General features: G+C 36.6%; 2 protein-coding genes across 2 annotated transcripts; one reads left to right on the top strand and one right to left on the bottom strand.

The window, feature by feature from the left end:
• Positions 1-27,963: 27,963 nt before the first annotated feature.
• Glipr1 (GLI pathogenesis related 1) lies at positions 27,964-45,069 on the top strand. Its single transcript, XM_005330433.5, has 6 exons — positions 27,964-28,427; positions 29,174-29,416; positions 35,704-35,816; positions 40,681-40,766; positions 43,930-43,956; positions 44,060-45,069. Exons 1-6 carry the CDS (start codon positions 28,254-28,256, stop codon positions 44,212-44,214), a joined length of 798 nt encoding a protein of 265 aa, XP_005330490.2. The 5' UTR covers positions 27,964-28,253; the 3' UTR covers positions 44,215-45,069.
• Positions 40,961-56,204, bottom strand: Krr1 (KRR1 small subunit processome component). Its single transcript, XM_005330434.5, has 10 exons — positions 56,046-56,204; positions 53,185-53,357; positions 51,849-51,983; positions 51,524-51,649; positions 51,359-51,442; positions 50,006-50,062; positions 48,742-48,912; positions 46,960-47,037; positions 46,763-46,856; positions 40,961-45,276 (listed from the first exon to the last, which is right to left on the bottom strand). Exons 1-10 carry the CDS (start codon positions 56,128-56,130, stop codon positions 45,134-45,136), a joined length of 1,146 nt encoding a protein of 381 aa, XP_005330491.1. The 5' UTR covers positions 56,131-56,204; the 3' UTR covers positions 40,961-45,133.
• Between the last annotated feature and the right edge of the window lie 15,885 nt (positions 56,205-72,089).

Raw genomic sequence — 72,089 nt, 5'->3', positions numbered from 1 at the left:
CCTCTAGTTCAATTCCCAACAGAGTTCTCAATTTCCTCTGAATCCTCATGAGCACAGTCCACATTCCTATCATCATTGTGATCTTCTGAGCTTCCACAATAGCATCCATTAAACTCTACCTACAACACTTCAAGGCTTTTCCAGCCTGAATTTTTAAACTTTTCTAAATTCCTCTTGAAAACCATTTCCAAAAGCTTCTGAACCACATGATCAGGTTAGTCTCAACAGCCCCAACCAGCACCAATTTCTGCTTTTATTAGCTTTTCATTGCTGTGACCAACATACCTAAAAAGAATAACTTAAAGGAAGAAAAGTTTATTTGGGGCTCACAGTTTTAGAAGTCTCTAAATCAGACTTCTAAAATTGTTTACAGATAAACAACATCATTGCTCTGGGCCCAAACTGAGGCAGCATGTCATGAGGAAGGGCCCAGTGGAAGAAAAACTGCTCAACTCATGGAAGGGTACAGAACTGGGGGATAGGGAATGGAGAACAGGGAAGATGCACTTTTCCAGGTCATACTACCATGAACCCACCTCCTTCAGCCATGCCCCACTTGCCCACTGTTGCCACCCAGTCCATTTGAACTAGAATAGACTGATTAGCTTATAGCTTTTGCAATCTAATAAGTTTCACATTTCTGCATTAATATAAAAGCCTTTGAAAGACTCCTCATCTAAATTATAACATGCACTAACCTATAAAAATACATCATCCCCACTCACATATCTCCATCCATATGCCATTGTTTTAGACCCTCTTAATTCTGATCTTCCAATCCTTTTATTTATAAATCTCTGATGTCTTTTCTGACATGGCAGGCTGTCTTTTCTGATATGGCAAACATTTATAAAGAAAGGTACAGATGGGAAAAAGGTTAGTGGTGACAGAATCAGGCAACTACATTTTATCCCTGAATAGTAGAGAACATGAGAATGTGTTTTTAGCATTCTTATTCCATATGTCTGCATCTTCTTTAGGAAGAAGGATCTAGAAGACTCCAGCAATGATTCAACGGTAGCATGGTTTATTGCTGTGGACTAGGATAAGAGGCTGTCCTATATGGAGAATAATGAATGAGCATTGTGAATTTAATCAGTTCCAAAGGGTATATCTGCAATTTAGAAATAAAAGTGGGAATTGTAGGTTATATAATCAATATTTTGATTTCCTCCCCAACTAAGAACTCAAGGGAAAAAAGTTTGCTGACAAAATAGCCAGGCATAAATGCAAGAAACTTGACATGGTTTGGAAGTTATCAAAGAACTGAAATGTATAACAAGGTCCTATACACCATGGAAAGAATCTGAAAGCATTTTGCTTTATTACTACATTTTCAGCCTAGGCAAATGACCTGGCTTTTGCAGAGGATCTCTAATCCTATATGATAACTATGATCTTGTCAAAACAAAATGTAATGTTCATTGATCTAGGAAACATAAGAAAAGATCAAAAAGAAACTGATCAAAGACATAATTAAGAAAGAGCAGAGAAATGAGAGCCTATGAAGAGTTTCTGTTTTTGTATCTTGACCAAGGGTGGGAGGATGCAGTGTCGTGAGCTAAACTTGGAAAATCTAAACCTGAACATTTTTAGTCAATCGACCTACAGAACTAATCCCTGTGGCTAGCTAGAAATATTGCTAATACTGGGGAAAATGTAATCAAATGTTCATAATTAGGCACTATCTAATAAACTAGGAATCCTAACAGAACCAAAATGCAGAGGAAGGTCCATTCTTTCTCTCCTGGTGCTGGGATACCTTCTTTTCTTGTGCTAGGACATTAGAACTCCAGGTTCCCTAGCTGTTGCACTCCAGAACTTGTACCAGCAGTCCTTCCACTTCTCAGATCTTCAGCCTTGGACTGAAAATTACACCATCAGATCGGCTAGTTCTGAAGCCCTTAGACTTGGGCTTAGCTAGGCTCTCAGCTTTCCCGGCTCTCCAACTTGCAAACTGTTTATCAAGGGACTTCTCAGTATCCATTATCACATGAACTGATTCTCCTAATAAATCCTTTATCTATCCATCAATGTCCTGTTGGTTCTGTCTTTCTGGAGAACTATAACTAGTGGACTCCACCTCTTTTTGGTTTTATCTGTGACTGGCTACTCTTTCCTTAAGCTGAGTGTCTATATTCAGCCTAGTGTTTATACCATGCCATAGGCAGGATAGGCAAGAACCTAGAGCCCATAAATACTTTAAGGACCCATGAAAATGCTTTAATTTATTTTAAAATAAGAAATATGAGTATATAATAATAAACACAATCATGAATTCATCATGGTTTATATTCATTTTTTTAACTTTCAGTTATATAATTTTTAAATATTTTTATAGCAGAAGGAATCTACAAAGGTAAAATGCCTAAGGACCAGCCCTGCTTAGATATGACACATTTGTTCTTGTTTTTTGTCTTTAACTTATTTTTTGCCTTTTGTGCTTTCAAATGAGCAATTTTGTGATTTCACTTTCTCTCTTTTCTTAGCATATAAATTATACATATTCTTACTTTTTTACTGGTTGCCCTAGAGTTTGAAATATACATTTGCCACTAATGCAAGTCCATTTTCAATAATTCTACATTGCTTCATAGGTAAATGATTACCTTATTACAAAATAATCCTAATTTTTGTCTCCCACACCTTCGATCATTATTGTCATTCATTTCACTCACATATAAGCATATGTAATATGTGCACATAAGAAATATATATAAAAGCATACATAACCAAATACATTAATGAGGTGTTGTTTTTGTTTTTTTTCCTTTGTGAAGATCTGAAAAGTATTTTATGGTTTTCTTTTGTTTTGTTTTGTTTTGTTTTGTAGTGGTGGGGATTGAGCCCAGGGCCTCATGCATGCTGGGAAAACACTCCACCCCTGAGCCACATCCACAAAACAGACCTGAGATTTTTACCTATATTATTTTCCTTCTCTCTGAAGAGCTTTAAACATTTTTTGCAAGGCATGTCTATTTTTAACAAATGCTTATTTCTCTAATCAAGACTTTTTCTCCTCCACTTTTGAAAATAAAATTTTACAAGGTACAGAATCTAGGCTAGTGTTTTTCCTCCTGATATTTTATTTTACTCTACTCTCTTCTTGCTTGCATGGTTTCTGAGAAGTCAGATAATATTTGTATCTTTTCTCCTTCATAGAGGAAATGCTTTTTATAAGGGTTTCTTTTAGGATTTGTGTTTTATCTATGATTTTCTTTAGTGTGGAATGATATGCCTAGATCTAGTTACTTTAGTAGTTTTCTGTTTTGTTTTAGTGGAATTTATCCTACTTAGTATTTTGTGAGTTTCCTGTGAGATAGTCAGGGACCACCACAGGGACAGGAACCACCACAGGGACAAAGGGTAGGTACACTCCTGATGTGTTGAATCATGACCTATTACCAATTCAAAGTACCATAAAAGCTGGATTAGCTCAAGCCCCCAATTATAACAGGGGCTTAAAGAAGTTGCCTTTACTAAAAAGCACAGCCTCTTCACTTGAGTCTGCAGATACTCAACTGGGGTAACTAAAAGCAGGATAAAAGCTTGGCATTTCTGCCTTCCTTTCATATATGTTGCCTTTATTACCTTAAACCTTGGGTCAGTTTACTGCTCAGCTCTGTATTTAGGCATGTTAATCATTTAAGGAGTGTTCAGCTAAAATACATAATACTGAGAAACTGATGTGACTCCATTTTTGAGAAACCATCCTCTACCTCAGAGCAAAGCCTGTCCAAGGAAGGAGGCATGACCCTTGTTCTTGGAAAAACCCACAGAGCACTCCTAGGCACATACCACCCTGCCGAATTGTTTGTCTGCAAATAACAGGAGAGATCTGCGGTGCCACGTGTCCCTGATGCAGCTAGGCTAGGTGAGGACCCATAGCAACCCCCTAGCAACCACCAATCAGCATGGGACAGGGAAAATACCTGGGATGCCAGATGACCCCCCAGTAGTTTATGGTGGTTGATAACATGTTGGGAAACCATAGTAGTTTAGCACGACACCCCTCATGGATTAAACCAATCAGTTCAAACAAATTCCCCTCTTGTACTAACCAATCACCCCTACCCAACTTGTTCCCGCCAGTGAATGTGCTAATTAATGTTAAGAGTTGTTGTTTGACTTTCTCATGGTGTGAAATGATTTCTTGTGTGACGTTGTGACACAGAGAGTATCCCCAAAAACCTATAAAATCTCTCTGAACAAAGGACCAGGACTCACTCCCTGGGACCACTGTGTCAGGAACCATTGTGAGTCCAGGCTCAAGCTTGCAATAAAGACTCTTGTGTGATTGCATCAGATTCGGCTCCTGGAGGTCTGTTGGGGTCCCATGAATCTGGCATTACAATACAAGGTTTATTAGCCTTCAATATACCTAACCTAACTCATCCCCCTTAGAGACTGAGGACACTAAATGAGTACAATGAGGTATTTTTCAAGATTTACAGGACATTTCCAGGGACTGCTGCTTTTACAGAGTCCTGCTCCAGAGCCCTGGGAGCCATCCCTGGAAGCCTTCAGTCATTGGCCTTCAGCTTCCAGATACAAGGGAGGCTGCAGGCAGATCATCCCTTGATGAGATTGCTCAGCAGTCACTCTCTAATAGGAACTAAGGTTTCGGCCTAGGCAAAAGCAATCAGCTCCTGGGAACCAGATGACCCCCTTGAGCAATAAGGACTTCTTTATAGCCATCAGGCAAAATAAAAATCAGGAGATAATGATCAAGCAGATCCTAGCCCACCCCAAAAACCTGTTAAAAAGATTTGTCCCCTTTCATGTCCAGGAGCAGTCTGATCTCCTTCTCCCTCAGTGCAGTCTCCCCTCTCCTTAAGGTAGAACTTCCCAATTTAAGGCTTTCCTTTGCTAAATCCTTGACCTAGTCTTCTTCTTTTTCTTCTTCTTTTTTTTTTTTTTTTGGTCACCTGGTCAGAAATCCCCAACTCCTCTATGACTTTGCTCTGTGATGTGATGTCTAACATTAATTTGGAGGAAATTTTCAGTCATTATCATTTCAAATATTTTTTTCTGTTTATCTTTTTCTTCTCCTCCTGGTTTTCTTCCACGTATTTGTAACTTTTGCAGTTATCCTATGGTCCTTGGATAGTCTATTCTGCTCTCTACAGTCTTTGTTTCTCTCAGCTTTGGAGATTTCTGTTGGATATACCCTCAAGGTTACTGATACTTTCTTTCCTCAGTTGTGACCCAGTCTCCTAATAAGTCAAGCCAAGGCATTCTTCATATATGCAACAGTTTTTTTTTTTTCATCTCTAGCTTTTTGTTTTGGCTCCTTTTTATAGATTTCTATCTCTTTGATTCCATTTCTCATCTGTCTTACATGCAGTCTATTCTTTAGTGCTTTTAGCACATTAATCCCTATATCCCTTCCATACCTGGTTCTGATCTTGTTTTGCCTCTTCAAATTGTGTGTGTGTGTGTGTGTGTGTGTGTGTGTGTGTGTAGCGCTTGTGTGTGTTGTTTGTTTACCTATTAGTATGTCTTGCAATTTTTTTTTTCTGATAGCCAGACATAACTTTAAGTACTGAGTAAAAGGAAAGCCTATAAATAGGCCATTAGTAATGGGGTAATAAGGTGACAATGGAAGGGAATTGTTCTGTCATCTGATTAGGTCTCAGTCTTTCAGTCAGTACTGTGAATTTCCCAGGCACCTTTGGGTTCCACTCCCCTCTCACGGGGGAAGGAATGGCTAGAGTGAGCTCAAACTGGGTATTCTCCTTCTCCCAGGTCAGCTGGGATGTGATAAAACGACAGGAGGCGAGGCTTTGGTTAAATAGTCTCTGCTGAGGGCAGACCTTACTAAGAAAACCTGAGTGATCTGGGATATTTTAAAACAGTTGTTTTACTCCGCCCCCTGCCAGAAACATGAGGGGATTTTCCTCTGGTATTTACCTTGAGGACCTGGTAGATCTCCTGGAGGTAAAACTCAGAAACGGGAAGTGCCTCCAGGGACTGGGCTTTCCCTGAAACTTAACTTGGATTTGTTCACAATGAGCCTCCAGCAATTTATCAGTTACAATTCAGGTTTTCCAACCCTGGCATTGGTTCCTGCAGCAGCTTCTCTTCATGATTCTCTGCACAGTGAATTCAGTCCCTTTATTTGCCTGTCTCTTCAACCTAGGGGAGACAGATTACTCTGTGTCCTCTCCTCTTATGTGGATCCAAAAAGAGCTGCTGATTTTTCAGTCTGTTCAGCTTTTTCCTTGTCATTGGAGTGGCGACTTCCACACTCCTTACATGCAGAACCACAAGCCACAAGTTTCCCTGTTAGCATTTTAAATTAGCCCTGTTGTTACAGGTATTGTACTTTCACAAAACTGACACTTCTTAATGCAATTCTCCAATTCAGGAAACTGGCTTTATATTTTTCAATTTATTTATGGACTGTCGCTTTTCTTTCTTTGTGTGTGTGTGTGTGTGTGTGTGTGTGTGTGTGTGTGTCTCAAACCTAGGCACTTGAGCATGCTAGCAAGCAGTCTACTGCTGAGCTACACCCTCAGCTTAATTGCTTTCCTCTGTGGGACCCTATTTTTTCTCTGCCTCTCAGCTTCTTTTCATCCACTGCTTTTCCTTTTCTTCCTGGAGGCCTTCTCCCCCACTTTCCTATTCGTGCCCCTCCTCCCCTTGTCATGACACAGTCCTGTACTCTAACCACGCAGCACATACATATGTATACATTTGATTCCAGCTTAATTTTATTTATATAAAATTATTAGGACTTAAATAATACTTAATGGTATCAACAATAGGTTATTTAATGTTAAAGGGAGTCTTTGCATAAAAGGTATACTATCTGCATCTATTTTAAAACTAAATTTATTGTTTATACTTAAAAACAAAACGATAAAAATCAATTTTCTTAAGCATGTAACATTTATTAAATAATTTTAAAAGTAGTTTATAATTCCAGCTTTAATATGATACAACTTATGATTGCATAACTTAAAAGCAAAAAAAAAATAGTATTTTTATAAATACAATGAAGAAAACACTTAATCTTTTTTAAAACCTCTATGCTTGGGTGTACTATTTCTACTCTGATTCCTTAAGAGTGATAGTAATGTTTATTTTGCTAACTTCCCAGGATGACATCCAAGGAAAAAGAGATTCTGTTCTGTTGCTGTCTTCTAAACTTATAGCACTGAGGAATTAACACCCCAAATACCAGGCTAGATACTGTATTCGATTTCTAGGGTTACTGTAGCAAAGGAACATAAATTGAGTGGCTAAAAACAAGTTCATTCTCTCCCATTTCTGGAGGCTAGAACTTCAATATTAAGATCTTTGCTGAACTATGTTCATTAAGAGGAATGCATCTCAAATCTTCCAACTCCTGGTAGTCCCAGGAATTCCTTGGCCTAAGGAAGCATAACTCCAACCTCTGCCTCCACTCTCCTGCTGAGGACTCCATGCCTTCACACAGCATTCTCTTCTCTGTATCTGGACTCCTCTTTTATAAGGTCACTAGTCAAACTGGGCAAAGTCCATTGTAATGACCATGTGTTCACTTGATTACATCTACACTTGATTACATCTGCAAGGGCCCCATTTCCAAACATTCCGAGTTACAATGGGTTAGGGTAACTAACCTTTTGGAGGAACATAGTTCAATCTATAATGTATCCCTTGGCCACAGATCCCAATATCTCTCTGAAAAACTCTTCCTGAAATGACTCCATCTTTCTACCTACTACACGAAGCAGAAGGTAGCTATCCCCAATGTATCCTCACTCAAATATAAGAAACGTGCCTTCCTTCCTCCTTTATGTCTGAAGTGTGGATGTGAAAACGTAGATGAAACTCCTGTCTTCTGACCTGGAGGTAAAAACCGTGAGTGTGAAGGCCACATTCTAATGATAATGCAGCAAGAATAGTGAGAGAGCTTGAAATACAGATAACATCAGAAATTGTTGCTTCACTGGTCTGGGTTCCTTTGCTATCTTTGAAACTATCTTTAGAATAGCTATTCCTCATTGTGATTAAGTCACTGTAGATAAGTTTTTGTGCAACTAACCTACCTTCTCTCTCTCTCTCTCTCTCTGAAAACAACCTCAAAACTGTGAAACTGAAAATGAAATAGCTTATGGTTCAAGACTCTCTTCCTTGTTTCAAGGGTCTTTCTAGACTTCACTGCTATACAGGCCTATGTCAATCATGTTTATTAGTGATTTAGTATCGGCATATCCTAAAATAGAAATTTTAAATTTTAAAATAGAAACAGCATCCTTTTAAAAAATATAATAAGTAGTATATATTTTAGGTCAATTTTTTCCTGATATTTATATTTTAAATCAAAATGTGACTTGCACACCTCTATATCTGTTAGTAAAGTTATAAGTTATAGTCTCCTTGGTTACAAGTATCAGGAACACTTGTTCACAATGTGTCATTATGTCTTTTGTCTTGGTTGACTTTGATTTTATGTCTCAAATGACCTTGGATGCTGCTGAAAAACCAGCCTCTACCTCAGAGCAAAGCCTGTCCAAGGAAGGGGAATGACCCTTGTCCTTGGAAAGACCCACAGAGCACTTCTAGGCACATACCCACCCTGCTGAGTTATTTATCTACAAATAACAGGAGAGATCTGCTGACTCAGTCAGGCTAGGTAGGGACCCATAGCAACCCTTCTAGCAGCCACCAATCAGACAGGGAAATACCTGGGATGCCAGATGACCCTCCCAGTAGTTTATGGTGGCTGATAACATGTTGGAAAACCATGTAGTTCAGCACATACTCCCCTCATGGCTTAAACCAATCAGTTCAAATGAATCCCCCTCTTTTACTAGCCAATCACCCTTACCCAACTTGTTCCCGCCAGTGAATGTGCTAATCATGTTTTAGAGTTGTTATTTGATTTTCCCGTGGTGTGTGATGATTTGCTAAGAGATGCTATGATGTATGTGAAGTCCCTGCCTTCTCCAAAGAATGTATAAAACTGCTGCAAACCCTGGGCTCAGGGCCTCTCAGAGTCACCAGTTGCTGTGTGTGCACTCAAGGACCGAGCTAGCTCACAATAAACACCTCTTTGCTGCTTACATCGGTCTTGGTCTCTGGTGGTCTTTTTGGGGTCCCAAATTCGAGTATAACACTGCTCATTGGTAAATGTCCTGTTTGTTTTCTGATCTGGCTCTTTCCCTCTTCAGCTTTCTCAAACGGACTAAGAACTAAAGGTTTAAACATTCTTGTAACCAGCAATCCCAAAGAATCCTGACTGAGCCTACCTACACTGGGGTAGTAAAGGTAGTAGTGAAAGGGTAAAGTTTCTAAGCTGGAAAGCTTGAATGTAAAAGATTAGATATTATTAAGTTCCTCTGCTACACCCAGATTCCTGAGATAGTTAAGACAACGCCCTACTGGCCATTTAGCCTAGGGCCCTGTGCAGTTTGTCACAGGGCCCGAACCAATCAGTTTGAATGTGTACCCCGCTTAGGAATGACCAATCACCCCTGCCCGACCTGTTCCTGCCAATGAATGTGCCAATCACGTCTCAGAGTTGTTGTTCAATTTTCCTGCGCCTCATGATGATTTGTTCTGATGTATGCAAAGCCTCCTGCCCTCCCCAAAAAGTGTACTTAAGCTCTGCTTGACCTTTGCTCTGGGCTCCAGGCTGCTCTCCCTTCTTGAGTGAGCACGGGGCCCCAGCGCGTTGGAATGGATCCCCAATAAATCCCCTTTTGCCAATTGCATGGAGCCAGTCTCTTGTGTGGTCTCTTTCTCCGACGCTCCGCCGGACCCTTACAGTGGCTCACTTGTATTAAATTGATCCAAAAAGAGAGGGTGGGAGTGGTGGTGGAAACCAGAACTAATTACTACTAATAAGAGAAAGAGAGAGAGAGAAGAAATAAAAAGTCACCAATATCAGGAATATAATAAGGACCTCACTAGAGGTCTTAGAGAAATTAAAAGAATTAGTGAATGTAATCAATAACTTTTTTTCTGTAGATTCAACAAGGTAGATGAACTAGTCATATACTTGAATCTAAAACCAGCCTGAGAGGAAAGGAAATAAACTTGAAGAGTCTCATTTCAAGAATTCTGAAAGATCTTAGATTTTTATCCTACTTGCAGGCCACAATTTCAAGGGTTCTGAAAGACAAGACAGAACTTTTAGGTCATTGACAAAGAATTTTACTCCGTAAAATTAATTACAGATTCTTAAAACACCTTTTTTAAAATTTTTATTTTTATTCAAGATACACTGTGTAATTTAATATACCAAATAATTCTAAAAGTCCTTTGAGACACAGATTATGATATGCTTAAGATAAAAAATAAACACAAGAAGAAAACAAAACAAAGCAATTAAGAATTACAATGTTAAAAGGAAATAGAAACATTGTCATGGAAACCACAATTTCCTTTGTGAGGAGAAGGTACAGAATGATTTCCTTCTCTAAAAATCAACTAAGCTAAAACTGTGTCAACTCAAATAATGTAAACATTAATTCAATGCTATTAGAGTGTATTGGCCATAATATCTCTTTGACCATTTGTATCTTATATTCTTTCCTGTAATATAAACATTCAGATATTCACAAGTTGAGAAATCTGTCAAGTTTAACTCATGAATTACCAAATCTAGCAACACTACCAATATCCTAGAGGTAGGCCATAAACACAAGAGTTAATCTATTAGTTAATCTTATTCATTTCTGCATATTTATTTACAAAGTATATTTATCTAAGTTGAATTTATAGTGACTTTAAAATTTAGCCATCAAAATTATCTTCAGATAATTAATATCAGAAGCAACCATTTAAAGCAAGTATAGTTTTTAAATAGACACCAGATGTTCAAAATACAAAATGGAAAAAATTATTTGAGTGAATTTTCTTTTGAAATATGAAAATAAACATTTACAAATTGAGTTCATTTTTTCTCATATTTAACAAATACTTTACTGAGGTTTGCAACTATGGACTAATTCTTGGAAACAAAAAGGAATGAAATTATTTCTGCCTGAGGGAGTTGGCATGATTTTTTTAGCAAAATGGCATGGTAACACAGAAACTCCGTATTTAATTTCACATTTGCTATTGAAAGTAAAAAGCTGGTTAAAAATTTATATACCAGAGATCTTTATCACTTTTCTGAAGATCTCTTACAATCCTTTGACATTATTAAAAAATAATGGAGTAATTATTTTGTTTTTCTTCAAGAGAATAACTGGTTTCATTCATGCCAGCTCTTTGTCCATGGCATGTTTTTTATTAACACACATTAATTCTACACAGTAATAGCACACAGTGTGATAATTCCATCCATGCACACAGCCTATAATACTCAAATACAATCATCCTTTTCCCACCATTGCCCCCATCCTCAACCTTTCTTGACCCCTAGTATCATTTATCCTGCATTCATGTTGACTTTTCCTTTAGCTTCCACATAGGCTGTATTTATCATGCCATTTTGCTAAAATATCATGCGTATGACAGATATTCTGTATCTTTCTTTGGCTTATTTTACTAAACATATTTTTCCAGTTTCACCCCTTTTACTGAAAATGACAGGATTTCATTCTTCTTTATGACTGAATAATACTTCATTGTGTATACATACCACATTCTTTATTTATCCATCTGTCTATAAGCAGGTAGACTAATTCCACATTTTAGTTATTGTGAATGGTGCCAGAGTAAGTAGTACAAGCAGGTATTTCTTGAATATGCTGATTTAATTTCCTTTGGAAATGTCCAAACATTGGATAGCTGGATCATATGTTAGGTCTTTTTTTTTTTTTTTTTTTTTTTTTTTTTTTGAGGAGCCTCATAACTGTTTCCCATAGTGGCAGTACTTATTTACATTGTCACCAACAATATATGAATTCCTTTTCCTCCATATCCTCAACATCATTTGTTTTGTTTTTATAATAGCCATTCTAATTGGGGTGTGATGATATCTTATTGCAGTTTTGATTTGCATTTCCTTGATGACTAGTGACATTGAGCATTTTTTCATGTATTTTATAGCCACTGTATTTCTTCTTTCGAGATATGTCTATTCAGTATCACTTGCCCATTACATTCCATTGTAATCAGAAAAGATATAGAATATGATTTCAATTTTTTTGAAATGGCCCAGACTTGTTTTGTGGCCTCATAGTTTATACTAGAGAAGTTTAGGTGTTCTGATGAAAAGAATGTGTACTCTGCAACTTTTAGATGGAATGTTCTATAAATGTTTGTTTAGTTCATTTGGTTTGTAGTGTAGTTTAATTCTGATATTTCTTTGGGTGTGCTGTCTGGATTACCTGTCCATTAAAAGTGAGGTATTAACCAGGAATGGTGGCACATGCCTGTAATCCCAGCAGTTCAGGAGGCTGAGGCAGGAGGATTCCAAATTCAAGGCCAGCCTCAGCAACTTAGCAAGGCTCTAAGCAGCTTAAGGAAATCCTGTCTCAAAATTTAAAAAAAGGGGGGGTATCTCAGTGGTTAAGGGCCTATGGGTTCAATTCCTGGAACAGTAAAGAAAGGAAGAAAGGAAGAAAAAAGGACAGGAAAGAAGGAAGGAAGGAAGGAAGGAAAGAAGGAAGGAAGGAAGGAAGGAAGGAAGGAAGGAAGGAAGGAAGGAAGGAAGGAAGGAAGGATGGATGGAAGGAAGGAAGGAATGCTTTCCTTATTATCCTTCTTTCACTCAAATATAGAATTCCCTTAACGTGTTTTATAAGGCTGGCCTGGTGGTCGTGAACTCCCTCAGATTTGTTTTGTCTTGGAAGAATTTAATTTCTTCTTTGATTCTGAAGGATAGTTTTCCTGGATTAAGCTTTCTTGGATAGTTATTTTGTTGCAGGATTTGGACTAAATCATCCTGCTCCCTTCTAATGTGTGGGTTTCTGAGGGCGATCCACTGTTAGTTGAATGTGACTATCTTATGTGAATACCTTTTGATGTGACTTGCATTTTACTCATGCAAATTTTAGAAATTTTTGTGTAGTACTTTTGACAGTTTGGCTATGGGACACTGTGGTAATGATTTTTTCTAGTAATTTTTATTGGGGCTTCTATATGCCTCTGCACAAAAACGTCCATAGAAGTTTTCTGTCATTAATTCACTAAGTAGGTTTACTAACACCCTTAACTTTTTTCTCCTTACCTTCAAGTATTCTGAAAATGTGAGGATTTGCTCATTTAATGTTTTCCCAAAGATTTTGCATACCCTCTTTAGTCTCTTAGATATTAGTTTTTGTCTGACATGATTATCTTTAAGCACTTGTCTTCAAATTTATATATTCTTTTTCCCACTCATCAAGTTTGTTGAGGTTTCAACTATATATTTTTATTCATTGAACCTCTTTATTTCTAAGATTTCTATTTGATTCATATTCCAAATCTCTCTTTGCTAAATTTTGCATTCCTATCGTGTATTTTCTTCCTTTTTATTTAACTATTTATTTTTATTCTCTTGGAATCTTATTTAACTGTTTTATAGTTACTCTTTTAAATTCTTCATTAGGCATTTCATCTATACTGATTTCTTTGGAATCTATTCCTACAGTCATTTTATTCTTTTGGAGTTGTTATGTTAACCTGTTTTTCCATAATTCCTATGCTTGCATGTTGAGATTTGCACAGGTGATGGATCATTAGAAAGGCTTTGCCACTTTCACAGTATGGGCTTTTTACCAAGCAGCTTTTTCTTGAAGATACATCTTTGGTATCAGTTTGTTGTGCAAACTTGGCTTTGATTCCAGCTAAGTCCTATACTGTAGTCTCCCTATAGCTTCATTGGCTGATTAATGACTCTGGACATGGTGCATATTATGGTAGAACCATGGTAAACCATGTTGTGTGATGCGTACTGTGTGGCCAGTCCTACAATGGTGTGGTGGCCCCTATCAAGCAAGGAGGTTTCTCGGGTACTGTTGATGCAAGCTTTGTTACTAGCAAGGGCCTTTGACCCTGGTAGACCGTTCAGATGAGGGCCCTGAATTACTTATTCTCTGATCAATCAGTGGTATGGGCCCAGATGCTATATGGGGAGGGGCAGTGGTGGGAGTTGTGGCACCCGGTCTTTGGCACCCACACTCATTCCTGACAGCAATTCATGGTCAGATGGGGGGGAGGGGGCAGGGCCAGAAATGTATAAGCAAAGTGGCAGCAGGAATCATGCTGTTCCTCTCTGCTGCTTCAGGGCCAGTGGCCACTCTCAGGGCTTTTCCCTCCTGACTTCTTCCCCTAGAGTTCTACCTGCAGATATGCATATTTGCTCTCAGGTCCCCTCACCATATTCCTGGAAGCTAATTAACTGCTGGAACCATGGAGTTGTTCAAGGCTCCTTCTCAAGCCCTTTCTGGCAAAGATAGCAGTAGCAGGGGCTGGGGATGTGGCTCAAGCGGTAGCGCGCTCGCCTGGCATGCGTGCGGCCCGGGTTCAATCCTCAGCACCACATACAAACAAAGATGTTGTGTCCGCCAAAAACTAAAAAAAAATAAATAAATATTAAAAAATTCTCTCTCTCTCTCTCTCTCTCTCTCTCTCTCTTAAAAAAAAAAAAAAGGATAGCAGTAGCAGAAATCCTGATGTTCTCTCCCAATCTTGTCAGTAACACGTGCCTGAGTGCTATGCAATGGGTAGGAGTGGTGGGAGCTGCCTGAGTATCTGCCTTTATCCTGGCAGTAGCATGAGTCCACATGCCACTGGCACAACACCTTGAGTCTCAGAGGGAAAGCACTCTGATCTCCTGGTTCTTAGGGACCGCATCCTCTGTCATATTCCATGTTGTCACATCATCCTATACAGGGCAGGGCACTCAGTGGACTTGGACCACAGTCACTTAGCTGGGCCACATTGGGTTCATGAGGCAGCTACCCTCAAAGTCAGTAAATGTGGAATGTCTGTGGGGTCCCACAGATGGGAATATGCAGGAGTTTCTGTCTCCTAGATTAAGCCAACTTCAGATAATAGTCCCTTTTCAAAATGGCTCCTGGCTCCAGCAAACCTGGGGTTTTGCTGGGAGATGAGATCCATTACCAAAGTAAGATTGCACTTTGTGCAGATTTGGGGTTGCTTATCTAAATGAGATGCAAGTCTGTGAGGATTATGAAATTTTCCTGTATCTAGGATTGCCAGCATCTGCATCAAGAGTTTTCTAAGACTCCCTCTTTCACTTTTACCACTGCAAAGGTAAAACTACCTCCCCTGGTTGTTAATCCCTGGTGACAGATTCTGGGGTATTTTGCTTTTCCAAGCTGTTGACCAGGTCTCTGAATCTTACAATGATCTAGTCTCTTCTTGCTTATTTTCATATTTTCTCATAGTCACTCACCCCAAAGTGCAGCTGTATACCTGTTACTTAGATTCTTCTTTGTGGAGAAAAAGCTGAGTACTATGCATGTTTATTCACCCATCTTGTCTTTCCTGTCTACAGCTTTTGAATAAATTCCTGAAATCCTGAATCTTTTGCAAGAATTGCAATATCACTTTGCAGTTAATTTCTTATATTGCTCTTTTCTTGAACTTTTGGATATTGAAAGAACTGTACAAAGATTCTGACTCTTCCTCCAAGGATAGTTGTACTTAATACAGGAAGGAAATACAAAAGTTTGTTAGTGTTTGTATGCGTGTGCGCGCTCACATTTATGCAGGAAAATACATGCTATGACTACTTTAGCTTCCCTATGTCACCTTGTAACTTTGGTGCCTTGAATGTGATTCCTAAGGAAATGAGGATTCCTGTGTCTTAATTGTTCTACAAATATAGTTAGGACAGAAAACCATAGAATCTTCTGATAATAGGACACAGTGGCATTGTTACTTATTTCTTCCTAATTTTAATCTCATATTGACTAGAAACTTGAATTTACTAGGTAGTTTGAAGTATTACAGAGAAAAAATTATAAGTATAGGTTTATATACAAAGTTACAAGTTGAACATATTCCTAAACTTTATCATTCTGTACTTTTTAATGTTAGTCACTATATCCTTAATGAACATTATACATTATTTATTAAAAGCAGCACTGTCTGATAGCAATATAATACACGCCCAGGTTGTTTTTTTTTTTGCAGGTACATAAGAAAAATAAAAACAGGTAGGTGAAATTAATTTCAATAACATATATTATTTAATCCAACACATCAAAAATATTATCATTTCAACATGTAATCAATATGAAGACTATTAAGGAGATATTTTGCATTTTTTTGTTTCATAACAAGTTTTTAAAAACTGGTGTGTATTTTTCACTTAAAGGACATTTGAATTTGGGCTAGCCATAGTTCATGTGTTCAGTAACCCCATGTGGTTAGAGGCTATGATATTAGACAGCACAGATTTAAGGACTGAGTTCTTGCAAATAACTCAGCTTTAGAATATATCTTTTCCAATATCTAAGTAATCTCCTTTTAACATGATTTGAGGTGGAAATTCTGAAATAAAGGGTATTGTGAATCGAATGTCTGTATCTCCTCAAAGTCATATGTTGAAATTCTAGCCCACAGAATGATCTTGGCAGGGCGTGGCAGGGTATCTCTGACATGTAATTAGATTTAGATGCAGTCATAAGGATAGAACCCCAGGTGGGATTAGTGTCCATAAAGGAAGAGGACGAGACCAGAACAGGTACATGTTTTCTCTTCTTCCTCTCTCCCTAACCCATGTGAAGACATGAGAAGAAGGTGGCCATCCGCAAGCCAGCAAGCCAGAAAGCAGATGCTAGCCGTGAAATGAACTGTCTCCCAGAACAGGTGTAGGACTTCTTGCTTCCACAGCTGAGAAATAAATTCTATTGTTTAAACTACCTAGCCTAGGCTAAGACAGAGGGAAAGACAGTGTGAGGTGATGTGGTAATGAATACAGACTGCTTCTGCTTCACAGTTTAGTAGGAAAGGAAAGCAAGGATGAGAAGGAAATTAGAGAACAAGTAAAGGAGGTGCTCAGGGAAGTCATATAATGCAACATAGAAGAGATAATAATCAAGTTGGGCCTTAAAGGATGAATAGGAATTTAGTAGAGGAAAAAAATTGGGATAATGATACTCCAGTCAAAAGGAACAGGAACGGGCTGGGGATGTGGCTCAAGGGTAGCGCGTGCAGCCTGGGTTTGATCCTCGGCACCACATACAAACAAAGATGTTGTGTCTGCCAAAAACTAAAAAACAAACATTAAAAATTCTTTCTCTCTTTCTCTCTCTAAAAAAAAAAAAAAAAGGAACAAGAACAGTGAGTCACAAATGAAGACCTTGACAACTGGTGCCTAGTGAAGTGTTTTTGTTTTTAAGAATTTAACCTTACAACAGTTACTAAAAAAAATAAAAGAAAAGAATTTAACCTTTATTTATTTGTTTTCATGTGGTATTACGGACTAAACCCAGGGCCTCAACCATACTAGGCAAGTACTCTACCACTGAGCCACAACTCATCTTCAGATGTTTTATGAAACTGAACCACAGGAGACAGTTTTCATGGTGGTTAGGTGGCCTGAGGGTTGCAAAGGTTTGTAGCAAATTACTGCTCAAAAATTAAAAGTAGATCTGATTTAAAATGTAGCTGAGCAACTACATAGTGATGATTCCCACCAGCATCACTTTTCTATTTTCTGTAGTTCCACTTAATAGAAACTAAAACTTTTTTTTTTTTTCCCTTTGTCAAGGGCTGGCTAAGTTAGCTCAGAGGGGGATCATAAGAGTGAGAGTTAGCTAATGATGCTGGTGTGAACACGTTTGTGATTGTGGGTTCCCGGGCTAGACAAAGAAACAACAGGATGGCATTAGGGGTGATAAGCAAAAGAAAATCATGATAATATGGAGAGAAGATTTAGAAGCAGGAACAGTGCAGAGTTTAAGCGGTAAGGTGGAGAATGCTGTGATCAAAGAGTAGGAATCTGTGATCAAAGACTACCAGTCTAGTAGGAAAAGCCCAGGACATGTCTACATAAGTCTTTTGTTAAAATCACTGGAATAGAGTTGGTTAAGGAAGTTTTGGGAAAGAGTGTTAGAAATTCAAATGGAGATAAAGACTCCAGGGCAAGGCCCAAATCCTCAAGAGTTATAGAGGTCTTAGGATGATGATAGTAAGAATTTAGTATAAATGAATGTCATGTGTCTCAAATTTTACAGAGAATAATGTGTAGCACTGGTCTGGAAGCAACAGTGGGAAGTTGGGAGAATTTTGGTACCAATATCCCAAGATAGAGTGATGAGAGTGAATGAGGCCTTTAGCTTCAGTATTTTGCCAAGGATGATGTCACTGGGTAAATACCATGGTGTAAAATAGTGGCTCTCAAACTTTGACCATATCCCAGAAGCACTAGGAAGAGCTGATTAGAATCACCAATGGACTACTATGGTGTGCCTATTCGAATGTATATCAAAGGGTAAAAGTCATTGTTACCAAGAAGAGGGACAAACTGAGTTTGTCTTTTACTTATTGCGTGAACTTGAGCAAATTATTTGACTCTGGCTCTCAGTTTCCTCATTAAAAATGTACTTTTAGAATGCATATGTCTCAGGATCATAAGAAAGTAAACATTAACAGAATATGCCATGCTGAACTATGTCCTGAAAAGCATAAGCCTAGTGGTTATGGGTCATGATAAACTGGCAGAAGATAGCCGCCATTTTTAAGTCAGTGGAATAGTCCAGCAGCCACCTATTATCCTCCCCCACCCATCTCCATCAAGGCTGAAACTTAAGAGCAGAGGAGCAAGGTATGTTACCATGGTAACTCCACATTTGCTCTCATGGTCTCTCCACATGAGAGCCGATTTCCTGCACACAATTTGCAGTCTGTACAAAGGTCTTTGCTTAGCCACAGAGAAGCTGGTAGTACAACTGCTAAAACATGAATTATTCTCCGAGGTCATCTGAGCAGAGGCACTGAAGAAACTTGACAGAGCACACGGTGAGAACTTGTCTCTTGCTTTACTCAAATGAGAATAGCATTACTCGGCAGAGGGGAACAAAAAAGGGAACCTCAGGCAGGTGTTTATACTGAAACTTAGCTAAGTCATATTTCAACCTCAAAGCATTCTTACCAAACTAAGAAATGCTATAAGAGGATATGAACTTCCTTTAAATGTTTTGCTCTGAAACATATTAATGCTAAAAAAATTTTATAAAAGGCAGAGAAAGACAAGTATGGAAATGTTTAAGAAGTTAGAAATGCATGTTACTCAATTCTCATCTTAACATTATCCTTCAAATCCAGTTTTAAAAAGATGACTAATCTGTTCAAGTATGAACAGAAATGATCCCAGTGCTTGTGAATTTGGTTTGAGAGCTGGCTTTTTAATCATACATATAAGAAATCAAGGCAAACTGTGGAAGTTCTACTTTAGGGTCCTCTTTGGGAAAAAAAATAATGATACCTCAAGATCAACAAAGAAGAGAGACAAACTATGTTTAATTCACTTCTTTCTCTTATTGTGTGAACTTGAGCAGAAGTTCAGAAATGGTTAACTGAAATTTAGCATATTAAAGGAGACATTGTAATTCAGACCTGGAATTTTCCCCCATAGCTCCTGGGTTGAAGCCTTTATCCCTAATATAGCAATGGTGGGCTTTGGAGAAATGATTGGATCTTGAGGGCTGTGAGCTCAACAGTGAATTGATCCATTGATAGCTGGATGGACTGCTGGGAAGTGGTAGAAACATAGGAAATAGGTCACTGGGGTATGCCCTTCAGGACTGTATCTTGCGCTTGGATCCTGCCTCCCTCTCTCTCTCTCTCTGCTTCCTGGCTGCCAAGATCTGAACAGCTTTCCTCTGCCATACCCTACCACCATGATGTCCTGCCTCATCTCATGCCCAAAGCCAGGGAACCAGCTGACCGTGGACTGAAACCTCTGCAACCATGAGCCAAAATAAGAAGTATTTCTTCCTCTAAATTGTTTTTCTTCCTGGAATTTCTCACAATAAAAAAAAAAAATTAACTAACAAAGTAGAGAAAAGAGGAAGTTCTTAAATATGCATATGGACGAGATGCTTTCTTTTACCAAACTAGTCAGGCTCCTCTAAGCCCTGTTCTCTACTGGCCCTTGACCTTGGCCACTTTGCTAGACCTGAATAAACTAGTTTAAGCAAAATTCCTGTTGAACCAGTTTAGAAAAATCTCTCTCCTGCCCTCCTTAACTGATCACCCTGGCCTGATTTCAGCAAAAATTCTGTTAAATTCATCTTAACAGGTATTCCCTGTCCCCTCAATGTCTCTTCTTACTAATTTTCTCTCATGGCTCCACTCTGTTCTTAGCTATAATTCCTCCAGTGTCTTCATCATAATTGGAATTGAGCCCAGTTCTCTACTGAGATTTCCACTCCTCTTTTTCTACAATGCTTTCTGAATAAAATCTATCTTTACAATATTACCATGAGTATCTGGCTCTGAATCTCATTAACAGTATGCAAAACCAGGTATGTATATGGGCATACTTATTGTCCCAATGTTTAAGAAAATATATGGTTATAATATGTATATGCTGATGATAAAAATATAAATTATTATAAATTCTAAGAGTAATTGGACACTATTCCTTATATATAAATATAAGGTCCCTGCCTTATGTTGAATGGCCATCTTAAGTGGCAGCTGCCATTTTAAGGAAAAAATTTTACTTCCCCTGCCCAAGGGCATTTCTGAGAAAGGCTCACCACTCCCTCATATCAACCCAACCCTTAACTGCCCACAGTAAGAGCTGCCCCCATAAAAGTCCCAGAACTCAAGCCTGCTTTGCCTCTGTCTCCTATAGAGAAGTGGCCTTTATTTGTCAGCTCTGACAAATAAAGTCTCGTGTGTATCTCTACCTGGTCTCCATCTTTTATTTCTCGCTTACCCGTCTCTCCTTCCTTGCTTTCTCTTCAATAAAGATGTCAATCATTATTATTAATCATATAGAGAAACTGAATGGAATCCAAATATCCAACAATAATGTTATGTAAATTACAATGTATTAATATGAGGAAACATTGTATATCCCTTGAAATGTTTATGAAGACTTAAAATAACCCAAATTATAATTATGAATTGATGGTTAGGGAAAAAAGAAAGAAAAAATTATGATCTCAAAATTCTTCATGTCTTTTACATATTTTTAAATATACATGAGTTTTTATAATATATGTGCATATATGTATCTACATGTGTGAGTGTGTGAGTGTGTGTGTGTGAGTGTGTGTGTGTGTGTGTATGCACAAGACTGAAAGAAGCACACCAGTAGTATGTTAAGAGAGAAACCTCTGGGGTATATTGACAGATTTTTTTCTTTCCTTTTCCTCTTAAAAAAGTCAGGATTCCTAGCTGCAAAGGAACAAACGACAAACTGCTCTAGTGAACTAGAAAAGAACTTTATTAAAAGAATTAAGAAGCTGATGCGATGATTAATGGGGCTGGAAAAACTGTCTCTAGGCTAAGCTTCCTGATCTCACTGTTAAGAAAACCATCACAGTTGCTGCTAAGGAGTAGTAAATGCTACCAACTAAACTTCTACACTGATGACTGCCAGCCTTTCTAGAAAATTATCACCTCTTAACCTTTAACCCATAAAAGCTCTGTCCAAAAAAAAAAACAAAAAATGGAAGCTTTGTGTAGAGGCTGTTTCTTCATTTTGCTCATTTTGAAATCAAAGTCTTGCAAGGTTTTGAGCAGAGGAGTGACATGAATAATATATACCATAAAAGGATAACGCTAACAGCAAGGAGGAGAATATAATGTCCGGTGGCAAGGAAGGATGTGAGGAGATTACTTAAGAAACTTAATAATCCAGGCAGTAAAGAGGGTTGATAGAAGGAGAAGCAATAAAAGGTGGTTGTATTTTGGATATATTTCAAAGATAGAGTAAATAGAATTTACTAATGACCTACCTGTGAAGATTGAGAGAAAGAAAAGTCAAAGATGATTCCAAGAGTTGCCTGAGATTTTGGATGATGGAATGATAATATGATACTGAGATGGGGGAAGATCACAGGTAGAGATGACAAGTAGCAGCTGAGTACAGGAGGGGAGCACAAGCCTGGATATATGATGTGGAATATACTTCCCATAATGGCTAACGCCTAGTAGCTCTGGGGGCAGGGTTGAGTCAGAGTATAATTATACTCTGTTGAGTCAGAGTATAATCCTGGCCACATTGGGCTTGGCTTGTCAAAATCTTATCTTCATGAAGAATAAAGAGTCTCCTAGGAGGGCATTTATGCTAAGCTTAACCCAGTAGAAAATTCTTTAGATGTGGGTCAACAGGGAGAATTCTGGGCAGCTTGGATACTATCATTTGGATTTATCTCCTGATTTAAGCCCATATGGGAGAGTAGGGAAAGTGTAAGTAAACAGTGAAAGCATCTGGGCAGGGAGCCCTGCTTTAGGACCCATCCTGAGGTTCTGGCTCCTTGAAGCAGCCCTGATAGAAACCCAGGGAACCCTGGCCACATCAGAAAAAAAGTCCAACATCTGGGAAGCTGCATAATTGGTCAGTGGAAATGGACTTCATTAGCTAATGTGAAACAAACCTTTGGAAAACCTTCTGTAAGGATTTTAGAAAGATGTGAGGTCCTTTGTCAAGTAGTTGTGGGTGAAGTGTCAGTGTTGTATGTGTTACTCTGAAGGAACTACTCTAACTTGATGTGGTTAGCTCTGCTTGGGGAAGAAGGCTCTGGTTCTAATATCTATTATCACTCATAAGAGGGACTTAGGAAAGGAAAGTAGAAAGAGCACTTTTAAAAAATGAATTTCTTCCATTAAGAAGAAAAAATTGAAAGAAAATACAACATAGCTAGATTTTAGTAACCAGAGAAGACTCAGTGTAGCTATAGAAAGGCTTGAATATACTAATATGATTAACACATCCTGAGAACTACATAAAACCCATAATCATTTAAGCTAGGCAAAAGACATTAGAGTAAAAATCTACTCTGAAAATTATATATTTTTATTTATTTATTTATTTATTTATTTTAAAGAGAGAGTGAAAGAGGAGAGAGAGAGAGAGAATTTTTAATATTTATTTTTTAGTTCTCGGCAGACACAACATCTTTGTTGGTATGTGGTGCTGAGGATCGAACCCGGGTTGCACGCATGCTAGGCGAGCACGCTACCGCTTGAGCCACATCCCCAGCCCATGAAAATTATTATATATTTTTAAAAGCGATTTTTTAAAAATCTTTTTATTTGTTCTTTTTAGTTATACATGACAGTGAATATATTTTGACATATCATATACACACAGAGCATAACTTCCCATTCTTGTGGTTGTACATGATGTGGAGTTATACTGGTCATGTATTCATATATGAATGTAGGAAAGTAATGTCTGATTCATTCTACTGTCTTTCCGATTCCCATCCTTTTCCCTTCCCTTCATTCCCCTTTGTCTAATCCAGTGAACTTCTATTCTTCCTCTCCCCTTTTTGTGTGTTAGAATCCACATATTAGCAATTATTTCTGAAAGTGCATCTTTAATTGTTGAATAGAGAAATGAAATACACAACAAAGTTAAAAACATCAAAGCATAGAAACATAAAAGCGTTTGTGTCTAATAACTAAAAAAGCCAATATTTCTATTTCATGCATTATTTTAGAAGAAACAAGCGCATTTATTAGAGCATTTCTCTGTCCCAGGATCTTTGTGTGCAAATACCTTTGAATAGGAAGTGGCTTCTACCTACCATTTTTCACCTAAATCTCTAGAAATGTTGAAAAACAGCATAAATATCATTACAGGTCATTCAATGTATTCATTTCTACTACTAGTAAAATAAATTACTTATTTGGACTATCCAAATGATGCAGTTTGTGCAATTACAGGATAATCTGTTAAAAAACCAACATCATTCTGAATAACTTGTGTTACAATCCATTGTGAATCCATAACAATATTTAGAGTGTCAAGATATGGTTTTTCTAACAACCAACTTAATTTTCTTCTCTTTTCTAAATGTAATGCTATAAAAGTGAAAATATTCTATGCTAAATTTAGTCTCAATTGTAAACATGAATACGGAGGGTCCTAAAAGGGAAGTAACAATAACATTAGTTAATGTATTGTGTGATAAGTCCTCTCTAAGATCTTTTTACAAATAATTTCTCAATCAAAATCTCATCAATCCAAAGACACCTATTAATTATAACATTACTTGTCATCCTCATTTTATAGCTAAGGGAATCAAGGGACAGATAAGTAAAATGTGCAAGGTCCTATAGCCATAATTGTTCCTAGAATGTGGATTACAGTTGACTTGTACAGACTGGCATGGCTCAAACTGACTTATAACAAGTAAGATCATACAGACAATATGAATGACCTGTTTTGCTGATAAACATTAAACATTTTGCTGATAAATATTCTTATCCCTTTCTGAACCTTCTGTGCCCTTTTCTACCGATACCCCCAATAGAAAAGGTACTATAGTTTTTTGGAACCCAGATGTTTATAGAATCTAAGTAGCAAGGGTAGAATTATAAGAAATTCTACCTCATTTCTACCCCCCAAATAAAAAGGTCACTATGTATCTAAATAGATGTGTATAGGATGGTAAAACAGGGTGAAATATTTTGCATACATGTATGGTTTAGATCTGGAATGTCCCCCAAAGATTCATGTGTTGAAGGCTTAGTCCTCAGTGCAGCCATGTCTAGAGGTGGGGTTTGGGAAAAGTGATTGGATCCTTGGGTCTCTGACCTCATCAGTAGATAGTCCATTGAGGGATTCATAGCTGAATGGATAATTGGGAGGTGGTGGAAATTGTAGGAGGTTGAACTTAGTTAGAGGGAATGGGTCCTCTGAGGTGTTGTATCTTGTCCCTGGCCCTCTTCTTTTTCTCTCAGCTTCCTTGACAACACCAGCTGAGCAACTTTCCTGGGTTATAGCCTTCAGTCATTGCCTTGCCTCAGGCTCAAAGCAATGGAGTTAGCAGAGTGAGGACTGAAAAACTCCTGAAACCACAAACCAAAACAAATCTGTTTGTTTTTCTCAGGTATTTTGTCACAATGATGAAAACTGACTAATACAATACATAATTAACCAACAAACTATTGCTTATTAAAAAGGAATTATTATTGGGATAGATACAGCTTACCATTCAATAATAAGCACAATTAATACACGGAAGTACTGATACACTTTTAGTCTTTTATCTGTACATAAGTTCATCAGAATGTGTATATGTGTCATGTTAACTTATGATGTTAACCAAATACAGCAGTCCTCTCTTGTCTATGTTTTTACTTTCTATATTTTCAGTTACCCAGTTACCATGGTCAAAAAATATTAAACAGGGGCTGGGGCTGTACTCAGTGGTAGAAGGCTTGCCTCGAATGTGTGAGGCCCTGGGTTCGATCCTCAGCACTACATAAGAAGAAATAAATAAAGATATTTAAAAAATTAAAATTTTTTGTGTATATGATAATTTGTGCATGACTTTGAAGATCCCATGACTCTCCAAAATAAAAGTTTTATCTTCTTTTCTTATTATAAAAATAGTATATTCTCACTATAAAAATAATAAAATTAACAAAGAGTAAAAATGATGGTAAAAATATATCCTAAAATGCCACCATTCAGTAGTAATCACTAAAAGAAAATCTCTCTTTCTTAACACAGATGCACATTTATACAGGAGTCTGTGATAAAAACGCAGGTAAGGACAGAAGAACTCAGAACAAAGTTGAAAGCCTCCTAAGAACTGGAGGATTCATTTGCATCTAGTAAATTTCCTGTCGTCTGGGACAAACCAATTCTATGGACTTTTGAAATCTTAACAGTGTGGCTCTAAGGATTTAAGTTGCTCTGCATAAGAACATAAAATGGTCTCTCTGATAGCAGACTTCCCTTTTGTTCAGTATTTTTAGGAAATTAAAGATTAATTCATTTTAATACCAAAATGATAATGCTAGTCTTTGGGAATTATAAGTGTACAACAGGAACCACTTAAGCAACCACAAATGTCACTGAGTTTGCTGCTTATGAGGTCTCAGTTTTTCCTATTCTTTTGTCTAGCTCACAGGAACCCAGAAGAAAATGGGAAATAGTCCCTGGATCAGACTGCAACTTCAAAGTGGTGGAAGGTCTCACTTTTGATTATCACTACAGTGATCAAAAAGTTGTCTTTGAGCCTCAGACAAGAGGCTTACCCTAAGTCAATGTGATGGGAAGAATGCTAGTAGAAATTGAGCACCCTAGGAAAAATTTGAAATTATAGAAGTGTTTTATTAGGTTGTGTGTGTAGCAACAGTAATGTTCACCTTAACTTTCTATAAATTTTTTAATTCTACAAGTTCCCCAGTTAGAAATACTTCTGCAACTCCATTCCATTTTCCACATTTCTTGATTTTTCTAAATTACAGATGTTTTCTAAAAACATCCCACCCACAGCTAAAATCCTCCAATGACTTCCCATCATCTTGGTGATAAAAATCCAAATCATTGGCAGAACCAACAAGTCGTCCTTGATCTGATTCTTACCTCTCTCTCTCCAGCTGGCATGAAGGCACCATTTGGGTTCTGAATTTCATGAGAACCAGTATCATGTTTCCCACAAGCCAAAATCAACACTTGAAAACCATGTATATAGAGGGAAACGGCATGTAATGTTTTTTTCTGTATCCTTCCCCTGACACCATGTTTCCAACTTCACAACTAGATGTACAGCTCCTATCTCTCTATTCTGTTGATCTCTCCAGCCCCTTTTCACCAGATTATTACCTATATGATTCTAGTCTCCAACTAGACCTCACTTGCTGTACATAGGAAGCCGCGTCTATCCTTTCCTAGATGGGATGAGCATCCTTTCCTATTGAGTCCATACCTCTCTGTGCATTATTCTGTCCAGATCTTGAACAGCTTCTATTGTAGACGCCCCTGTCACTATGGTCTCACCGCTCCTACCGCTGTAAGTTGCATAAAAACAGTGACTAAGTTTTTAGCTCTATTTTACTAAGCCAAATACTCAGAGCAGGAATGTAATATGTGACGAATCAATGCACTAGCTAGTTCATTTGATCCTTCCAAACCTCTATGATTAAGCAGATAGAAAACTTCCTGTTAGCCTCATTTAGTAGGTGGATGGAGCTTAGAGAGTATGTTAACTTGCTCAAGGTCTCACAGCTATTTAGGAGCAGAGCTTCAGCTAAAATCTGAAATTGAGAGCAGTACTTTCTCTATAATTCTCTCTCACCCTCCCTTTCCTACACACACACACACACACACACACACACACACACACACACACACACACTTACTTCTACTTTTGTGAATAAAATTCTAGGTCAAGTTATGATGTTAACCAAGTAGAGAAGTCCTCTCTTGTTCATGTTTTTTACTTTCTATACTTTCAGTTACCCAGTTTACCATGATCAAAAAAATATTAAATAGAAAATTCCAGAAGCAAAAAAAAAAAAATTCTTAAGTTTTAAACTGTGTGTTTTCTGTGTAGCATGATGAAATCTTGCACCATCTTGCTCCCATCCTGCCTCAGGAAATAAACCATCCCTCTCTCTAGTATATATGCGCTGTCTATATTATTAGCCCATTAGTCACTCAGGTATCTCTGTTACCAGATCAACTCATTGTGTCACAATGCTTGTGTTATTTTACTAATAGTGGTCCCAAAGCACAAGAGTAGTGATGCTGACAAATTTTTACATTATATTGTTATGATTTTTCTATTTTGTTATTAGTTATTATTGTTAATCTCTTACTGAACCTAATTTATAAATTAAACTTTACCATGGTTACTTCTGCATAGGAGAAAACATAGTATATATAGGGTTTGGTGCTGTCTGCTGTTTCAGGCATCATGATAAAGGAAACTCAGATAAGAGAGAGATTCTATTCTCACCACTTTGTGCTGAGATGAGTCTTAAAGGTTTTTAAAAATATATTGCAAGTCATTCACAGAAACAAGAGATATGTTTTTATTTAATTACCACAACCCCCATAAAAATTGGAGACTGTTATTTCTGGAGACTCTTGGATTTCCTTTGGAAATACCTCCCAACTCAGAACAAAATCTGAACAGTCTGATGCAGTCTCAAAAAAATTATGCAAGAATACTTGTTGGAATAGGTGCTGTGTCACCGAGAACCACTGACATGAAGGGTTAAGATTGCAAAACCAGCTACAAACCATATATGGAGAAACCCATTTCTTAAAACTTGTGATGAACTCATGTTCTGTTTTCCGTTTGCTCAAAGCTGAAGTCAGCTATGCTTTGTGAAGCCGGCAGCTGAAGACAGAGAGGAGAATTCTCTCAGAAACCCAGGCTCTGCATTTAGCTCCCTGCGGCTTTGTGTCCAACGGACTGAGCATGCGGGTCACTCTTGCTACTATGACCTGGCTGATTTCTTTTGTCTATAGTTATTCATATAAGGTAAATACCTTGCCAGATATTGAAAATGAAGATTTCATCAAAGAGTGTGTTCGAATACATAACAAGTTTCGATCAGAGGTGACTCCAACAGCCAGGAACATGCTATACATGGTAAGGAAAAAAAAAACAGTATTTGTGGCATAAGTCAATCAAAAACAGCTCCGGTATTAACTTTGGGGACATATTCTTGGTAATCTTGGATGATTTTTTGCTTATGATTAGTGTGTGCTGTAAATTCACAATCTGTGATTAAAATGCAGTTTAGCCCTTTACTCACCACATCAAAAGCAAGCACCACAAGAGCAGTGTCGTTCCCTTTTGGGGCCCTTTCCTTCCTCATCTTGGGGAGACTTCTTTATTTTTTTGGTTATTTTCTTCCTTGTTAATAGGATTCTTTCGGTTTCTGTTTTTTCTTTTTTCTTGACTCTAAGCTCACTTTTTCTGTTGCCTTCTCAGGAAGGCAATGTGGATTCTAGGGTAAGGATGGGATTTTTGATTCTGGGTTTGAATCCCTGATCTGTGACTTTGAGCTGGTTTGTAGCTTTTCTGAGCTTCTTCAGATGAGGGGTGTTGTGGCTAATAAATTGCATAGACAGTGAAACAGTTTATACTATCTTACACATAATTATGCTTCGGTGAAACGTTGGCCTGTCTTCCTGGCTTAGATGCTAAATTCCATCAAACCAGATTATCGTTATTTCCTCAGCCCTAGTTATTGCTAGAAGACTGTGTTTAGGGAAGATCTACATAGCATCACACTTCATGTGCCTTTTAAATCCCTGCTGGCTCACACCACTTACATTGTTGTGGAAGATTCCATTCTTGACTCCCATATTGTTTAATAATTCCTTTTGCAGACTTGGGATCCAGCACTAGCCAAAATTGCAAAAGCGTGGGCAAAATCTTGTCAGTTTAGACATAACCCACAGCTGAAATCAAACAAGATGCACCCAAACTTCACTTCACTGGGAGAAAATATCTGGACTGGGTCTCTATCCTTATTTTCGGAGTCTTCAGCCATCTCAAACTGGTATAATGAAATTAAAGACTATGACTTCAACACCCGAAGATGCACAAAAGTCTGTGGTCATTACACTCAGGTGAGTATTGCCTGATGGTTTTGCTTTGTTTTGTTTTGCTTGTGGAGCTGAGGATTGAACCCAGGGCCTAGGGCATGCTAGGCAAGTACTCTGCCACTGAGTCACATCCCCAGCACTGCCCCCTTGTGTTTTTGAAACCATCTTTTCAAGTAGGAGGAGAAAACTGAAATCTGATATTAGGAAATACAAAGAAGGCCAGTGCCGCGTAAATATGTGTGAGTAGACATAATAGTCCTAGTTCAAAGATAATAATAAATGAAATAGACTCCAATACCAGAGGAAATAATTCTTGAAAAGTTTAGTTAAATGGACAAAAGTGATATGTGAGGACCATCAATCTGGAAAAATACTAAATACTAGTACTGTATGAGATAACTTGCAAACATTATATTATTTAAAACCTTATAACATCTGATATCTGAATCTGAACTTTTACTAGCTAAATGATATTGAAGAGGTAACTTCTTAACCTCTCTGGTCCTGTTGGTTTGGATATCATCCCTTTATGGGTCTGTGGTGAGAACTGAATTAGGTCTTCAATGTAGAGAACTAAACCCTACAGTCACTATGAAAGTGGTTGCTATAGCTTTGTCTTCCCAGACCCCAGGGATCTCTGGGCCTCTCCCCATGAGTAGAGTCCTCTTTTCAAGTAGGGGCAGAATAGGGTGGTCTCTTAATGAGAAGAGGTTAAGATCATTTAGAAGGGGCTCTAATAGCTATTTTGTGTCTAAAATATTAGCCCTCTCTTTTCCACCTAGATATAAAGCAACAATTTACAAATAAGTTCAGTTAATTTGGGAAGATCCATCTCTCAAATCTGAGGCCTCTGTGGCATAAATTTAAGTTTCCTTCTCTTATTTTGACTCCCTGTAATGATAGATATTATGCCTTACTTGAATATGCATGCAGAGGTTAGGAGTCTGTTCTCAATTTAACTGTATTCTAACCTCTATATATTTTGCATGCTGAGCTACTTGTCAATCATCTGAAGTACCAGGCTCATTCATACACATTATATGAGAGATACCTTCTACACCTTGTTAATTTTGCCTGGAATTGTTTTCCTTTTCAGTTGACTCAATCTTCATGAACCAGCTTCTGTTTTTCTTGCTACATGAAGCCTTGCACACACACCCCACCCTTGGCTGGAGAGTTGTTCTGTCCTCTTCGCTCATTGGTACCTTGTCAGTAACTGTGAACAACATTAGCCAAGCACTGTAACACAACCATTTACACATAATGTCTCTTCCAAAATATGACCAACTCCTGAGGGCTAGGGACCAATCCAGACTGTATCCCTCCTTCCCTGTCTCATTCCCTACATGTTTTACCTCCCACTTTTCTTGAGATTATGCCCTAAAAATGTGTTAGCATATTGTTGACTTAGGCTCTGTTTTCTAGGACTCCGGAGTGAGATTTGTACTTTGAAGGCAGTGAACAAAGGTTAGATCCATCCATGGGCTAGTTTCCCAGAGTAATATTGGAAAAGGATCTGATAGCTTGATTAGGAGTCCATTTTTATTTTTATGAGAAATCTTGCTGATAGATTCAAGATCACTCAATTGCCATTTTAAATTCATGCTAGAAATTTACCTTGAGTGGATATAGTAACTCCTGACTTATCCTCATCTTCTGTTGAAAATTGAGCTATTTATAAATTTTGGTCTATATTGGCTGGTTATACAGAATAAAAAGAATAAATTCAGATAAATTATCTCCCCACAAAAGGTTTAATATTTCTTGACATGTTAATTTAACACTTTAGCTTTATATTCACTGGAGACAGCCTATTATTAAGGAATAATTTTAGTGTGGTAATATAGAAGATCAATCAAATCATATGTTTTGTTGCTGCCAGTCCATTTTGGAAAAATTTGAGAACAGTTTGGCAGTGTAGATTACTTGGGTCTGATAGTGCCAGAGCTTCCCACTAGATGGCACTATTCATCTTATTTTTGTTTTTAATCTCGATTTCCTCACACATTCACCCTCCTGAAATTTTTCTTACACTCTTACACTCTCATGCAACAATGAAAATTTCACAATTTCTCGGGCAGGTCTTATGCTGTTATGATATTATCATGCTTCTGATAATGATTCAGATGGCTCCATGCTGAGAATTGAAAGGGTAAAGATGGTGGGAAGAAATTGTTAGAGGAAAAAAAAAAAAGAGAGATATGGCTCTCCCATATGGGTTCCCCTGATGCAAAACTTGTTAGAAAGCATAGAATCCCTAGGTTCTGGATGGATTTCATATGGAAAAACACTCTGAAAGCATCTTGCTCAGGGCATATACTGTCCTTACTGTACTTTGTGATCAGGCAAAATTAGCTTCCAATCTTTATCTACAGAAAATAGTGTCAAAACACCATTAAAAAGAAGCCAAGTGCTTTGCACAGGGCCATTTGGAAAGATGACCTGAGAGCATCTCTGGAAAAGGCAGATCCTACCCATCACAGGATGTCAGGTACTAAAAAGTATAAAATAATTTCAAAGACTTTCCTTTGAGAAGATAGCCCCATGGCACCCTGCTGACACAGGGCCACTCAGGGAATTGTTTTCCCAAAATTTTTTACCTTGTTCAGTCATCAAGGCACTCACAGGACACTGGAGCCATGGTTTAAGTGTGTCTGGTGCAACCCAGGCTGGCAGCAGTTCTTGGAGTGGTCAGTGTGATGGTGAGTATATAGACATGCGGAATGCAAGACGGTGTCACAGAGGCTTCCACCAAGATTTCAAAGTAAAGCCCGGTAGGCCAGGCAGTGTGTGAAAGTGTGCAAGCCCCTGAAAGCAGTCTCTTACAGAATGATACATGAAGCTGGGAGAGTGAGCCAAACCACAATGGAGACCCCAGGAAGTTAGAGGTGCCAGGAACGAGGAATGCCTGCTGAGGGAAGCTGAGGCAGCAAGTAAAGCCAACCTGTGAGGGTGGTCATGTGGGCCATATTACAACCCCAAGATAGCAGGGCTGGGGCTGCCCAAATTGTTCGGAGCTCACATCACACCACCCTGTCCACCAGATGTTAGACAGGGAATGATAGGATTTGATGTTGTCTGCTAGTTTTAAATCTTGTGTTGGTCTAATTTTTTTTTTTTACTTATCCTCTCTTTTTGAATGGAATTGTATATCCTGTGTCATTTTTTATTAGTGTTATTGTAGGGACTCATAGCTGTTTGCTTTGACTCTCAGAGGGAACTTTGGACTTTTTGAACAATACTAAAATATTTGGGACTCTGGTGACTCTTGGGATGGAATAAATGAATTTGCAATAGGAGACAGACATGAGTCTTTGGGGACCAGGGGCAGAATGCTAGAATTCAGATCTTGAATGTCTCCCGTGTGTTAAAGGTTAATACTGCCTGTGGCGGTATCAGGAGACGGGTAAAATGTTTAGTATTGAGGTCTAGCGGAAGGAAGTTAGATCGTTGAGAGGTATGCCCTTGAAGAGAATATTGGGATTTGGCTGCTTCCTTTCTTTCTCTTTGCATTCTGGCTATTATATGCTCCTCTCATGATGTACTTACTATGTTGTCACAGGCTCAAAGGCAACAGTCAACTGTCCATGAACTGAAACCTTTGAAACCATGAGCCACTGTAAGCCTTTCCTCCTTATTCTCTCAGGTATTTTTGTCACAGGGACAGAAAGTTGACTAACATACCAAGTAAAACATATAATAAATGCTAACTAAAATTTGTACACTTTTGGACAAAAATAGCATTAAAGATACAGTGTTATAAACATTAAAAAATACTTGAGATGTAATGACTCTATGGAAGGAAGTACTTAAAGACCAAAAGATAAAACATAACAAGCTAAGGTGAAAGCCAGGAACAGAGACCACATTGAACCCAGGTAGCATGTGGAAGAATCACCGGAAGAACTTGTTCAAATAGATTTTAAGGACAATTCCAGTGACTTTGATGCCAGAGTTCTGAGATGAACCCCAAATTCTGCAAATCATCCCATGCAAGATCAGCTTGAAATCCAATAAATAAAAATTAAGAAAATTTCAAAGTAAAACAAAAATAATTGAAAAGCAAAAGATTAAGAATCAAACCTGGGGAACAATAGCCACTCCAAAAGCTAGATTCTCTCAGTAAGATGGAAGCCTAAGCGACTTCTATGCCTCTGTCGGCTGGGGTTCCTTGTAGAGGATTCCTTGGAATGTGATATGCAGAGAAATGTTCCTCAGGAAATACTCCATTTAGACCACAGAGAAGGGACTATCCCTTTCTAAAAGAGGGTCCTGCTCCTCTTCTCTGGGATGTTGGAAATGCCTTTCCAGATCCTCTGCAGTGGCCAAACCAAGAGAAAAAGACAGTCTGAAAAAGCAGCTGTCCTCACTGGTACTATGATCACGTCCCTAAATACTCCTTCACCTCCAATGCCACATGTAAACCCTGGGAGAACTCATATTGCATCCGCAGCCCCCCTCTCCCCTCACTTTTCACTATTTTTCCAGGGAATAAATTTTTTTCTGCAGTTACCCTGGCCATGGTTTAATTCTGTGAACGAATCTTTTCCTCTTTGGGTTCACATGAAGTATTGCCCTCTCCAGCTCCAACTTGCTTCCTTGGAAAAGGGCTCCATGCTACATATGCCCTTAGATCCCTTCACGATGGTCAACACTCTTATGTAATGGTTGCAGGACTGATTTCCTCTATATTTTTGCAAAAGCACCTGCTGGCTCTAGCTCCTCCACTATTACACCCCCATATTTAGCACAATTCTTATCACAAAATTACTCAACAAACTATGGTAAAAAAAATAATTTAAAATGTAAATCAGTACCACTGTAAAAAGGAATGCATTTAATTGTTGGCTTGTCTTCAGCTACTGACTCTTTAAATACTTTGTTTAGTCGTCTATGACACCAAACACTCTTTGTCAGGTAAAGCTACATAATTTGTGGGGCCTGGTGCAAACTGAAAATGTATACTCCTTCATTCAAAAAGCAAGGGAAAAGTCCCACTGCTGGTGCGAGATTATGCAACAGTTTTGATTAACCAAATACGGAGCTCTTTTGGGCCTGGATTCAACTTCCCAGCACAGGCTGCTCTCCCTGAAGCTGTCTCCACTCTTGATTTCCCTCCACATCACTGACTACTTTTGCATCTGATTTGCTGCTCTTGCCTTTTTCTTGGTCCCAAGCTCTGCTTTAATTTTTCATAATCTATTTCTTTGCCTATGTGAGGTAATCTAGCCTCATGTCTTTATACCTCTAACCTTACGCTGTTCACTGAACTGAAAATGGTTAAGTCCAGCAAATATCCTGAATAGAACTGTTGCCCATGCTCCTACCCACCTTGCTTCTTCTCTAGTTTGAAACATTTCAATAAATGTTGCTTAGGTCCCAAACTAAAATGCTTCCCACATCCATAATAAAAGCAAATCCTTCCACCTATGCTTCTAAGCTGAGCCATGAACTTGATCAGTCCTCAGGAATGCCATCACCCAAGTGTGAGTTACCATGTTTCATTCTTGTAACACTGAAATAGCCTCCAAAGTTACCTCTTTGTTAAAGTACTTACTACCATGCTCTTTTCAGTGTCTTTACTTCCTAATTGCTACTGGGTTCTTGCTATGATAAAAAAAAAAAAAAAAAAAAAAAAAACCAGTCACTCACCTACAAGAATCTCCACGGTTGGTTCCCCTGCCTTTGAGCTAATTGTCTATGACTCTCCCCCACTCAGTAGATCAGGCTCTACTTGCCTTTATTCTGCCAGTCTAATATTTCCTTAAATATATTAAGGAAAGACTGTCTCAGGGTCTTTGTTCCTGACAGGGCTCCACAGAATGCTCTTTCTTCATTGATGAGGTCTCCTCTATGTTCTACCCTCATTGTTCATGTCCCAGTTCAAATGCCTCCCATTCAGAAATGGCTTCTCTGAACACCCCTGTTAAATCAGCCCCCTTTCTCCCCACTGATCACTCTTTATTGTTAACCCTGTTTTATTTCTTCATTGTAGTAACTCAAAATTATCTTGTTTATATGTTTATTTCTCTCTCAAACACATACACACAGACTACCACCATCACCACTGATGACAGTAATTATAGATCTTGTTTCCAGCTGAATTTTGAGCACCTGAAACTTCCTTGGTAGTAAGTACTTTAACTAAATAGAGCAAATATAGCTTACCATGTTTGACCACTGAGCCACATCCCCAGCTCTTTTTATTTTTCATTTTGAGGCAGGGTCTTATTAAGTTGCTTAAGGCCTAATCATACCCAAACGTTCATTTCACTGTTTTCCTCTGTGTTAATATCCTCATTTATTTTCAGGTTGTCTGGGCAGACAGTTACAAGGTTGGCTGTGCAGTACAGTTTTGTCCTAGAGTTTCTGGCTTTGAAAGTCTTTCCAATGGAGCACATTTTATATGCAACTATGGACCAGCGTAAGTGCCTGAATTAACCTCTTTCTAAAAGTTAATGTTATATTTTAAAAGTATTCATCTTCATTTTAGAAAATCTAGTTAATAAAGTATAGAGAAGAAAATTAATATAACTCTTAATTACTCTGCCCAGAGATCTACTCCATTAACATTCTGGTACTTTTTTCTGTGTTTCTATACTCTTTTTAAATACACATATTTTTAAAAGCAGCAAGACTCAAGTGTTTATCAAGGACACAAACTAGTCTGATATGGTAATAACACAAGATGGGACAATTTTTTATTAGTTTATTAAAAATTTGGAAAATTTTATAGAATCTTCTAAACAAAAGAACTAAAGTTCTTCAATTTATATAACTTCATACTTTTGGTAGTTCTGTTTTTTAAATGAAAAATGTTTTCACCCTTTGCAAAAAGTGGGAAGTGACCTTACCATAACCTTAAAATAAACACATAACATAATAAACACACATAACATACCCAGATACATGTATAGGTATGTACATTTGTGTATTGTAAACATATGTAAAAAACTGTTACCATGCTGTAAATACAAGTTTTGTATTTTTTTTACTTAAAATTATACCATGTCTTTGTCACTTAATTTAAACCTGAAACTCAATTTCAATAATTATAAAATCATTGATGTTTTATATAATGCCAAGCACTGTTCTGAGTAATAATTTACATGTATTTAATCTTCATTAAAAGTTTAGGAAATGTAAAAAAAAAAGTTACACCTTTATCTTGTTTTGCAGATGAGGAAACTGAGGCATAAGCAAAGGGAGTAACCTGCCCTGTCCTACAGTTAGTAAATGTTTTGGCTGGCCTCTGATCTGGCTGTCTATCTCAGTTTGTGCTCTTGATAGTTAATAAAACAGTTAATCTCAGTGAAGAATTTAGATTGTTCTGTATTTTGTGATGAACAACTATAGTCAGAAATATTCAGTCACTTTTATGTTCCTACAATTCCTAGGAGTAATACTAGTAACTTGACCCTTTTTAACTTTTTAATACCTTTTACCAAATTACTTTTCATCATCTATTTTCAATTTATACTGGGGATTGAACCCAAGGGGCTGCTTAACCACTGAGGCACATCCCCAGTTCTTTTTTATTTTTCATTTTGAGTCAGAGTCTCATTAAGTTGCTTAGGGCTCACCAAGTTACTGAAACTGCCCTAGAACTTGTGACCCTCCTGCCTCAGCCTCCTGAGTAGCTGGAATTATAGTCATGCAACATCACACCCTGGCGCATTATAAGTATTTTCTAACTTGAAAGAAATTATATTTGTTTTCTTTTGCATCTCTGATTACTAATGATGATAAAATCTCTTCACCTGATTGTCTATTTATATTCCTTCTTGGTAAATCATATGATCTGCCCATTTTTCTTTTAGAGTGATTTTCTTAATGATTGATATTAGCTGTTTATATTTTAAGGCTTTTTAACCATTCGCCACATATGTAACATTGTTTTCTTTAATTTGTTGCCCTTGAGTTTTGTTTGGAGGGAAGGGAACTAAAATCAAGTATCCTTCAGAAAAGAACAAATTTGACTTAAGATTCCATCGTTGGAAAATAAGGAAAACCAAAGAAAAGGTAGACAAAACCTTAATTCAACCAGTGATAGTTTTTCATGACAGTTTAATGGTTAAGGTACAGTTAATTTACCATGTGACCAGAGACAAATTAGTTAATTCTCTGAATCTGTTTTGTTGTCAAAAATCAAAATAATAATAGCATCTATATTTAGTGTAGCTATAAGAGTCATAGAAAGCTATGTAAAAACACGAAGTATGTATAATGCCTGGCATTGGTGATTGTTCATAAGTATTTATTAATTTTATTTTCATTATTAATTTCATGTGTGAATTCTAGTACAGAATCACTTTACTTACTTTTGGTTATAAACATTGTTGTGAAACTTATGTTTGAAGTTATGTTTCTATAAAAATTGAGTTAGCTTCATACATTCATTTATTCAGCAAATATTTCTTTACTAAACTTCAAAGAGCAAGCCAGATGCAGTCTCTGCCCTTATTTATATTTATGAGGCAGATCAAAAAATATATATGACTGCATTAAAATGGGGAAACTAAGAGAATATAAATAATACTCTATTAGGAACTACCACTGGAAAAGACCCTGTTTAAAATAAAATGATCAGGGAAGGACATTCTGTGATAATTTTAGCTTAGGTGTGAAAAATGAGAAGGAATCAGATGGGAGAACTGCAGGAAGAGTTGTGCAGAGGGGAGAACAACTGCAAAACTTACATGGAGAGGACTTTGGCAAGTTTGAAGCATGGACAGAGACCAGGGTGTTAGAGCGTTGAGTGAAATGAATCCAAGAGGAAGATGGCAGCAGAGATCTCACAGGGCCTTGTAGATCATGGCGAGGGTTAACTTTAGTCAAGTCAGTAGAGGAACCCATCAAAGTATCTTAAACAGGGGACTCATGATGAGATCTGCTTTAAATCTGGAGATCAGTCTGTGAAGTGTGGAAAAGGAACTAGAGCAGCAGAAGACAGAGGGGCCAGTTAGGAAGGTCTTCATTTCCTTCTGCCTTCTGGGGCCTTTTCTTATATCTTCAAAGCCATACACCCCCACTTCACATAATCCAGTATTTCCCCAGTGTTTCTGTGAATGCCTCAGAAGGGGAATAGGATGCTTAATTCTCCAGTCACCTGTACCTCTCTCTTCTTCATTCCCCTGGGCATCATTCAGCAAAGCCATAGTAACAGATCTCTACCCAGAGTGGTTAGTGAACAGGACAGTAACACAGAGGAGGAAATAACCTTAATTACAAGAACAGTAGCTAGTATGGTTTGGCCATCTCTGCCTTGGGAACCCTTAATCATATTTAACTTCTCTTCCCCAGTGTCCCAATCTTCTCTCAAAGTACTAGAAAAAAATACTAAAGCTTTCTGCTTCTTCACTGGATAGAATACTTCAGATCTCTTTGTCATAATCACTTTCACTTAGACAAACCCAGATCTTTCTAGTAGCATGCTTTTCCCAAATGCATTCTTCACTTTACCTACATCTCACAAATATCTTGTTTTTAGCTTATTTTTAAGTAGCAATGTTTTCCTTCTCCTTTACAGTTTGGAATGCATAGTTGAAGCAAAAGGTAGCATAAATGATTTTGTTAAAACCATCTAGAATTTAAACAATTTAATGAGTATTATGCTTTTTAACAATGAAAGATATTCCAAGACTAACGTCTAATTTGGATCTTTTGTGATTGCTATTAGAATTTCTACTATATTGCTTTGATTATACAGTACCAGGATAAATTTCACTTCTGAAGCAACCAATAATGTGAAGCCAAATGAGATTAGAACATATATCTTGGATTGAAAAAAAAATGAGGTGTTAATATAAAGCCTCTAACTGGGGGCTTCTTAACACTAGAGTTAAACGTATAGTTTTACTGGGACGGGAGTTCATGAACATGGTTCAGAAAAAAATTAAAATTCCTTCCACTGTGAATGAAGACAACAGACTAGGCTTTTTTAGCACTGTGACTCTGTATTAACAATATCTGTGTCTTTGGAAATAGTAGTTATTTTCACATTAACTCTAGTTGCTGCAGATACCTAAAAATATTTATGATTAACATTTATTTGAAACTACTTATAATATTAGAACCTGCTAGATCTGGTTTAATACTTAATAGAAAAGCACATATGTCTATATCATGATTCTTTTTTCAACATTTTGATGCTTATTTCTGTTTAATCAGTTTCCCACGTTCCTACGTATTTTATGCAATTAAAAATCATCCTATTTTAAGAGTCCATAGGATTTACCAAGCTATCAAAAGGCAAAGAAGAAGAACCGAATTCCAAAAGCAGAGTTTAAAAAATTAGTGCAATGGTAGATTTGCTGATATAATGTACCAAGCCTGTGAGCATTGCTACTCTTTAGGTACTCATGGGAATATAAAATGTTTATATATAATTTCACTTTCGGGGGCTGGGGATGTGGCTCAAGCGGTAGCGCGCTCGCGTGGCATGCATGTGGCCCGGGTTCGATCCTCAGCACCACATACAAACAAAGATATTGTGTCTGCTGAAAACTAAAAAATAAATATTAAAAAATTCTCTAAAATATATACATATATATAAAATTTCACTTTCTATCAGTGACCTTGGTCAGTTATTTGTACTGTGCCTAAGCCATTAGCTATCTAATAGGGATAAATAAAAAACAGTAACATCCTCACAGAAATGTTGTGAAGATTATCTCATTCAAGAAGGCTTAAAACAGTGCCTAACACATAGTGAATGACCGATATTTAGCTATGATTCACAGATCATCTTTTATGTGAAAACAACCTGTAATTCAGAATTTCCTGTGTGTGTATTTTGAAAGGCATTTCCTATCCAATAAAAACTATGGTGGCTAGGTTGAATAATGAGTGTAAATACAGGTCATGATAGCTTTCATGAGATGGGCAGATTTTTGGATGACAGCAATTACACAGGCCAGAAAACAGTAGAAGAAGCACAGCCCTGGTGTCAGACAAATCTAGTTTTCCTCCTGACTCAGGTATGTGTAAATTGTGATTTAGGGCAACTCACTAATCTCTTAGATCCTCAGAAATAAAAATAACTTCTTCCCAGAATTGTCAGAAGTGAAATAATATAAATTAAGAGGGCCATTGAATGAACCCTCCACATACTAGTAGCTTTCCACTTATTTCCTTTTCTTCACATGTTATTAACTACTGGTTGCCTACAAGCTCTCAATAATTTTCACTTCCACCTTATTATCATTCTGGATCTGGTCAAGGATTCACAGTAAATTGTAATTAGAAACAAAAACTCTACTAATAGACAGGCTTCTTCTGCTTTACAGAGGAAATTACCCAACTTGGCCATACCAGAAGGGATACACCTGCAGTGCTTGTCCTTCAGATGACAAATGTTTACAAAATCTCTGTGGTGAGTAAAAGGAACAACTCACAAATGAAATAATGGAATAGAAACTATGATGCCTTTCTCTATGGTTAAGAGTGTAATTATTTTATCCTAATAGCTGTTTTCGAGGAAATTGGCATCGAGGAGTAACCAACCCAATGGCTTACCATTCTAGAAATAAATATGTTTAAGAAAAATTTGAGATATTCTTTAAGAAGATCTTTTAAAATATCCTTTATTTTCTCATGGTGTGAAGGGAAACCTCGAGTAAGCTATTGTGCAAATCACATAATACTTTGTGCCTTTATCTGTAACAAACTCAACTGCTCAAAACAGCAGGGCTGGGGTGGGATGCTTAGGATAGGACAGTGAGCCAAGTTTTACTGCATAAATTTTCATTTGGAAAAAAATGTTGCATTGCTTACATTTCCTAAGATTCCTTTCACACACAAAATTAGGATTCTTTTAAATTGCTGTTTCCTTCCTATTTGTAAACATTAAACTGTAAACCTTACTCCAGGCATAGGGGCACTTTCTGGATCAATTCTCTAAGCCAGTTATTTTTCCCTCAGTCCAACCATTTTTTTTTTTTTATTCCACTAACATCAAGTTTGTTAGGAAAACCCAGTAACATGTATCCAAAATGCAACTAATCTCTTCAGAGAATACAACATGTTAACCAAATTCTTTTAGAGTGTTACAACAAAGCATACATGTACACACAAGTGTGTATCCGTGTGTAAGTTTCTTCCACATTAGACAGTATAATATACAAGTTAAAACCATAGATTTTAGAACCATATGCCAGTTTCCAGTTCAGTGTCCAGTTCTACCACTGTGACCTCAGGCAACTTTCTGAACCTATTTCCATAACTATAAAATGTGCTTGATAGTATCACCTCATGGGTTTAGTGAAATAACTTAGGGTAAAATCACGTTTTCCCTTTAAAGTTTCTACATAATTAGTAATGCCATCACAATAATATTGCTGACAGTTTGTTTTTGATCTTTGGAGCTCTAAACTTGAGATGGTCTCTAATCTTGGGAGATAAAACTCAGATTAAAGCTCTAGTCCAAGAATGAAAATCCCTGAGCTCCTAAGGGTAAAAGCACATGCTAACTTGCATATTTACAAGATATTGTAAAACATATCACCCATTTACCATAGCATCCTCCAGATTAATTCTGCCACTAATTTTCAGAAAACTCAATTTTTCTGTAAAATGTTGGCTTCCTTGAAAGCATTCCATTTTTCTGCACTAGCGGGGAATGACAGGATTTATAATTTAAAAAAATGAAAGGATAACCATCCCCATCCCACCTTTTATCCTGAAGTCTGAGTAGGGTAAAGTTAGATAAAACCTTTTATTTAACAGATTTCAACTCACAAATTATGGCAAACACCAGAAAAAAAAATTGTTCATAGTCTTCTAGATACTATTTGTAGTTCAATAAATACCAAGAGGCCATACCAAACTGTTTTGCAACACATGTCAAGCACACCCGTGATACAAAGGTAATTTTAGCTAGTAGATGTATATTAAGATGTATATTTGTTGAATATTTAAAAATATATACAAGAAAAAAATAATTAGAATATCACATCCTTGAATTCATGGATATAATTGCAAAAAGTTAGGGTAGCAGCTTCATGGTAACTCAGCACAAAGCTCACTCCCAGGTATGATGATGTTCAAAGATGCTCACAAGTGCCCAGAGGGCTAGGTCCTTGATGGCTTCCATTACAGGAACCCAAGAGCAACTGATGTACAACTGGTGTGGAAAAGGTCATTTAATAAAACAAAAAATCAAGAAGGCTAAAGGCAGTTGTGGGACTTATTTCCTCCCAGTACTCTGAAATAAAAAATCTAAATAAAGCTCAGTAAAAAAAAAGAGCATAGTTACCGCTTTTAATAAGCCAAAAGTCCTAATGATGACTTAGTGATAAACTGGAATGGATGAAAGAAGCTACTGTCCCTTTAGTATTGATTCAGCATTCACAATATCGTTGTTCTCAGGGAAGGACCCATTCTCAAGAAAAATATTTTGATAAACTGCTCATGTTGATTATTTCTAATATGATTTAAATTTTTACATTTTTTTTACTCTTGATTGTATTTATTATCTAAAGGATATAGTTATGTAAGATAATTTTCTATTTATAATAGATAGTTTCCTCTGTATAAAAAGCAGACTTAAAAATACAATGTTAGTACAGTTAGGACAAAAAATTCTTTTGGCGAGGATGTGGGGGAAAAGGTACTTTCATACACTGATGGTGAGACTGCAAATTGGTGCAGCCACTATGGAAAGCAATATGGAGATTTCTTGGAAAATTGGGAATGAAACCACCATTTGACCCAGCTAACCCTTTCCTCAGTCTATACCTAAAGCACTTAAAAACAGTATACAACAGGGACACAGCGACATCAATGTTTACAGCAGCACAATTCACAATAGCTCAACTGTGGAACCAACCTAGATGCCCTTCAGTAGATGAAAGGATAAATAAAATGTGGTATATATACACAATGGAAGCATTAAAAGAGAATAAAATCATGGCGTTTGGAGGTAAATGATGGAATGCTAAGTGAAGTAAGACAATCCTAAAAATCCAAAAGCTGAATGTTTTCTCTGAATAGATGGTTAAAAAAAAAATGTGGCATATATACACAATGGAATATTACTCAGCAATACAAGAGAATAAAATCATGGCATTTGCAGGTAAATGGGTGAAGTTCAAGAAGATAATGCTAAGTGAAGTGAGCCAATCCCAAAAAACCAAATGCTTTCTTTAACATAAGGAGGCTGATTCATAGTGGGATAGGAAGAGGGAACATGGGAAGAATAGACAAACTCTATTAGGGCAGAGGGGTTGGAGGGGAAGGGAGGGCACATGGGGTTATTAATGATGGTGGAATGTGATAATCATTATTATCCAAAGTACAGGTATGAAGACATGGATTGGTGTGAAAATACTTCGTATACAACCAGGGATATGAAAAATTATGCTCTATATGTGTAATAAGAATTGTAATGCATTCTGCTGTCATATATAAATAAAAAATTCTTAAATCATTTGAAAATCACTGCAATGAAGTCAACAGTTACACTTTTTTTTTTTAAAATAAAAATCTTACCTGTACCTAACTTTTTTTTTTTTTTTTAATTCTCCCTGACTTCACAGTTAATCCAAAGAGAGACAAGGTCACACGTATGTATACACATCCTAAATTGTTTCATTAAGCACTATGTAATTTATGTCATTCCATTATGAGAAACAATGTCTTAGAGGACTTTCTATGTTTATTTCACAGGTTACTACTCTCTTGTGGATCCAGCCTGGCCCATATTTTTACGAAACAGATACACATCTCTCTTTCTTATTGCTAATTCAATAATTCTAATAATGTCCGTTATAATTACTATTTGGATAAAGAAAAAATACCCTAATTTAAGTCTTTTAGACTAATGCAGTCTGGGGGGGAGGGAGAGATTTATTAATATGGCTTTTTTAAAAAAGTAAAAATTGGATGTATTTCTAATTTCCACTTTAAAACATTATTTTTAAAAAATACACTGCTGCAGTAAAGACTTGCTCAAAATAAAAATGGCGCAACTTCCTAATTATAGAATAAACTCATCTTTACTTTGCACTTTTTTATGAATAAGCATTGTTTTCAGGTTGCCACCACTGGGCTTTCCATATGTAATCTAGTCCCTGTGCTTTAGTTTAGCTTCCAAATCTATAAAATTAATGAGCTAGACTTATGTGATTCTAAGTTAACTCCAGTGATTGGTGCTTCTTACATGCTGCTTTAACTCAATATACCTGGTTTCCCTGTTCTCTTGCAATTTGGTATCTTTCTGGTTTAACACTTCCTCTGACTTGATAACTGAAGTGTTTGATTTCAGAGGCCTTGATTTTCTGCTTATGAGCTGTTTACTCTTAAAATAAAACAAAATTGTAAGAAGGGATAATCAGGGAGAGAGATTCTCGCACTGAAAAATTGGCATTTATTTTCCTCAAAACCAAATGCTGGGACATGATTATGTTTAAAAACTAACCAATGACATCAGACTTTGGATTTAATGAAAAATTACAATAGTCACGTTCCAAAAATGTATATTAAAAAAAAACCTAAAAGTTACTCCTAAACTCATGCTTAGGCAAAACCTGCCTGATTAGGTACAATGTACACATAGCACTTTCTAGCACAAAATTTTTCAAAATACACAAGAATATATTTATAAAGAATATTATTATATGAAACTCAGAAATATTAATTCTCACACATAGGACAACTAACGTCCTAATATCTCAAAATCCTTTACAAAAGGAGATAGTTTTATAAATTCTAGTTCAGGGGGTTTTGGTTATTTTTTTAATGTTACTTTTTTTTCTTCTTTTTCTTTTCATCTGCTTCCACCTTAAGCTTAACTTCTTCAGCTGTAAGAGCTCCCAGTTTCTTGTTCTTTGCTTTCTTAACCTTCTCCTTGATGGCAGCCACATCAATTTTAGTTTCAGTAGATGCTACAAAAATTAAAAAGAAAATGTATGCAATTCTATACAAATTAAAACAATGTGTTTTAGATAATAATTTCAGATCGCTATTTTAATAACCAAAAGGTTAGGTTATAAAACATACAACATGTTGCTAAAGTTAGAAATTTCTTCAAATCATAGTCTCTAAATATGCACTAGTGAGAGTTCATAGGAAAATGGCATGACAGTTTAAACAATTTGTACCAATTACTGAATTTAATTAATCTTTTTTTCCCTAAATCTTGAGATTATTTACATTCTTTTCCTTATTTTGAAACGTTATTCACTAATATCAATTTTCCATCTTACACACTGAAATAATTTAAAGTTACATTTTATAAAAAATATTACACGTAGCTTTTCCAGCTTCAATAATTTTAATAAGCAAATCATGAAGCTACAAGTCAAAATCTACTTCATCTAGGACCATAACAAAAACTTCAAGGTTGACCTGGGGTTATAGCTCAGTTAGTAGAGTGCCTGCCTCACCTGCACAAGGCCCTGTGTTCAATCCCCAGCACACCTCCTACCCCCCCCCAAAAAAAAACTTTCAGGCTTTCCAATATTATCATTAATGATTAGTATTAACAAGCTTTCTGTAAAAAAAAGACAATAGCTCCAGAGTATTTGGAGGTCTTCCTAACAACATAAAAGCATCTAATCAATGCCAAAAACATGAACAAAATAAAGGCAAAAATGAAAAAAATGCATCTGTTTACATTTACACACAGTATTTAAGAACATGAAAGAATCCCAAAATAAAATGTCACCATATGTACAGCCTAGTCACTTGAGATGCACAGAGATTTAAAGCCTCCATTACATACTCCACTACAAAGCAGCTACATTCTTGTTAACACAGGCTGAGGTTAACTAGCTACTAGATATCCAAAGTACTTAATTGACATATTGCACAAACTGAAAATAAATTAATAGGTTATGTACGTGTTGTTAGGAAATGGCACGACAGTTTAAACAATGTGCACTGGCAGTTTTGGAGGGCTACTTTAGAATGAGGCTAGGAAATCTCCTGTCGTTACTTTGTTTAGTAATAAGTACTCAACGTTAACAACATAGAAACAAATCTTAAGCCACAGATCATATAAATAAAGAGAAAAACAGTTTCTCTGAAAGCCCTCTTTGAATCATGATAGCAAAATTTACATTACTTCTATTCTTATATAATATACAAAGATTACTCTGGGTTTTTATCTTTCCCAAGCATGGGTCAGAGAATGGGGAAGAACTGGTACTCTGGATACTCTAAAAATATGCATTAGCTGCTTCTGAATTATAAATTATCTCATTCGCTTCTTGTCCTTAGACTTGATAATTAAGGAAATGCTAAGACAACTGATAAAAGATATGATTATTTCTTTACTTATTAACACGACAGACTCAGATAAATTCACTATGGATTTACTTTTCATAGACAATGGATTTTTTACATCAAAAAGTGAAAAATGAGCATTACCTTCCTTAGGTTTCACAACTGTTTTTTCTTTAGGTGGAATAAATGCTTTGTTTCTTTCCTCTTGTCTCTTACTGAGAGCTTCTGCTTGTTTAGCCTATGTTATTAAAAGTACAATTGTAAAATAAAGTTTAGTTTTAAGAATTCAGAATCTATGAATGTTGTTACTAACATCATCAGCAAGACATAAAGAGTCTTACCTTGATTGCTTCCATTTTTTGTCGCTTCTTTTGATTCGCTTTCAAAAAGTATTCACCACTAGCCAATTCTTTATCAATCTATTGAAAATAATATTGATAATTACGTTGGAAATAATGTAGATGAGGACAGCAGAATAAAATAGACTATATTATTGCTGTTTGTATATACGTGACTACATGAACAATGTAATTCTGCAACCTGGACACTCAGAAAAATGAGAAATTATACCCCATCTGATTCAAATGTACGATATGTCAAGATCATTGAACTGTCATGTGTAACTAATTAAAACAAATAAAAAAATAAATACATTAAAAAAAAAAGAAATAATGTAGATGAAAAGTAATTTCCTAAGAAAGTCACAACATCTTTAGGGTAACAGTGGAGTCAATACTCTCTCTCTTCATAAAGGTAGCAACATGAACTAGACTGGGGGTAGAGGTAGAAAAAGGAAGGATAGGTCTTATCTGGGCTCTGTGTACATACATTTACATAAATATTACACTGAAACCTGTTAATATGTATAGTTAATACATGTTAATTAAAAAAAAAGTAAAAAGAGATTTGCAGAGGTAAGGAAGAAAGAACAGCCAATTAGTACAAAACAGGTCATAAGAAGTATGGCAGGTGCTATGGAAGCAAGGTTTTAGCGATTGGCTCCACTATGCTCTTCTCAGCTATCATTTTCCTTCTGATCTCACTTTGTTCTCCTTGAGCTAACATTTCCATTGTTTTTTCACCATGATCACTACTCCTTTTTCCCTTTGGCCTCTTATCACACTTTCCCTGAAAAACTCAAATAAGGAGGAGAAAAGATGATAGAAAAGGAAGAGTTTATATCCTGAGCAGAAAACAACTAGTACAGATGAATTATTTTTAAGACATATGCAAAGGAGAGAATACGTAAGCAATATCAGAGATATAGATGAAATTCACACAGATGGAAATAATTAATGCAGATGAGGAAAAGAATTACAGAGAAGAGTTAAGTTGAAAGAGTTTTTCCTGATGGCCTCAAATATTTCAGAAAAGTCAAGGAGTGAAAAGGTGTTGACAGAATTAAGAGCTGCCAGATAATACTGAGGATGTAAGGATGGAAATATGAATCTCTAGTAGATTTAATTCACAGACATGATTTTCTCCAGTTTCATATGGTAGTGCATTATGGGAAAGTTTGGGGACTTAATCCAAGTCTTAGAAGGTATAACAGAAGGGAAAAGTGGCACGAGGGGCTGGGGTTGAGGCTCAGTGGTAGAGCGCTTGCCTAGCATGCGAGAGGCAGTGGGTTCGATTCTCAGCACCACATACAAATAAATAAAATAAAGATTCATCAACAACTAAAAAATATTTTAAAAAAAAGAAAAGTGGCATGAAAGAAAACAAAGAGAAAAGAAAATAACTCAGAAAAAGAATGAATATTGGAATTTATGATTTCTAAAATCATACAGAACAGGGTCAAAAAAGAATATTGCTGAAGCAAAGTAGAGATACTATGGGCTAAATCTCTGAATTTTTAAAAATCTATAGAACATTTTCATTGGCTACAGAGACACAACTGACAAAAAAACATCTTGATGCAGTTCACTCACAATGTAAAGGCCCCACTCCCCAACTCCATGCATTTAACTCAAAATGTGCCTTTTTACACTTTAGCTTCTTCCACCTCTCCAGACAACATGCACTCTCTCTCCCTCCCTGCACCTAAACTACCCTAAATAAATTTCCAACAAAATAAGATTAGTTCTTCCTTTATATACTAAAGTTCAACATTTAATACTAACCTGACTTTCTGGCTGTGGTGGTGGAAATGGTGTGTATGCTTTCTTAACAGTTTTCTTCTTCGGTTCCTTGCGCTTATTCACATTTTTGTGTTTGAAGTGTGGCAAGAATCTTTCCCAACTTTGTGATCGTAATTCAGAATCTTTTGCCAATTCCCGTTTAATCATTAAGGTCTTCGGTCATACACATAAAATAAAATTTAATTTCAAAATTGATACATTTATTTAAATTATAATAAATATTGCTTCTACAAATACAATTTGAAAAGGAACAGTTCCTAGTCTCTTTAGTAGAATTAACCAATTGCACTAATAAAAAGATATGTCATCATAAATATGTATAATCAGTTAAGTATCAGAAAATCATTAGAAATTTACATTAAGAAACAGGGAATTGTTAAGAGATAAAAATGATACTTGGTTTTTCAGTGAGTATTCCAATAAAACCTCTATAATTCAACTTAATTATAGCAGATAGGATTCTTAATTAGCTGATGTTTCCTGTAAGCAGGAAACTTTTAAGAGTCATTAAGAGGGAAAGGAAAAAAAATGTCTTGATGATTAGCCAAAAGTCAATACTATTCTCACATTTACCCCACTCCATTTGAATTTTATACACATTGGAATATTAAGAGAAAGCCAACCAAGCATCAGATGCACAACTAGCTTTCTATCTGTAATATTCCAATGTTACTCAAAATAACTTTAACCTAATCTAAGTGACTTTTTTAACTTTATCAAATTTAAATGAATTGCTCAATAAATAACCATAATAACCGAGCTCATCATACTATTATATTTCCAAGTATAATCACAAACTTTTTGCACACAGGGATGTAATAGATTTTTCTGAGGGACTACAATTTGTTCAATTCCAAAGGTTTTAATGTAATCTAAGATATTCCAGTTTCAATAGAAATAGGCAAAATTTTGAAAGATCACATCTTTAAATATAATACATGTGATTATAATTCAAAAAAACTGAATTGATTATGATATACGATAAATTCTATGAAACTTATTTTCATTATATCAGAGCTATAAAATAAATTATAGTATTCTCTTCAATAATTTTTACACTGGAGATCTAAGCCCCAAAGGAGGACTAGGGGAATTGAATGGGCTGAATTCTACCTCTAATTCACTCAAATTAGCTGTATTATCAGATTTGTATATTAGACTCATAAAAAATTTAATTTCAAGAAAAGTTTCTGTAGTTAAGAGTAGTTTACAATCACTGGTAGAGTCATATGCAATTAACACTCACTTTAATGTTATAAATGGGATGAATATTCTTCATAGTATCTAGAACTACTTTTCGAACCTGAAATTTGCAAAGAAAAATAAATTAGACTCTTAGAATATTTTAATAAACCAGATAGAAGAGGAGTTAACATATTGCACGGCAGCCTATAAATCAAGGAATGATCATCAAATTGAAGATAATTCCTTTAACTGTTCTGAATGGCTTCTAAATATTTCATAATAGCAGTCAACCTCCCTTGGTTACAATGTTTCTCTATTAGTGCTGAAATATGGTACTTGGAACCAATACAACAACCTCCTGGAGCTGTGTGATTTAAGGAGAAAAGAATTGGAAATAAGAGTCTGAAAATGAGTGTTCAAGTACTGAAACTGCTACTTTATTTAAGAAAGTAACTTGACTTTCCTATTCCAGCTTTGTGACAGTAACAAAATGAGCTAACAGAAACAGCATTTGCTGTAGGTTTTCTCATAACATTTGGCAAATTAAAGTTTCAGGAAAATATTTAATATACTTACTAAAATTCAAACAAAAAAAGATTTTTTTTTTTTTTTTGGTACTGGGGATTGAACTCAGGGGCACTTGACCACTGAGCCACATACCCAGCTCTATTTTTTTTTTTTGTATTTTATTTAAAGACCGGGTCTCACTGAGTGGCTTAGCAGCCTTGCTTTTGCTCAGGCTGGCTTTGAACTTGCATTCCTACTAACTCAGCCTCCCAAGTCAATGGGAATACAGGTGTGCACCCTGCACACAGCAAAAATGTATTCTTGGAAGAAAAATATTTTCAGAATCTGATCTTTACTGGCTGTACACATTACTGCAAGTAATGAGATGTCTGCTCAATTCTCCAATCACTTGAACATATGTAAATATACTACACTTCTCACATGTTATAGACTAAGATCTTAAATACCCATTTAAATTTTATAGTGGGCTGGGGACGTGGCTCAAGCGGTAGCGCGCTCGCCTGGCATGCGTGCGGCCGGGGTTCGATCCTCAGCACCACATACCAACAAAGATGTTGTGTCCTCCGAGAACTAAAAAATAAATATTAAAAATTCTCTCTCTCTCCTCTCTCACTCTCTCTTTAAAAAAAAATTTAAAAAAATAAAATAAATAAATTTTATAGTAAGAAGAGTGATGGTGCACAGGCCTATTTCAGAAATAGATGTCTCCATAGTCATCAAAGGTTGGCCAAAATATGTTATGGGTGATGATTCCCTTACAAAGTATTTACTAACGAGCAAACAAAACACATTCTAAAAATATAATTCTAAAATGTATTATCCAATAAATTATAATCAAATCATTTCATTTGTTCTCTAATGATTACTTGAAGATAATAGTTCTTACCTCTTTTAAGCCACTAAAAGGTCCAATGGCTGAAACTGTATTTCCCTGAACCATAATGTAACAGTTTGTTAGGAGTTCCAATGCCTATATTGAAAGAACAGTTAAGTTAAATTCAATACAATGAAAAATTAAAAGAAACTCAAGTTTTCCACTGATAAAAAGTACCTTTAATGTAGATCCTTTTGGACCAATAAGCCGTTGTCTTCTTTTTACAAATCTTTCCTTATTTCTTACTAAGGAACCTATTTTAATGATATCACACGCGATATCATCCTGAAGAATTCGTACTGCCTTTTGGAAAAATAAAAATACATCAATATGCTTCACAATTACTTATTTGTACAATTACTCATTAGCCTAATAATTGTAATCTAAACAAACATGAAAACACAATTGTGAAAGGATGCAGGAAAAGGGGGAGGGAAGAAGGGAGGCAGGAAAGATACATTATAGGTTGTCTAATGTTAAGTAAATCTAATTCTAAATTCACCTGTTCAAATGAAACACTCCTTGCCAACAGTTTTATTAGGTCTCTGGCCCTAATGATGATATATGGGTCAAAAGTCTTCTTTGTAGTACAAACAGTCATACTGCCCTCGATCAGGTCCAGGGTTGCTTTAACATGCTTCAAAGAGAAAAGACCAAACAAACAGTTGTCTAAAAATGAATTCAAGTTTAAATAACTAAATAGACTGTACTAACCAAGCTATTAACTTCTATGCCATTAAGCCATCTCTCAAATTCTATCAACTCCCTCCCTGAAGAAGCTGGGTAGTTAAATATAAGTAATGAATACTTGATTAATTTCATATTTCACAAAATATAACAAATCAAAGCTATTGAACCATTTATACTTGGCTTTAGAATACTTCATCTAGAATAAAAATGTAATAGTGTATAGCTTCACTATCCTGGACCCAGCTCCAATCTATTTTCCTTCCAAAATATTTTCGAGATAACTCTCAATGGCAAGAACTAGACTTCGACCACACAAATAAAATGCAATTATCTGCCTTGTATAGCATAATCTGAAGACTAATTCAATGGAGTAAGTGGTGAATGATTCAACATAAGGTTGGGAATCTATGAATTTACAAGGAAAAAAAAAAAAGAAGACGACGACCAAGTTAAATTTCAGATATGGATAGCTGTAAAACAGCCTGGAGCTGGACTGGCTACCTTCACAATGGGGTACAATCAACTCCAGCACAGTCCCACAGTGAGAAATACATTTTATATCACAATCTAGTACCCATATAAACACACACATGTAAAATTGAACCATAAGCTTCATAAAACAATACTTATCATATGTGATACATTCTTTTTTTAAGGCTCATTATAGTCACTTTGACTTCTCAATTTACTAATGTGTTTCAATCTTCAATTTAAAAAACAAAAAAACAAATACACTTCTCTAGTGACAAGGCCACAGAAACAGAATAGTAGATAGCTGGCCACATCTACAGCTTTTATTGAAAATGAAAATTAAGCAATTAGGAACATGACTCAGTTCAGAACGAACAGGGATATGATAACTATCATAGCCTAGAATAGGCATTCTGAAATTTGGACTTTATAAGTTTTTGACAGTTCATAAAACCTCTAAAATATTAATGGTATATGACTTTTTCAAAGTAATTTTATTACTCACTAAAGTAAAAATAAACTATAAGAATAAAATTTACCTAGACTGTTTAAACTACCAAAGAAACCAAAATAACTAGCTATGTGGCACCTTTAAAAAAAAAATCCATGATCACACATTCACTTAATTCGGCATATGTGAGAGCAAAATCTCAAAGAAATGTGTAAAATATGCTTACATGTTCATTCAAGGCTTTCTGCACCAAAGGCCAACACTCTTTCAAGTAAGCCTCTCTATATTTGGGAAACAAAGTTGCAAAACTGCTCTCTTCCAAGAGTCCCCTGGGATTGTCCTCTTTAGAAAAAGCTGGCTCCTTCCAACCATCAGGAACAGTGAGGAGCTCCGATTCATCTACAAGCAAGAAAAAATTTACAGGTCACATTTTAAAGTTCTTCAGGGCACTCTGTTAACATTATATATACACACTAACAAGGTTCCCAATACTCTTTTTGTATTACTTCTTCCCTGCTTTTTATATTATTCAACAAAGAACATGCCTCCTCATTATCAAACACTGTGTAAAATTATCACCATACATTGCAGTTACCTCATAAGACAGTTCTTTAAGGGAAGAGAGTCTCCTCCTTGTTCCATACTCAACAGCACATGCCCAGCAGATAGTGGGTACTCTAGAGACCTTATTGTATTACACTACGACAGTGCTGAAGATTTAAATATAATTTTGTTTATATCACTATTTTAAATATTAACCTTTCTTTCCTGGAGTGGAACTTTAGAGAGAGAGAGAGAGAGAGAGAGAGAGAGAGAGAGAGAGAGAGAGAGAGAGAGAGAGTGTGTGTGTGTGTGTGTGTGTGTGTGTGTGCGTGCGTGCGTGCGCGTGTATGCGCGCACACAACATCTTAAAGCTAAAAGCTCATTCTGGGGTATAATGTCAGTTAAAAATTACCTGAATAGGATTTTAGGTTTTTCCAAAGAGCTTTCAGTGCCCCATTTCTATATGGCTTTCATAGCAAATATGCCAGACATGAAGGATCAGTATTATTATTCCCATTTTATAGAAAAAGACACTCAGTCTTGCTTAAGGGAAAATAAAGCTGACTCAGTCTAGGTCTTCTTTCACTAAAAGAAAATATGTTTTAAGGGCTAAAACATTATCTCCTGAATCACTTATTGGAGCTCCTAATCCTGGATTTTAGGAGCCCCTTAAATCCAATAGCTACTCTCTAATATCATACTCAAAGGCATGATCCACCACTTGTAACATCATAAAAAACTGGACGTTTTTTAGAAATGAAATTCTTGAACCCTACACTAGATCTACTGAATCAGAATCTCTTTTGAGAGGCCCAGGAATCTGTGTTTTAACAATATTATCAGGAGATTCTTTAGCACCCTAAAGTTTGAAAAGCAGGTCTTTAGCCCATGTTACAGATCCAGGTCAAGTAAACTTGCTTTCTTCTTCTTTTAGTCACATTCACCTTGCTACTTCTGGTTCAAATTAAAGAGAATTAGGTAATCCTCATATATCATTCATCCCCCAATATCCTGAAATTTTTTTCAAATTCTACTTAAAATGCATCTTTAAAGTCCCTATCCAATTTCTATAGCTATGAATTGATAAGAAAAGCCATCCACACCAATCCTGAAACAAAAAAAAGCAAAAGAAATAAAAAAAGGGGATTCATAATAAAGGAAATATAAATAGCTCAGAAACATATAAAGTAATGTCAAACTCATCTGTAATCAGAGATATTCAAAGTAAAACAACAACCTGTTATCATGTCATCCCTATCAAAATAACAAATTCAAAATTCAGATATCATAGTTCAGTATGGATTTAGAGTGATGAGAACTCTCTTCCACTGCTATTGGGAATCACAATTGGCACAATCCTTGAGGAAGTGTTAGTATTACTTACACATACCCTGCACTTTAAGAATTCCAACCCTAAGTGCATAGAGAAACCCTTAAGCATGTTAACAGAAAACATCCACAAAGAGTAAAGGTGTCACCCTGGTTGAATAATCAAAATAAAGCCAAGCCGGGGCAAAACAGAAGAATACATACAAGTCACTTTCATTCATGTAAAACTGAAAAAGAGGCAAAATTAAACTATTTTGCTGAACAGGCAATAAAGAGTATAAAGAAAGGTAACAGAATGCTTAACACCATTCAGAATGGTTATTGCAGGTTCCCAGAAAGGACAATATGATTTGACACATGCATGCAGAGAGCTTCTGGGATATGGTAACCCTATTTACTCATAGTCTCAGCGCTAGTCCCCCAAGTGCTGACTTTGCTCTTCATATCAGTCTCTGCTATGTACGTTACATAAAAATACAGCAACAATTGAGAACTCTTTAATATCTTCCCAATGCATTTTGAATGAGAGTTCAAGCTTTATACGACTTCTTACAACATTGGTTGAGCAGCTCCCCAGCTATTTCTATAGTCTCTTTCATTCATAATGAAGGTAGATATGATAAACGAGACTACAATGCAAGATTGCAATTTAAAAACAAGGCAGTCTAAGAGTTATATCGTCTAATAGTTTGGCCATCTGACAAAAAGGAATAATGATAAATGTTCCAAAATTTATTTGCTGAAAAAAATGGAGTTAAGGGCATGCCATATAGCTCCTTCCCCATATTAATTACTATCTCTTGCACTCTTTCAATATTAGCGTTCCGTATATAAAGATTACCTATCCCACCAGATCTTAGTCCTCTGTCAATGACTTGCAGCCACCAGCGCGCTGTAAATTTCCACAGGGCCCTCCGCAATTTTTAAATCCTCATTCTTTTAGAGGAAACGAATTCCACAATAGTTTCACTGGGACTAATACTGTGGTGGGGGGAGACTTGGCAAAAAGAATGAGCTGGAAACATGAGGCCAGAATACCGGTCAGTTATACCTGCAGGCGCAGTCAACTCCGGCACCATTAGCAATAGTATGTACACAGACACTTAACTGCATAAACAAGCTACAGATGGCTTTATACGTCCAGACACAGGGAAAGAAAAAAAATCGCAATTCAATATCCACAAAACCAAGACTTCACTTTTCATACAACCTCACCTTTGCTCTCCGGCTTTGACTTCTGGTTGCGAAATTCACTTTTCCCAGCTGCTGGAACAGGACCGATCGGCAAAGAAGACGCCATTTTCCAATTGCTTCCGGTGGTACCGGAAATGAAGCTGTTCTTAAATCCTACCGGCTAAAATGACTGCACACAAGATGAGTTCCGCAGGACTCGGATGTAGAGATTTGCGCAGTCTCCGCACAAACTACACTTCTCCCAGAGCGCACTGCGACCGCGGCGTTTCAGTGAATGCTGGGAATTGTAGTTTGAGCGTGAGCAACTTGTAACCAATCTTATCCCTGGTTTTCTAGGATTTCATAGTTTAACCCGGACGGAACTGGGTACTGGCCGAATTTGACCACAGAGTGCAATGGGACTATCGTAAATGTCATCCATACATTCGATAAATATTTATATGATCGCCAAATATAAGCTAGGTGTTGGTGGGACGTACAAATAAGAGAATATGAGGTATTCCATGACAAAAGTGATGGTACTGTTGTTTATTATGAGACTACTGTATTTTATATTGAGCACTTTATTTGCATTAATCAAAACAAAGACAAAGTTAAGACAAACAGAACTCTGTAATATTGATGAATTTACGGCAGGTAGACTTTCCTAGTCCTTAGTTCAGATGGTAATTTTCTAGGGTGCTGGTATTTCTCGAAGTCAGAGGGATAGTATTTAAGTAACACTTCTGAAGACGGTACCCTGACTTATCGGTGAGGAAGACGTTCAAGATCCCAGTGGATGCATGAAACAGGATATTACTGAACCCCCCCCCACACACACATACACAAATATATTTTCCTACATACCTATGATAAAGTTTAATTTGTAAATTAGGCACAGAAAAGATTAACAATAACTAATAAAATAGAATGATTATAACAATACACTGTAATAAAATTTATGTGAACATGGTCCCTTTCAAAAAATCTTTTACTATATTCACATATTGTCTAGATGGTAATGCTTATGGAATGAAATGAAAGTAAATGACATAAGCTATAAACTTCTATCCATAAGTTAGGAGGTTACTATGTTTATTACTAGTGGGGATTACTGTTTCAGCTAACCTAGTAAATCCCTAAAATAACACTCCTGCCTACTACAGAACTAAATATAGTTAATTTCAAGATGTGTGAGGAGGTACATCAGTAGCACAAATCAATGTTGGCAATAGTACAGCTGTACATGTGTTACAAGGAGGACTGGCAGGGTAAGCACTGGATGGAGAAAGAGGCGCTTAGTCTTCACGTATTCTTTGCAAACTAGCACTTTTTTTTTTTAATATCAAAATTTTCTAAAGAAGCTTTTGTTCTCACTTGCGTATGTGTCTTTAATTTTAACCATTTTATTGTTGACATTACCATTATTATTTGAGGAGGCCTGATAATGAACATGAGAAGGGAAATACCAAAACCTACCCTTCCTTTGTTGCCAACATTGAAACTGAAAGAGGAACAAAAACATGGATAAATAACAATTAGGTGCTAAGATCCTTAATGCTCTGTTAGGAACCCCTGTTACATATGACATCACACAAAAACATCTTGTCAGATTTCTAAAGGAAAAGATCTGTCAGGCCCCAATAATATATGATTCCAGGATTAAATAATTTTTCCCTTGCCTAACAAAAACCCTCATGTTGTCATCCAATCAAACAACCAACCAAATACAATATAAAAACTGGATCAATATGACTGGAAGTTAAGTGAATACAGACAAACAAACAAAACATCCTTTGCCTTCCAGCAGCCAGTAATCCTACATGAGCTGATATCACAATTAGGAGTAGGGAGTAATTTTATAATATGGGAAATAGAAGACTTTATTTAAAAATAAACCCATCAGGCTAGAGTTGTGACTTAGTGGTCGAGCACTTGCTTTGCAAATGTGAGACACTGGGTTCGGTCCTCAGCACCACATAAAAATAAGTAAACAAAATAAAGATATTGTGTCCATCTATAACTAAAAATTTTAAAAATGTTTTAAAAAATAAAAAAATAAACCCATCACCAAAAACCTTATAAATCAATTTCAAAGTTAATATTAATTATAACAAATTATTGTTAGTTATATACCAAAGGTTAGATACAGTTTAAGATTTATAGCACATTGTTCTTGAGGGAAATATGAGATAAAATGTAGCAAGATACCAAATCAATGCTAGTTGTTAGGATAATAATTATAAAATTAAATGAATGAAAAAAAAATATACATTATACAAAATATGAGAGGTTGGTGCTTTCCCTCAAGACACATACATCTTTTTCAGATTTAAAATGGATTCTGATGCTTAAAGACTTTTATTTAATTTACTTAAATTTCATATTATGACTTTAAAAGAATAGTACTCATAAGGAGAGTAAAATCAAAATTGAAAAGTAAGCCGAGAACAATGTTTGATCAATTTGCTTAGACTATGTATTCTTGTCAGGTCTTTTGCTAGAACATCATGGCAGAAGAGTGTGGCAGAGGAAAGTAGGCCAGGACATGGCCACCAAGAAGTGGGGGAGGGGGGAATCCACTCAGGGACAAAATATAAACCCCAAAGGCACACCCCAAATAAACCCCAAATAGCCACACCCTACCTACCTACAGTTATCAATTCTTATCAGGGGATTAATTCACTGATTGCATTATGGCTCTCACAACCCCCTCATTTCACCTCTAAACCTTGCAGCATGTCACACACAAGCTTTATGCGGAACACCTAATACCTACATCATAACCCTGTGTTTTAAATAACTTTGAAGGAAATGTTTTAAAACAAACAGATTCACTGTAACAACATGGAATAAATTCTGAAATTCATTTCCTTGGTTTTTCTAAGAATGAAACATTGTAGCCAATATTACATTTCAACGATGGTGAATTTTAAAAACCTCTAAATAATAGTTGCCATGTAGGGAAACTGCTTAGTTCCCATAGGAGCTCCCATGTGAAACAATGCAAGTAAGTTTAGAAGTGAAATGAGAGCCTTGACCTAATTCAGTGCATTAACCCACTTGAATTGATTAACTGGAAACCGTAGGCAGGTAGGGTGTGGCTGGAAGAGGTGGGCCCCTAGGAGCGTGCCTTTGGGATATCTATTTTGTCCTTGGTGAGAAGAATTGTCTCTCTGCTTCCTGATTGTCCAGTCCTGACTTCTTTTCCCTCATCAGGCCTTTCTGCCTTGATGTTCTGCCTTATCTTGGTCCTGAAGCAATGGAGGCAGTGTCTATGGACTGAGAACTCTGAAATTGTGAGCCCCATGTAAACTTTTTCACCTTTAAAATTGTTCTTATCAAGTCTTTTGGTCACAGTGGCCAAAAAATCCAACCAACCAAACAAACAAACAAATAAAAAAAAAATGACTAAAACAGGAACTATTCATTCCAGGCTCTCCCCCCCCCAAATAAATATAAATATGATTGGTGTTATAAATCAGTAGCAGAAATAATAAATACAAATAGAATTTCCCACTATCTTCCTTGGAAACTTGGTTTCTTCTCTCCTGCAGCTCTGTAATTCTTTCATTCCTGCCTTTACTAATCTCTCACTGTTTCATGAAACAGTGAGAGATTAGTAAAGGCAGGAAATTGTCACCTCCTATGTTAGTTTGCAAGGGCTGCCCAACCAAGGATCACAGACAAGGTGTGATAAAGTATCTCAGGGCTGGGCAGCTTAAGCAATCGCAGTTTACTGTCTCAGCCTGGAAGCTGGAAATCCAAAATCCAGGTGTGGCAGGGTTGGTTCCTCCTGAGGCCTCTCTCCTTGACCTGTAGATGGCGACTACTTCTTGTGTGCTCACAGGTTGTCCCTCTATGTTTGCCTGTGTCCTAATCTCTTCTTACAAGAACACTAGCCATATTGGATAAGGGCCTACCCTAACGACCTCATTTAATTACCTCTTTAATGACTTATTTCCATGTAAATGGTAATCCCATTCTGTGGTACTGGGTTAGGACTTCAACTTGAGAGTATGGGGTGGAGGACATATTCAACCCACAATACTCTCCCCCTCCAGGCATTAAAGGGTGAAAGAGGAAGGGCATTCCCCGAGCCACAGGGGCCTGCTGTGGGGAGAACAGCTGTCTCTGGGAACTGTGGCCTTTGTTCTGAGTGGGCCCAATTTGTAAGCACACCTTAACCCACCATGCTGCTTTTGCCTGATGGTGCCTGAGACACTGGAGTTAATGTGTTCTAGAGGTATATGTCTCTTGTTGCCCACAACCATAGATTCAGACACAGTCTTCCTCTAGACTTCTAACTTGTCAGTGTTGCCTTTAGATTGGAGCTTGGGCTTATGTAGGAGTAATTTCTGTTTGGTTGAGTTCTGACCTGTATCTGCACATGTTTGCCTTCTTAGTACCTGCACATGTTTGCCTTCTTAGTACCTGCACATGGGCCCCATAGTGGAGTCTGTGTTTGCCCTGGTGGCCAAACTGGACGCCATCAACAAGCACTCCTTCAATGACTTCAATCTTCTACTTGGGAGGTGGAACACAAAGATGGAACTTCTGCTGTGGCAGAGGACAGGAACAAAGAACAAACTCACAGGAATGCTGCTGCTCCTGGCGATGTTGGAGTAGAACAATTGCAAATGCATCTTGAGAGGAGTTGGACGGATTGCAGATGGAAGGACTCGGAAGCAATGGGGCACTTTTGTATAAATTAGGGGAAAAAAAGCCCCACCCCCTGTAGTTGGACCCAAGCTGCAGGCACATGGTTTATCAAGTGCAATGTGAACTGGATCTCACACAGCCTCCTGCTGTCTAACCAAGGTCCAATCTGCATGGCACACAATGTATAGCTGTAAGCTGTCCAGAGGTGCAGATAGGACATGTTATTGATTGAAAGCTGCTCTGCTAAATTCCATAGACTGTTACCAGTGAAGTTAGGACCCGCCACTAACTCTCACATTCCTCCAGATTTCAGAGCTGTGAAAATATAATTAAAAAATAAATATTAGTATTGTTGAAATACAGCCCCACATTCCCAGGTCACAATCTAGGTTCCTTTTTTTGGACAAAAAAAAAAAAAAAAAAGAGAAGATGATGATTTATTCCATATTTTTCAAAAAACTTTGTAGAGTTGAAAGACTGAGTTGATTTAACAAAAAAATTAAAAGTCTCCTAAAATCAATTTAGAAGATTAGTAATTAAAAAGTGATTACAAGAATAATGGAATCTACTTGTACTCTATAATTTTCATCTAAATTTCAATGACTCTATGGTTCACTGATGATAAAGTATTAAATTAATAATTTAAAATGTAAAATACTTATGAGAAACAGTATAAGAAATAAAGTGTATAAGAAAATGGGAAAATATTTACACCACATTTATTGAATCAATATCAGTAATGTTCAAGGTGATAAAAAAGACAATTCAGTAGAAAAATAATGAAAAATTATTAATAGGCAATTATGATGGCTAATTTTATGTGTGAGCTTAACTGAGTCATGGTGCCCCAGATATTGGTCAAACATTATTCTGGATGTTTCTGTGAGGGTACTTTTGGATGAGACTTACAGGTAAATTAGTGAACTTTGAGTAAAGCAATATGTCTTCTATGTGGGGCAGGCCTCATCCAATCAGTTGAAGACAGAATCAAATAAAAAATCTGACCACCTCTCAAGTGAGAAGGAATTCTGCAGCAAATATCCTTTAGGCTTGAAATACATCATTACTTTATCTCTGGGTCTCTAGCCTGCTGGCCTACCCTGAAAATTTTTGTATTTTGCAGCCTCCATAAACATATCAACCAGTCCCTTATTCTGTTTCTCTCACACACACCACCCGCCACCCACTCTTATTGGTTCTATTTCTCTGAAGAACACTGACTAATGCAGGAATTTATAATAAAGCAAGTAAAAATGGCTGCTAAGTTAGTTGTGTTGCTCAACCTTACTACTGTTGGAAAAGCATATAGACTTAACGAGAATTCCCTTCTCACCCACCAGGTTGGCAAAAAAAAAAAAAAGAAGAGAAAAATACATTTTAAAAATAATACTGCTAGAAGAAAGAACTCTCATAAACTGCTGGTGGAAATATGAATAATTACTGCCATTTTGCAAAGCAATCTAGCAATATAAAATATACCCATATTTGCAATAATTCCTCCCTAGAGAAGCTATCAAATAAAAACAAAGCATCATTCCAATACACGGCATGATTGTGTCATTTACTACCTTTTATCCGAATAATTTGGGGAAATATACTTGGAACTCATACTGACTAGTTTGCCACCTACTGCCAGTATAGCCTGGAGTAAGTTTCTTACCTTCTCCTGCTCAGTTCCCTAGTTCCCTAAAATGTGGAGAACATTACCTCAGTAACTTAATATACATAAAGTGCTATAAAATATACTTGATATGTGGTAAATACTCAATAGGTGTTAGTTGTTATTAATAGTAGAAAAGAGTAAACCTATCTTGACTATTAATTAGGATTGTAGCTAAGTAAATTAATGTTACCTTAGAGCCATGGGTTATTTTGCAGCCATCCATAATATTGATTAAATCTATACAATTACATAAAAATACTGATAACTCCAGATACAAGAAAGTGCATAACACACACACACAGAGCAAACTATTAATTCATTCAACAAATACTTATGGAGCACCTATAATGTTTATGACACCATTCTGAGAGCACACTTGGTCCTGTTTTATGTGCTGAAGATAATAAGATATTAACGCATAAGGATGTATGTAATTTTGCAATGAAAAAGGATACGGAAGAATATACATTTAGTTTTCAAGACTGATTAACTTAGAGCTGGAGATGATTGGGAATGAAGATAAAAACAGACAAGAAGACTAAAAAAATGCTCATGATAAAACTGCATAAACTGTATAATCTGATTCTATTTATATAAAACTGTGTGTGTGTATGTGTGTGTGTGTGTGTGTGTGTGTGCGTGCCCACGCGCATGTCTGCATTGGAAAGTCTATAAAAGATGGTTATCAAAATGTTAACTCTCAGTATGGAAACATTTCAAAGGATGTTAACTAAATAACAGTACAATTGTAAATCAATTGCTGTTTATAGCATTTTAACATTCTTGGAAATCTGTATGTACTCAGATCTGCAAAATTATTTTCATAAATTGCATGAATAACACTAAAGGAAAAAGAAAAATTGACATCTCTAAAGTGTTTATTGGCACAAATCAGAATTGGGAAAGAGTCCTCTCTAGGCTGCAGCAACGGTAGGTGGGCCCATTTTGGTTGTGATTGGTTTTCCTTGTGGGCCTCTTAAGCAATCTAGACCTACATGCAGCCACCACCACCACCCCTTACAAACCTGCTCTTTCATTTCCCCATAGAAAGCACAAATTGTCATCCTAACTCTCTTTTAGGATTAGCAACCTGAATCCCCACAGCGAGCAGAATATAATGGGCAAGAGTCAAGATAGAGCTAAGAATGTCTCTGGGGATATATTTTCTGTTATTAAAAAGAGCAGAAAACTGGGCAATTAAATGTCTTTTAGATATTTCTATATTCACTTATCATCAATAAAAATGATTTTTGTCAAGTAATCTATTTTTTCTATGTTTGCTTTTTAAAAAATAAGCAATTCATATAGGGTTTCTCAAATATATATGGTCAGCACATTTTTTATCTTCTAACATACATAAACTGATTTCCATTCCAGTTCAACTCATAGAAACGTTTAAAATTATAAAACAATATGTCTTCCAATAACAACAGTAATAATACATGAGATTATAAAAATAAGGACTCTTCTAACTCCAAGTGACTGTGTAATAAAATAGGTATATGATGATAACAGGCAAGAAGAAAAACACGATAAGGCAATTAGATGTAAATTCATTATATCACTAACCATAAAGTGTCAATAAAAGTGTTCTGCATGAAATTCAAGGAAACCTGAGAGACTAGGAGATCAAATTTGAGAAAGACAGCTAGCCAGTCTTGGAAGTTTCTCTTCTGTGCAGTAAGATGTTTCACATGTTATTGTGTGCATCCATGAATACATAACAACAAATATCAACATTATGTAGAAATATAATGCACCTATAAAAAACTTGGGGAAGGCTATGTTTCACATGTCAATACTGTGGTTGGCTTTTGGATGAAATATCTTTACAGGCCCCTTACCTCTTCCGCTGAAGCCACACTTAGCAAACCCTCTGGATAATAGGATATGGTATACTAATTTGGCTGCTAACCAGCTGCTCTTGGGTAGGACTTGTTATGGGTTAGATATGAGAAGAACCCCCAAAGCTCCTGTGTTAATTCAGGAATATTCAAAGGTGAAATGACTAGATTATGAGAGTTGTAACCTAATCAGTCCCTCTGAGTTTGAATGAACTGTCTGGTAACTGTAGGCAGGTGGAGCATGGCTGGAGGAGGTCTCTGGGGGCTGACATTGGAAGAGCTCATTTTCTCTGTGACACCTTCCTCTCAATCCCCCCACCATGTTTCCAGGCTGCCATGAACAGAGCAGCAGTCTTCCACCATGCCCTTCTGCCATGATGTTCTGCCTCATCTGGGGTCCAGAGAAATGGAGTTGGCTCATCACAGACTGCATCTTTACAATTGTAGAACCAAAATAAACTTTTCCTCTTCTAAGTTGCCCTAATTAGGTATTTTGGTCACAGCAATAAAAAGCTGACTAACATAGCCCTTAACAACCTCTGTTTTTTTTAACTATAAAATGAGGGAATTGAGTTAGATTATCATTTCTCAAACTTCAACCAATCTGAGTCATTTGGAAGAGTGTCCCCCTTCCAGTTTCATATCCTAGTTCCTTAAGCCTAGGGTAGGACCTGAGATTCTGTACCGCCCCCCCCCAAACAACAAAGACTTATCTAATCCAAAATGTTGGTCATACCATGATTAAGAAACTGGTCTGTAGGTGTTCTGAATTTTTGTGATTCTATTTCAAAGGCCAGTGAGTACCTGAGTCATATCCAAGCAGGCCATGAAAGCAAAGTCTTGGGAAGAACTTTGGTATCAAAAGCCAGAGTTTCCAGATGGCTATTCATCATTCTTCTGGGTTATGTGGCAGGCAATCCTGATCCATTTCCCTCAATTTTAAATCTACCATTATGGAATCTGTTGTCTCATTACCCAAATAGACAATGAGACTTGTACTTACAGAGGATGCCTGGTATCTAAAGACACTTGTTCCTGCTTTAGTAGCAGTCTCTCCAGCCTCCAGGACAATAAAACATTCACATTTCACTGGGAACCGAATCTAGTCTCTCCTAACTCTCTTTTACAGAGCAATCTTCCCATTCTCTTCATGAGTGTTCTCATTGATAAGCAGCTTTCATTTAATTTTCAGTTATAATATTCTTTCCCCTAAAGGAAATCTGGAACACATTACATAATATTAGGTTCTACCATAGCAACAGAAGGCTTTTTAATGCATGCATGAGTATTCAAGATTTAATCAGTGGCATATGAAATGTATCGATGCTGCTGAGAATCATTATTTTAAGTAAATAGAATGAGCAAACTACAGTCTTTTCTTTGTACAAACCACACTGGAGGAAGAGTTGGACTTTTCTGGAAAGCTGATCTTTAGTCATTTATTAAATCTACGTGTCTCTTCATCTTTCAGAGAGAAGTAACTGCAGATGGCTGGCAATGAAATAATGTTTTTTAGAAAAGCAAATTTTCCTACTTAAAAAGTTACTTTATGATGTTAATAAGATGTTAACTTTGCTGTTTGTTGTTTCAAATCCTCTAATTAAAATGTCTAGCTACCTGGTAAACTGGAAGACATGAAAATTCAAGCTTTAACATTACATTTTATTGCTCAGTAGTGATTTCAAACTTTTTTGGTCTACCAGTCTCTTTATTAGTATGATAAAATCTTTAGACCTTTCTCAAGGTAAGCACATATACTTGAGTACACATAAGAATACATCTATAGAACACCCCCACCCTCCTGCCACAAATCAGGCTATCAGGTTAAGTGTCCTTACCTCAAAATGACATGGGTAGAGTGTCTCGTGAGCCTGGATTTGATCTTATGAGCACTAAGTCCTCTGTGCTTAGGGCTTTCCGGTGATGGAGGGACTTTTTAACTTTAATAAGTACAGACCTTCTACAGCAGAATCTCAGCATAATTTATGATTTGCATATAGCTATATTTCAAGACTCCTTTGCAAGTCATAAAAACTCAAAGTAACTTAATTAAACAAGAGCAATTATTGTCTTATAATCCTGGGCACTGGATCTAGGAGTGTCACTATATCATAAAGACATATCTCAGTCACTTGCTTGTGTCTGTCTGTTTGTGACTGTGTATTTCTCATCACTCACGCTGTGGAAACAAGCCACCTTGTTATAAGCATGAGGTGTCCTGCCATCAGCCAGGTGAGCAAGCTCTGTAGCAGAAACTCCAAAGTATTCAAGCTTTTGGATGACTACAGCCCTGGTGCTCCTTCATTGTAGTCTCCTGAGACACTCTGAGCCACAAGTGCCCAGCTAATCTGCTTACAAATACCTCACCCTCAGAAACTATAAATGTTTGTCATTTTAAACTACTAATGTGAGGGGTGATGTGTGTTAGATACAACTAACACAATATTGAAGTGTGTCTAAGCATTCATCTTTTCATTTATTAGATTTGGATGGGGGTGTGGATATGAAACTTTCTCATTAGAAGTGTCGGCTCTGGTTTTTGCCACTAGAGGGCAAGTAGTCACAAATGATGGCTTGAGTCAAGAATTGAAAGGCCTTTTCCGTATCTGTGGCACTGCAGGAGTCAGAGGCAAAAAAACCTCAGTGATATCATCTGATGCAGTTCTGTTAATTTACACATGAGGATGCAAATGCCCAGAGACATTAACTCACATCTGCTAGGTCCATGTGTGCAAACTCAGCATCATTTGGTAACGTACCCATCAGCTATCCATCGATTTTGTTGTTTTTGAAATTTCTGAGGTATAGAATGAAAAAGATTCCTTTACATCTTTTTAGCCTTTATTTCAATTAACATATTAACATTCCTAAGACCACAAAACTTAAGAAGGCAACAATCGTTCCTATTTCTTGGGTGCTGCATGTCTTTTCATTTAATCTATAGAGCAAATCTTTGGAACTTATGGCCATGAGAACATGAGGGTCAGTGGTTTATCCAAGAACTTATAACTAAACAGAAGCAAAATAAATTTGGTTCTAATGCAGGTTAAATTTCATTATAATGATTATTTTAGTGGACAAATCATAGTCTTTGATTATACCAGATGTTTGTTTTTGCTTCTGGAAATATTTTAATATATTGAAACATTAGAAATGATTGGCATACAGCATAGGTAGATAAATGAAAAAATAACTTTTGATGATATTCTTTCCTTTTTTCCTTTTATCTCCCATATACACATGTGGTCTCTCTTCTTCCTGCTTGTGTGCATGTGTGCACACATACATATCTTCCCTTCATCCTAGCTGACCAGCTGTGTGATCACGGTCAGCTTTCCTAGAACTTTATTTTATTACACCTTATTTGTTTCTAAAATGGGAATACACCTCTGCCTTCTCCCAGCTCTTAACAGTGATCCTGGGATGATTAATGAAGAAGTCTCCATGAATCTCATTTGGTTTTACTGAAGACAGGTGTTGAATAAACTTGAACAACTGTTATAATGAGAATCAGCCAGATAAAACAGATGGGTAGGGTTTGGCAGTAGTAGCTTTTCGGAAGCTGGAGCCACACCAAAGTGATGAGGTAATATCAACGTGTCAGAAGCATCAAAAGCAGAGAAGGTGCAATATTAGCCTATGTCACATGCTGCTTTCTTCTCCCCTGCCTGGTACATACTGGAACATAGTCACAGCATTCCCAGGGAATACAGGTGGGCACCTCATTGTGGTCTATGATTGATCACATACCACATCATTGTGGTACATAATCTCTAACGAAAGCCATCATTGATGTCTTCCCTCAAACATTTTTCTTTCTACTCTTCCTGCCATGAAATTGATTCTCCTCCTGCCCTTGAATCTGGCTGGTCCCTGTGACTTGCTTAGACCGAGAGAATGGAGTAGATATAACTCTGATAATTCCAGGTCAAACCTTTAGGAGGTCTAGCAGCTTCTCCTTCTGCTCTCTTGGAAGATAGCTGCAATGTGAGCAGTTCAATGACCTCAAGACTACCTCACTTTGAGGAAGCCCAAGCGAGTCATGGGAAAGAAGAGATAGAAGCATCAGAGCTGAGGTTCTGACCTAAGTGAAGAAGCAATCTTAAGTTTTAGACATTTTAACTGCTGTACATACCACATGGAGTAAAAAAACTGCCCAGCCCAGATTGTGAGAACAGGCTATTAATAAGTATTTGTTATTGTTAAGCCATTGTGTTCTGGGCTGTTTGTTACATGATGACAGATATTTGAGACAACTGTCAATATTTAAAATAGGGTCATGCTTCTCTTGATTCCCCCTTTCTTGGCTAAATGAAATAGAGCACTCTTTCAGAGAAAGAAAATGAGAGAAAAAAAAAAAGGTAACAGCTTGGTACAATGGAAGGAGACAATTCCATTTTGGAGAATGTGTATTTTAGATTCATAAGAGTCTTGTTGAAATAGAGCACTTTCCTCCCTTTTTCACTCTCTCATTCATGCTTAATAAATATATGTTGAATAAATTGATTTCCTACTCTGAATCATCTGGCACAGTTCTAGGCATGGAGTATATTGTGCCAAATGGGGTAGACTGGGAAAGACAAATATAATGACAAAAAAATTATTCTGCTAGTGGTAATTATAGTCTTTCTAGGGGTCCTTCCCTGACTCATCAGCATCAAATGGGTAGACAAGGAAAAAAAAAAAAAGAAAGAAAATGTTCCTCTTGAGCTTGTAATACAGTTTAATTTTCTGCAACCTAATTAGCAGTTTCTGGGTATAAGTATATATTCACAAGTCACAGTGCCGTCTGGACTTTTCCTTTTTGTACTTTATGGTTTAGCTTTGCTAATAATGTAGCTGATCTGATAAGATAGGCTTTCCTTCTTACCCTATCAGCTTTAGGAGATGCAAAGATGCTAATACTGGAGGAAGTGCCATCTATGAACACAAATCCTGAGACAGTCATTGCTGTGCCCACAGAAAATGAGTTTGAATTAGGAAAGAGAAACAAGGAAGTGGATATTTTACACTCCTAAATATCTGGAAGACTTCAGTTGCTCATCTTATTCTCAGGAAAGGTATTTTTCATAAGACTATTTCAAGTGGAAAAAAACACTCTTCAAGGGGGCCCAGTGGTATACACTGGGAGGCTGAGGCTGGAGCATGGTTTGAGCCCTGAAATTTGGAGTCAACCTAGGTAATATAGCAAGACCCTGTCTCCTAAAAAACAAAAACAAACAAAACTCACTCTTTTTTCATACATAGCATGATTCTGGTACATTTCACTATGGAAGATCTTCCATATTCTTTTAAATTAGTGATAATTTCTTTTTTTCCCCAACATCTATGCCATTTTTATATTTTTTTCAATTATACAGACCTTTATTGATGAGTGTTCTTTTTAATCCCTTCCTCCAAAAATCCTGCTGAGAGCAATATGACTCAATTCCTTGTAAGATACCAAGATTCAATTCTAATCATATTATATATAACCCTCATATCACCATCTTTAACCTTGAATAAGATAAGCAAAAGAAGATTATAAAATTTGATAAACTTTTGTACTATTCTTTTTTTAAAAAATACTTTTTTTAGTTGTCATTAGACTTTTTTTTTATTTATAAGTGGTTCTGAGGATTGATTGAACCCAGTACCTCACACATGGTAGGCAAGCACTCTACCACTGAGCCACAACCCAGCCCTTTTGTACTATTCTTTACTTTCCCTTCAAAATTATGCTGAGCTATCCAAGTGATGCTATGAGTAGCCAATGAGGAGACATTTAAAATAATAAGTTTCAATAATGACCATGAAACATGACTAATCTTGAAGCCTGAGGATACTATTCTTCAAGTTTGTTTCTTTCATGTTAAAGTCTAATTTTAATCATCTTTTCACAGAAAGAAAAAGGATAGGCATAGTTATATTGATTTTTTAAAACACATTAAGAAATACTTTTATAAAAAATAGTATTGAATTTCTTTCTTTTTTTTTTTTTTTTTTTTGTACTGGAGATTGAACCCAGGGTGCTTTACCACTGAGCTACAAGGTCTGCCATTCTTATTTTACTTTATTTTGAGACAGGGTTTCTGTAAGTTTTTAGGGCCTTGTTTAGTTGCTGAGGCTGACCTTGAACTTGCAATCCTCCTGCCTCAGCCTCCCAAGTCAATGGGATTACAGGCATGCACCTGGCTAGTATTGCTTTCTTCAAACAAATTAACAAATGATTTTATAAAAAATGGCTACCTACAAAATACCAATGAAATTTTTCACAGAACTAGGAAAAATATTCCTAAAATTCATTTGAAAGAATAAAAGACCCAGAATAACCAAGTCTGAGAAACGCCAGAAGCATCATGATACCCAGTCTCAAATTACAATCAGCTATAGGAACAAAAACAACATGGTATTTGCAAAAAAAAAAAAAAAAAAAAAAAAGACACGAAGACCAAGGAATAGAAGACACAGAAACAAACCTAAATAGATACAGTCATCTGATTCTTGACAAAGTTGCCAAAAACATACATTGGAGAAAAGACAGCCTTTTTAACAGATGTTTCTGAGAAAACTAGATATGTAGGAGAATGAAACTAGAGCCCTATCTCTCACTGTGCATAAAAATTAACTCAAAGAGGATCAAAGACTTAGTAATTAGACCAGAAATTCTGCAAGTGCTAGGAGAAAACATAGGACCAACACTCCAACATTATCAGCAGAGGGGTTAGCTTCCTTAACAACCAAATGCCAAGAAACAAAAAATTTTAGTCTTTTTTTAATATCCTTTCTCCTTTTGCTTTCCTTCTTTTCCTTCTAGTTTTCACATATGAGAATAAAGATATGATTTTCTGAGTTTGTCATATTTCACGTAATGTAATGCTCTCAAGTTTCATCACTTTCCCACCAATTTTGTTCTTCTTTATGGATAAATAAACAAATCTATTGTGTACATTTAACATTTTCTTTATCCTTCATTTGTTAGGGGACACCTAGCCTGGTTCCATATCTTGGCTATTATAAATTGCACTGCTACAAATGTGGGTATGCATGCATAGCTATAGTATGCTGACTTTCACTCTTGAGGATAAACACCAAGAAGTTGTGTAGAGCAATGATTTGTCTGGTAAATTTTGCCTCACTTTCTTCATTTTGTCAAATATTATGCTGCCCATGATACATGCTTAATAAAATGTATGTGTACACACACACACACACACACACACACACACACACACACACACACAAATGTAACAGTGCCTGGAGGTAATTGAAATTAACTAAACTTAGTTTTACCCTTATAGAGGTTATTTGCTTCCAGGTAAAATCTGGGAAAAGTGAAGATTTCTACTGCTAGGATTCAATTTTAATGTATTTTCACTTAAATGTTAACTTTTTTTAAAAGAGAGAGAGAGAGAGAGAGAGAGAGAGAGAGAGAGAGAGAGAGAGAGAGAGAGAGATTTTAATATTTATTTTTCAGTTCTCAGCGGATACAACATCTTTGTTTGTATGTGGTGCTGAGGATCGAACCTGGGCCGCACACACGCCAGGCGAGTGCGCTACCGCTTGAGCCACATCCCCAGCCCCAAATGTTAACTTTTCAAGTTCTGTTTTCTTCTTGAATAAATTTCATATTCGTCCAGCGTTAATGGACAACAGCTAATCTTTAATTATAATTTATTAAGAGTGACTATTTAATATACTTAATGATATTAGTTTAAAAATAATCGGATGGTTGAAATTAATTAGGAGAAAGAGGTAGATAAAGGAAAGGAAGAGAAGATTTAATTTATTTTAAAACCTAAAGACATAATGTCAAAAGAACTAATCTTGTAATATCTGTTCTGGAAAACTCATTAAAAAATTCTATGATATTAAAAAAATAATTGATACATCTTGGGCTAAAGCAAATCTAGTACACATTTTGAAAAATTAAATGAA

This window comes from Ictidomys tridecemlineatus, chromosome 6, assembly GCF_052094955.1.
Source record: "Ictidomys tridecemlineatus isolate mIctTri1 chromosome 6, mIctTri1.hap1, whole genome shotgun sequence".
In the NCBI taxonomy this organism is placed as follows: domain Eukaryota; kingdom Metazoa; phylum Chordata; class Mammalia; order Rodentia; family Sciuridae; genus Ictidomys; species Ictidomys tridecemlineatus.
This window is presented reverse-complemented; position numbering and strand designations above follow the sequence as displayed.

What these genes read in the sequence shown, in the direction of transcription:
- Krr1 (XM_005330434.5), bottom strand. Translation starts at nt 56,130, where the DNA reads ATGGCGTCTTCTTTGCCGATCGGTCCTGTTCCAGCAGCTGGGAAAAGT. An exon ending in GGAGTGTTTCATTTGAACAG is followed by an intron (nt 51,650 to 51,848) that starts GTGAATTTAGAA and finishes TTTTTCCAAAAG; the next exon opens with GCAGTACGAATTCTTCAGGA. An exon ending in AGTTGTGAAACCTAAGGAAG is followed by an intron (nt 45,277 to 46,762) that starts GTAATGCTCATT and finishes TAATTTTTGTAG; the next exon opens with CATCTACTGAAACTAAAATT.
- Glipr1 (XM_005330433.5), top strand. Translation starts at nt 28,254, where the DNA reads ATGCGGGTCACTCTTGCTACTATGACCTGGCTGATTTCTTTTGTCTAT. An exon ending in CCAGGAACATGCTATACATG is followed by an intron (nt 28,428 to 29,173) that starts GTAAGGAAAAAA and finishes TTCCTTTTGCAG; the next exon opens with ACTTGGGATCCAGCACTAGC. An exon ending in TCTGTGGTCATTACACTCAG is followed by an intron (nt 29,417 to 35,703) that starts GTGAGTATTGCC and finishes ATTTATTTTCAG; the next exon opens with GTTGTCTGGGCAGACAGTTA.